The following is a 72,089-nucleotide window of genomic DNA, read 5'->3' as shown; positions in this document are numbered from 1 at the left end:
TTAACCCTGGGACAGTTGAGTCATTTGGTCATGTGACTAGGGTTGCCACCCTAGTCGGGTGGTGGCTGGAGATCTCCCACTAGGGTTGCCAGGTACTTCTTCGCCACTGGTGGGAGATTTTTGGGGCAGAGCTTAAGGAGGGTGGGGTTTGGGGAGAGGAGAGAGTTCAATGCCATAGAGTCCAATTGCCAAAGTGGCCATTATCTCCAAGTGAACTGATAGGGTTGCCAACCTCCAGTTACTAGCTGGAGATCTCCTGCTATTACAACTGATCTCCAGGTGTCAGAGATCAGTGCCCTGGGAGAAAATGGCTGCTTTGGCAATTGGACTCTATGGCATTGAAGTCCCTCCCCTTTCCAAACCCTGCCCTCCTCAGGCTCCACCCCCAAAATCTCCAGGTATTTCTCAACCTGGAGCTGGCAACCCTATATAGGACCCATATGGACTAATAGGCACACAAGTAAGTGGGCTGCAGCCCCGCAACCTGTTAGTCCACTCAAGTCCATGGACCCTGGAAATCAACTTACCTAATGTTAGATGGGACTGGCTGAGGGAAAGGGAATGTGGAAAAGATCAGTGACCATCCACTGATGGTTCTTGTGGGTTATCCGGGCTGTGTAACCGTGGTCTTGGTATTTTCTTTCCTGATGTTTCGCCAGCAGCTGTGGCAGGCATCTTCAGAGGAGTAACACTGAAGGACAGTGTCTCTCTTCAGTGTTACTCCTCTGAAGAAGCCTGCCACAGCTGCTGGCGAAACGTCAGGAAAGAAAATACCAAGACCACGGTTACACAGCCCGGATAACCCACAAGAACCAATAAACTCTGACCGTGAAAGCCTTCGACAATATTTTTACATCCACTGATGGATCGCTGGACTCAACCCACTGTCTTTGAATCCCGTTTCTTTCCAGCATCCTGAAAGAATGCACATATGAATGAAAGAATATTTTTTTCCCGAGGTCTAAAATAGTTTGTGGGGTTGAGGATCTCCTATAACCTGGAAATAACTCATTCATCAGCCCTGTTAATTTTATTTGATGGCACCCGGTTTTATTGTCCATCCATCAAGGTTGGTCTCATTTAAATCCAACCTGGCCAAGGCTCACTGGCCTCTGTTCACGACGCTGCAAACCCAGCTTTAATTAAGAGGTAAAATTATTAAAGCCACAAATTATTATAGCCTGAGGATGCTCCAGGCCCGGTGATACCAGGCAGATGGTCCAGGGCAGGCAGGAGTCCTTTAATAAAGGAGTGTTTGCAATTCATGAGCATTAATTATGTCCACTCCTCTCATTTTCAAGTGTTATGGTTGTCAGGCCTGGCATTGTGTGGCAAAGAAGCATGATGAATGATGCAAACCCCTTCTGGTTCAGGACATAGCCTTTGTATGGCAAAAATTAAAAGTATTATCTCCCAGAAGATATAATAATTGGAATGTTTAGGTCTTTGGCTTTTCTCCCCCTCCCCTTTTTTAAAAAAATCCAATCCTCTACCTGCTCATTTTTTCTTTCCTTTTTGCCCCCTCCACCGTTCTTCTTGATTCGTTATAACTCTACTTCTTTCATTTTACTCTAGAACTTATTTAAATGTGAGAAACAATACCACATTGTATCCTAAGAAAAATACATCACCACTTCACACACTGACCTCACATAGCCCTACTCACTGATTCATGATCCTGATCGTATAGATAATCACCATCAGTCAGGGGTTTGGCCAGAAGGTAACTTTTGTGATGTGAACCTTTAATAAGTTGAGGTGAAAGGAACAAGGTGATTGAAAGTAAGGTAAGGAGATGAGCTGCTAGAAATCTTGGGACCTGAATTGTATGGATCAGGCATACTATTGATGGTTTGGAACAATTTGGTTTTGAACGATTTACGTTTCCTAGATAATTCCACAATAACCTATCAAATGTTATCAATAAACATTTATTTGTGCAGTAGGCAAATGTCAAATCTTGGCATCCAGTTTCAGTTCTGAAATTCAAAATGGGAATTTGGGGACACACTGTAACATCAAAATCTAATTGTTGAAATTTGAGAATTCAGTATGTTTCAAAGTATGGTGGAATTTGTTTTAATCTCTTCTCCTGATGACAACCACATCATACTGGAATCATCATTTTCAAGTTGGTATAGGGCAAAGATGTCATCAGCTACACTGGTGCAAAAGTTCCCCGTGCATGTCTGGTAAGGTTGCCAACTCCAGATTGGGAAATACTTCGAAATTTTGGGGGTGGAGCCTGAGGAGGGCTGGGTTTGGGGAGGAAAGGGACTTCAATGGGTTATAATGCCATAGAGTCCACCTGCCATTTTCTCCAGGGGAACTGATCTCTGTTGACTGGAGATCATTTATAATAGCGGGAGATCTCCAGCCACCACCTGGAGGTCTGTAACCCTAATGTATGGCAAGGTTAACTATACTACAGAAAGGTCTGGAGCTATGAGAGAATTGGGGTAAGTCCCTGCTTTACTCAAGAGAAAAGCTCTCTTGAGTAGAATTTGGTATGATTTCTAACATGCTTGGGTCACCTTACAGTTATCTATTCTGCAGACATCTAGCCATGGTATACTTTGTTCTTTTCCTGTGCCCACTCATTGGTGCTAATCAATGGGTCTGATCTTTGTGGGTTCCAGCCTTGGCGCATGAGGTTTTAAAGAATGTGGCTGCTGCACCATGTTCATTCACTCAACTAATATTGGCTCAAAGGCCTTCTGATCCCTAGCAATTCGATATCCATATGACAGTGTGACTCACTATGAAAATGCTTATTCATTATTATTTATTTAAAACATTTTTATGCCGCCCTTCCTCCCAGCGTAGGGTCCCCAAGGCAGCAAGCAATCAAAAACATTTAAACGAACTTTTAAAATACAGAATATGAAAATAATTTAAGAGGCCATGGACTACAGCAAGGTATGGTGACCTACAGATCAGAAGACTTTGCTTGGGGACAGGAGTGTTTTTTGGTTTTGTTTGTTTGTGCAGCCTGCAATGTTGGGTTTGCAACAAAACTACCAGTCTAAAGAAGAAATTTCTAGCCTTTTTCAGTGTAGAAATGGTAGTAAATATTTTTAAAAAAACTTTTCCCAATACTGAAATATTTCCCACACCTTATAGGGTTGCCAGGTCCCTCTTCGCTACCGGTGGGATGGTTTTTTTGCCCACCATTCCAAGCTACCTGGCAATCCTAGCCATAAGGCTGTCATCCTAAATTCCCTTACACTTTCCTCGAGTTGTTCCACTAAGATCTGTGACTGCCCCGGAGGATGGCTGCCTAAAGCCTTGAGAAAGGGTTAACCTCCCTCCAAAAAACCTGTCCACAACTGTAAATATTAGTTAACTTCCTTGTGAATCCCTCCGATAGAAACGCGTCACCAACCTGTTCCCTTCCAGTCATTTTAAGAAACATGTCCCCCCTCCAAAGCCCCCCTTGCCTTTATTTCCTTTTCAGTCTCCATCTCCTATGTTCCCAGTACTATAGCCTAGCCACACACAAAAGCCCAATGAGGGGCTGGCCCTCTGGGGAAATGTAACCTAGAGAGCATTAATGATCAACCGCTGAGCTGAGCTGTCTGAAATCCCCAGGCCGTTCCACCTGCTTCTGTGCGGCTGAAGGGTCAGGTGCCTCTCCGGGCCTGCCCTGTGCAAGTCAGAGACACCAGCCCTTGAGGCGTGGGTCACGGCAGGACTCAGGGGGTCTCTCATTAAAGGGGAGGGAAGGGCAAAAAAAAAAAAGAGATTAGACACAGAATCACCGAGGCAAAGTAATTCATTATCCTGCTCGTTCTCTGGTCCATTAAATACTCCCCTCTCCTTAGGTGCTTAGGGGACGTTGTTGTGCCAGGGCAGATGGGAGCATGGCCAAATCGACCCCCAGGTGCTTCGCGGTGCATTAGTGGCGACAACAAAAGCAAGGGAGCGAGGCTGAAGATCCCTCAAAGGGCTGGGGCTGGACCACAGCAGGAGGTTCTGAAGTTCATCTGTATCACAGACGCTAATTTAGTTTAATTTACTTCAAAGGCCTCCCTGAATGCTGAAGGGAACGGATCCATTCTTTTCTCTTTGCAAAGGGCTGGAGAGTAGGGAAAGACAGAAGCTAGGTCTCCCAAGCCAGAAAAAGAAGATACCATCCAAAGGGGAGGGAAACAAACTGGAGATCATTGTAAGGTGAGTGGTTTTCATGGCATGTGTTGTAGGCAACACAATATTAAGGCTGAGATACCTAGAGTTTTATTTTAGGACAGTACAAATTTGAATGAATGTTTTAAAAGGAGTTGAAGAAGATGAAGACGAAGATGATGAAGAAGAGTTGGCTTTCGTATGCCAATTTTCTCTACCTTTAAGGAGGCTCAAAGCAGCTTACAATCGCCTTCCCTTCCCCCACCCCGCAACAGGCACCTTGTGAAGTAGGTGAGGCTGAGAGAGTTCATAAAGAACTGTGACTAGCCCAAGGTCACCCGGCAGGCTTCATGTGTAGGAGTGGGGAAACAAACCCAGTTCACCAGATTAGACTCCACCGCTCTGTTGGGAGCTGGATACAGGGATCATATCACCCTTGTGCTGAAAAATCTGTATTGGCTGCTCATCACTTTCCAAGCACAAAGTGCTGGTTCTTATCTATAAAGCTCTAAACTGCTCAAGGCCAGGGTATCTGAAGGACCACCTCCTCCTGTACTCTCCAGCCCACCAGTTAAGATGCCCTGCTCCCCCATGACCAGCCCTCTGTGCCTCTGCCTGCAGAGGTGGCCCCTGCCTGCAGAGGGATCCATGACAAGAGTCAGGGCTTTTTCAATGATGGCACCTCTCCCTTGAGGCTGACTTGGCACCTGTCAAACTGTCTTTTAGGCATCAGCCCAAAACTTTTATTTTTACTTAGGCTTTTAACTAAGGGTTTTTAAATCTTTTTAACTGATTTATGGTCTACTTTTGGCGAGAGGACTGTTTTATCAATATGTTTTAGGCTGCTTAGTGTTTGTATTTATGCCCCTGACTTGTTTTTAAAGGCCATTTTTTTAGTATTGATAATTTATGTTCTTGTTTTTATGGTTTTATTGTACGGTTTTTACTTGTGAGTTTTCTCAAGCAGATCCCTGGACAGGTAGCATATAAATTCTCTAAACAGACAAATGAATGCCACCAATGCTTTTCAAATGAAAGAGTCAGAAAACTCAACTTGTGCTTCTACTGAAGCAGTTTGTTGACTACCCAACTCTGTAAAGTCAGTTGCAAAAGTACCATAGCATTCTATGGTCTGGGTGTTACAGATCAAAAGGTGATCTGCATGTCCAAAATGGACGGCATATCAAGAGTTTGGGTCAAGCAGATTTGTGCAGACTTGCAATTATCTTCTCCCAACACTTCTGCTTTGTAACTCAATACCATTTATGCTCTTCGGTCCCTTTTCCTCCCAGTAGACAGTTGGGTCTTTGAGAAACAGTAGGTTGAAGACATGTTGCCATCCCAAGCTGTCATACCACATGGTTGAGAAATGTGCCATCTCTATCATACGGCTAAAGATCTACGTCTGCTTCTCGGTATCCCTAAACATACCGTTGCCCCAAATGATCTCTTTGGTTTCTTGTGCTTTTGGATCAGCCACAGATACATTTCATTGGAATAAGTAATTTTGTCTAGAATCAACATCCATTGACATCCCCTCAAGATGGATATTTGCAGGTAGCAGATCAATTACTCACCTAGAAGAGCAGCCCTGATTCAGCAAATGTTCTTTGGCAGTTTGGGCACCTCAAAGACTCTGTAAAAATAGATCCTGACAAAAGCTACTGAGCTATATCTATAAACTTCCTTTTTTTAAAAAGGTGTCCAAAATTTAGTGACTTTAATAGAAAGGTTAAGGAAGCAAATAGGTTAAGTCACAATCAGGCCAGCAGTGTGGAGTGGGGGTGGGGGTGATGTGTTTTGGGGTGGTCTGAAATCCCATTAAGCTCCCTGAGATTTTTCTTTTAACCCTGTTTCTAAAGATGAGAAGTGTTCTTTGATGGATGAAGCTGTGAAAATGAGTGAATTTCAAGCAGAGGCTGTAGGAGGGAGGGATAGGGGGCCGGGTTTAGGCAACCCGAGTTTTCTTTAGATATTTACCCACATGGGCTGTAATTAAGTCATCCCGAGGTGCAGAGGTTGTCTTCTTTCTTGCACCTTGCCACCTTTCCCCCCATTCCCCTGAAATACTGAAATTGGGTCTTTGCAGATAAGAGGAGGGGAAAATAACGAAAAGGGCAAATGCAGCTGTAGATAGCAAGTGACATTGATGAATGTAAAGTGGGAAGCAAAGATCAAAGCCGAGAGGGCTGTATGACCTCCTGCTGGTGGGATGCAATGGGTAAAGCAGCATAGGCTAGCTCTCTATAGGAGGGTTGGCCTGCTCTATCACCATCACTGTGAACTACCCTTGATGGACAGCTCCTTGGGGTGAAAGACGAAACACAAGGCCTTCCTTTTTTCCCTCCTACTGTGCCTGTATGATCCATGCCACCCCATGTTTGTTTTGCCATCATTTCAGGAAGAACAGTGAAGAAGAAGAAGAAGAAGAAGAAGAAGAAGAAGAAGAAGAAGAAGAAGAAGAAGAAGAAGAAGAAGAAGAAGTTGGTATTTATATGCTGACTTTCTCTACCTTTTAAGGAGAATCAAACTGGCTAACAATCGCCTTCCCTTTCCCTCCCCACAACAGACACCTTGTGAGGTAGGTGGGGCTGAAATAATTCCGAGAACTGTGACTAGCCCAAGGTCACCCAGCTGGCCTCATGTGGAGGAGTGGGGAATCCAATCCAGTTCTCCAGATTAGAGTCCACCGCTCTTAACCACTACACCATGCTAGATGTGCATGGTTACAACAGTATTAATGCTTTTCGCAGGAACCTGGAAAAACATCCGTCACCCACCTGAATGGGGCCATGCTTTTGGCATCTGGGTTCTATAAGAGGGATCTGTCATCATTTCTAAAGTGAGAGGGACTTGTGGTCATCTCGTTTAAAGACTGACTCCGAGACCAAGGAGACAAGATGCAGAAAAGTTTAAGGAGCAGGCAAGGGGGGTTGGAAGCTGAAGGCTGAGGAAGGAAAGTTAAAAGTGACTGCTGAAAAAGTCCCCCTCGCTTAATGACTGCAAGTACATACGGGCAGGAGTTCAGAGTAGACATATACATGACAAACGTCTAAGGTTTTGTATCAGTTTAGTTGTCATGCTTTCCACTGATGAATCCTTTGGAGAACTGGTCCATCAGTGCCTATTCACCATGGTAACAAAATGCATCCTGCATGTTCAGAGGCAGAATACCTCTAGTGAATAACAGGAGTAGAACTTGGTCTCTCAGGCTTTCCGTGAGCATTTGGTTGGCCATTGTGTGAAACAAGATATTGGACTAAAGGGACCATTTGTCTAATACTGCAAGGCAACTTGGGTATTCTTATGGAGTTGTAGTTTGGCAAGCTGCGCATTCTCTGTTAGTGAGTCCTAGCTCCTCTCTGGACTACAGTTCCCAGGGTTCCCTGGTGAGAAGAAATTGCTGTAAATGCAGTTTAAGTCTGTATACTAGAAACTCCTTTACTCAGAAAGTCCCGAACTTGACCTCAGAATCTGAGAAGATTCCAACCAATCCAGGGCTGAAAAGTCCCTAAAGGAAACTTCTGTCGCTGCCCACAGGATCTGATACATGGGCATCTGACTCTGGTTGCAAGGGAGCCGACTTCAGGGGGGGTGGGGAATTGCATCACAAAAATTCCATGCTGAGTGCTTTTGGTGACAGAACCTGAGCCATACCAGTGGGTTTTTGAATATCCTTGATTGTAAGCAACCACCATGAGCATGGAGCAGGAGTGGGTCAACTCAAAACAAGGTGGTTCTATTATCGTGAGAAAACACACACACACAAAAAAAAAAAACCGGGGGGGGGGGGAGAAATCCTGATGGAATGCAACCAAAATGCTGATTACAAACCAAAGAGGCTGAGCTGAAAAATGCTAAAATTACAAATATATAAATGTTAATAAGGTACACATATAGATTACAAGCATAAAACTCCTAATAAAGACAAAAACTAACACATTCAATATATACAAACATGAACAACTGCGATGTACAATCTTTCATTGACCAATATGAGATCCAAAAAGGACCAGATGTGTTTCGGCCTGGAAAGGCCTTCCTCAGTGGTCAGTATAAAATTATAACTTATCACACATCCTGATAACACAATCATATCATAATGGGCAGTAAGAAATATCTAAAAGTCCTTCTAGTGCAGCGAAGCTCCCTGTAAATTTCTTAACTTCTTATATGTTAAAACCTGGCTTCACTGTCTCATCTTCTATTGTATGCTGGGCTCTTAAGGATGTGGATACATCAAGCAGTGTATAAGTCTATTATCATGAGACCAATTCAACCTTCTTTCTCTAAAGCAGTTTTTCCAGCTTTTAAAAAATTAATGTCCAACTGAATGACTGTTCATGTTGTGCAGTTTTTAAAAAGTGGGTGTGGCAGACAAGTAGGGTTGCCAGTTACCAGGTAATGGCAGGCAATTGCCTGCCAATTACGGGGGCTGCTCCCTGCTCCTCAGCTGGCCGGTGGGCGGAAGCAGTCCAGCTGAATGGGGGAGTGATTAACATCACTTCTTCATTTACCCAGGAAGTGACTTTATTGCACCAATCACCCTCCCCAGCCCCACTACAACAAAGCTCCTGCTGGTGGCGAGGGGGGACCCGGCGACTCTACAGACTAGAGACATGACTAGATCTGTGTTTGATTACCTGGCCTGTGTGTCTCTCAAATGCACTAGGGATTGACTGGATGAGTCATGCTCATTCCGCGGGAGTAAAATACACTGCAATTAATGGTATGACTCTGTATGCCCCGAGAGATATGCATCCATATACCCATGAATTCACTCTAGTAATGGAAGACACCAGTTGTTCATCCACTCTGATGAATACAGTTGTTTCTCTCCTCAGTATTAGGGCAGTGGGCTGGCAGTGTTCTGTGCTAAATCTTCCTCTTTTGCCTCGTCTTGACATCGGGGGGGAAAACCTGTCCAGGGAGCTATGTCTGCTTGAGGCATAAGAACATATAAATTAAGAATAAGGCCATGGGATCTTTTTAGAACCTAACAGCCCTTGTGCATTATCCTTAATGGATGTGAGGAAGGGAGAGGCCATCGAATTTTAAACAGGAGGAATACTGTTGACCTACACACTGGATTGGATCCAGAATATATATTTTTTTCTGCTAACAGAAGGGGAGGGACAATTTCAACTGATTCCTCCTTCCTCCTGCAGATCCCTGTCCCCCAGATCAGTGGGCTACAGCCAGGCAGGGAAGGCAGAAAAAATCCCTTCCATGGATGGTTTTAGTCTGGATACAACCCACTGTGTCTAGATTTCAACATGCCTTGGACTGTTTACCAGAGAACCAGTGGTTATCTGTGATAGACCTGAGATGTGGGTATTATCACATTTCGGCTGGATAAAATGACAGCTTTTATTTGCCTCCTTGGATTTTTAGCAGTTTGAATGGGTGCCTCAGAGCATTTCTGGGGCTCATTTCAGTTACATTTCAGACCTTAATGGAGTGAGTTGTGGGAGATATGAATTACCTGCAAGTGTTGATCCATTTGGATGACATAATTGTTTCTGGAAGGCTTTAAAAAAAAACGTGGAGAAACTTACACGCAAAGACTGGAAAATTTTCTTCAACTGGCTGAGGGAGTAAGGTTACAACTAGGCAGCTACTAGTCAATTTGTTTCTGAAGCATACAGACGGAGTCCCAGTTCTCAAGAAGTGGGCCCTGCTCTTTTGTTCACTAGAAAAATCTCTACCTATATCAAAAAGGAATATCTACAGGCACCAGGTAAGACTGTGCCGCACATAATTTGAACTCACAGCCCTAAGGAAAACCATTTGACTGCCACCCCCTGAAAGCTCTGCCCTCTTGACCCCCTCCTCTTGGGCAGAACCTTGTGCAACATTGTCTACTGGCTGCTTACAATGTTACGTGAGTGTAATGTGTTCAAAACTTTAACTTACCTGGCTCTCGGTGCCCATTGTCTTTCAAATTAAGTCCCCGTATATTTTATTTAGTTATTTATTTTCACATTTGTAGCCCGCCCTCATCCCCAGCGAGCCAGGCTCAGGGAGGGTAACAACCGCTAAAATACATAAAAACCTTAGCATCATTAAAACCTCAACCTCAGACTTCTAAACCTCAAACCGGAAAACGTAATACAATCTTAAATAGATGGCTTTAAATTTACGTGGTGCCACTGTGTAGCAAAATTGGCAGGTCAACCCCCCACAGTTGTCAGGAGTGGGGGGGAAGAGATGGGGAGGCCAGCAATATATACTTATATTGATGATTGGTCTGCTATTTAAAATAAGTTATATTGGGAGCTTATTTGTATCTACTAGTTCCTGGTATTCTCAGTTACCTTGGCACCTCCCAGGTCATTTTGGGATGCCCCCAAAACAACCATTCTCATCAGCCATGACAGGAAATTATAGTAGGGAAGACTGACAGCAAAGGTAGTGTCTTGTCCCCACCTCGGGTTGCCAACCACCAGGTACTAGCTGGAGATCTCCTTCTATTACAACTGATCTCCAGCCAATAGAGATCAGTTCCCCTGGAGAAAATGGCTGCTTTGGCCATTGGACTCCATGGCATTGAAGTCCCTCCCGTCCCCGAACCCCACCCTCCTTAAGCTCCGCCCCAAAAACCTCCCGCCAGTTGCGAAGAGGGACCTGGCAACCCCATCCCCGCCCAGTAAGCCAGATACTGACTCAGACCAAGCCTGCAACCCTATCCAGAACAGTTTGGGGAGAGTGGAAGCCCTTCTGGATCAGAATCCCAGTAGTACAGCCACCAGAAGCACACAGCCAGACCACCTAGGCTATGTGAGAGCCAGGGGGTTATAGTAGTTAAGAGTGTCAGACTAGCATCTGGGAGGCAACCTACTGAGCCTGGACAAAGAGGTCTTGCTTGAGCCTGAGGCCTATCTGTAGCAGATTACTCCATCCCTCTAAAAAGGCAAGTTTCTCTGTTGGTGAGGGGGGAGCTGGTGGGGAGAGGAGTAAGTACTTGTGTGTTTGTGTGCATGGGTGAGCTTTCTCAACACCTGCCTGTTTGGGGCTGTTTGTAAATCACCCCAGGCTATATCCATGGCACCTCGTAATACCAGAAGAAACTGGGCAGCAGAAAACAAATCGACAGGAGAGCTTCTCCAGAGAACCGCTCAAGGAGGCTTGCAAAGTAAAAACAACCACCACCAATGAAACCATTAAAACCACCATAAAAGTCCCAATATTAAAATGAGTCATAAAAAACATTTTTTCTCTAAAGAACTATAGGGCAAGCTGTTAGAACATACATCCACTAGTGCAAAGAGTCTCACGGCATCTTAAACATGAACAAATTCAATGTGGCACAAGCTTTCATGAGGCAGGGTTTGCTTTGTAAGATGCAGTTAAGATGCCACCACTAGGAACACAACACATATTCCAAAGAGATATACCTCAGGGTCCCAGCATGTGCAGAAACGATGAATTTATTCAAAAATAGTGTGCTGGTTTTTTTTAAAGGTTCTTCAAAAATAATGATATATACTTCCAAGAAACTAAGCCACAATTATTGAATTATTTTTTTAAAAAAAAAAACACCTAAAATTTTAGAAGAAACTATGGAAAGCAGACACTCCACAGAATTAAGCCATGCTTCAACATTCTAGTCTTTGTACCTTCATTATTACAAGTGGGAACCAACAATATTTGCCGGGGTGGGGGGTTGAGATCCCTTCTCCCTCTTAGCTATGGCTCCCCCCTCCCCTTACCTCCACTGCTGGCGAGCCCTGTGCATCTTCAGCTCCCCACCACCACTTCCACCCCTAGTAAGCCTGACGCAGCTTCCTGTGTCCGCTGCCTGTTCCAGCGTATCTCCCACCCTAGGGTTTCCAGCTCTGGGTTGGGAAATAAAGTCCAAACCTTCCAGTAGAAATAAAATGCAAACATGAAAATGGCATGGGTTACATTAGGCCCAGTTACTGTGTTGTCCGAGTGGATATGGAGACAGAGCTGGCATCTTGGATTGTTGCATGCCCTGATCCCAGAGTCTGTGTTAAGGATGCCAGCTCCGGATTGGGAAATACCTGGAGATTTTGGGGGCGGAGCCTGAGGAAGGCGTGGCTTGGGGATGGGAGGGATTTCAATGGGGTATAATGCCATACAGTCCACCTTCCAAAGTGGCCGTGTTCTCCAGGGCAACTGGCCTCTGTTGCCTGGAGATCAGTTGTAATAGCAGATCTCCAGCCACCACCTGGAGGTTGGCAACCTTATCCCACCCCCGCCCCAATGGCTTCCAGTGCCAGCAAGCCCAGAGCAGTTCCAGTCTCCCCCCAGTGAGCCCTGCATGGCATCCGGCCTTTGCTGCTGGGCTCATTGTGTCTCCCCTCCCGCCCCGTGGCCTACACTGCCAGCAAGCCCAGCTCAGTTCCGGCTCCCTCCCACTTCTGCCCCCAGTGAGCCCAGAGCACCTCCTGGCCTCCGTTGCCAGGCCCACTACATCTCTACCCCCCATCAATTCCAGTGCACAGCTCCAGCAAGCCCAACATGGCATTCGGCCTCTGCTGCTAGGCCTGCCACTTGCTCCTGTCCACCCAACCATCACAGCAGCCACCAGAAGAGGTAGGTTCGTTGTCTGAGCATGCCCAGGCAACAAATGTCCTGGAGATGGATTTAAACTCCTCCTCAATGTATTTTTTTAAAAGTTTTCAGATTTTTCTGCAAACCTCCCAAGTTTGAAGAACTATCTGTTTTGGGTAAGTGTGGCCCTCATATGCAGATTTATATATCCACTGATGGGGCCATACTTCACTATTAGATATACAGATTATGCTAGTTTAACGTCCTTGGGTTTATATTTCAGGGTAGCTGGTTTAAATCAACCAAGGACCTTTAAATACAAGGAAGGAATCCTGAAGCCCTGTATGTAAGTTAGTGTGCATGCTTATACCAGCCAGTGAACACAGATACAGCATGCATATGATGTTTCTTTATGAATATGTTGAGGAATTGTACTTTATCCAACCCACACATGGCTGAACATGCAATTTAAATGCAAATATATCCACTTAATGGTCCTCAATTTTGTTTTTAAAGTGAATGTGGGCTGGCTTGTTCTTACAAACAGGCATACTTGTGTTCCATGTTACATGTGGACAGGGCTTGGTTTATACCACCATGGGACTGGTGCCTTGTGAGCGTAGGCCAGTAAGAATATTGAATTAGAACTAGATTTGCTAAGGCTCAAATTGCCTCCATGAAACTCACCGGTAGCACCTGCTAAATCAAGTTACTTCCGTCTTGATTCAATTTGTAAAATGAAAATATGAATGAATTATCTCCTGGGCATGTGTGTTTGTGACAAGGATAAATGAAAAAAGGACGGTAAGGTACCCTGTATGTGACAATGCCTAAAAATAATGCTAAACAATTAATAAATAATGCATTATCAAACTGGCTCAAGCAGGTCTCTCAAGAGGAGGCATATACATTCTCTAAATTAATTAAATAAATAATCAATGACTCTTACAATTGTGCTTCCATAAGCAGTGACTTCTTACTCATGGGGCTGAGGAAACCCTATCAACGCAGTGTTGGAAAGCACCACGATTGATCTGTGTGTAGACTCAATCAGCTGATCATGTGTGATGTGAATTTATGATCAAAGTGATAAATCTAAGACTCCCCCTTGTTCCCCGGTCATCTAGGTTATATGAGGGCTTCCCAGCCCTACTTTCTGCAAGGTGGTTCATCTTAGTGGAGCAGAAGCACGTACAAAAGCCAATCAGGTGGAGCAAAATGAATTACTTCTTGCACAAATATGAATGGTCTCGTTGAAAGTATGCTGTGTGTGTGTTAAGTACCGTCAAGTCGCTTCCGACTCATGGCGACCCTATGAATCAATGTCCTCCAAAACGTCCTATCTTTAACAGCCTTGATCAGGTCTTGCAAATTGAGGGCCGTGGCTTCCTTTATAGGAATCCATCTCTTGTTGGGTCTTCCTCATTTCCTGCTGCCTTCAACGTTTTCTAGCATGATTATCTTTTCCAGTGACTCTTGTCTTCTCATAATGTGAGAAAGTATGCTACCGGCATGGAAATCTTGTACAAACTGTGAATGGGCTCCACTTCACAGTGGTAATGCAGGCAATCATATGGTATTTTTGTCAGTACTGTATCTCCCCACATGACATATGAATCTGGTTACACTCTTAGCTTTGACGAGCTTGAATATATCTGAAAAATATATGTCCTTGACCTCTTATCGTTACTGGAGATTTGTTGCCATGTCACAACTGAGATGGATATTTTTTGTCTTACAGAAAACCAGGTATTTTTGCCTTGAGCTGATCCTTATATACATACAGAGGTTATGGAAATCTGCAACAGAGTGAAGACTCTCTCCCTGAGGAACCCTTTATAACCTCAGAGATCTAAGTAAGCTCTTTTGAAATACATACGTCTTTTGTTGCCTCATTCAGAGTTGGGACTCCCCCCACCCTTCTATTGTTTAAGTGTGGGTTTTTTCTTGATAGCAATGAAGGTACAGAGTCAAAAGCACTCACTATTGGATACAGAATGGTCACCTTGCTTACTTTATTCATAGCCAGCGGAAAGTGTTAGCACACTTCTGTGACAATCTGCAAGTGTTTCCAGGCAGCTAAACCATGCCCCCGTGTGGCCAAGTTAGGAATAAATTACTTGAACAATAACTGAAAGGGAAAATTAATTCTTTTAAAAAAATTACAATTGCAAGTAGGCATTTACAAGGCAATACGTGAAAGGGGGAAATGTTTGCTCAAAGCTTCTTTTTGCAAAAGGGTTTATTGCTGAGCACAGGATGGAGTCGTTAAACTAATTAAGTTTATTGCACAATATGCATTGGAGAATCTTTCCCATTAGGTATTCGCTCTTTCTCTGTTTGTAGCTCTTCCAACATATTGCTACTGTTCTCCTATCCAGCTGTTTTATTGGGCAATTTTGTTATAATTTAGCAGTCCCTGAAGCATGCTGACTTTCTAGCAACTCTTTGGGTTCCAAATGTATCCAAATGCATTAGGCCAGTTCGAATCTTTGATCTCATGGGTGGTCTTGCCAAGAATGAGAAAGACATTCAAAGGCAGCAAATGTCATCGTCTTTTTCCTTGTTGGCTAGTGAGAAGGTGATTGGAACGCTTCTGGAAATATGACCATAAGGATCAGCTACAGCTAAGTGGGTAGTTACATACTAATTTCTGCTCCTCCTGTACTCCTCCATGGGGTTTGGATCACCTTTGTTTTTGTTTTGTTTTTGTCCCTCTTTGCAGCTGCTTCTTCCAGAGTTATCCCCTTTTTATGACAGGACTCTTTTTATGACAGGATTTTTATGCAACTTTAAAAATGTATGTAACTTACAACTTTATTATTTGGGAAGTTGTAGTTGTTACAGGCCCTGACCTGGATAGCCCAGGCTAGCCTGATCTCGTCAGATCTCAGAAGCTAAGCAGGGTTGGCTCTTGTTAGTATTTGGATGGGAGACCACAAAGGAATACCTCGATTGCTGTGCAGAGGCAAGCAATGGCAAACCACCTCTGTTCGGCTCTTACCTTGAAACCCATAGGGTTGCCATAAGTTAGCTGCAACTGGACACATAGTAAAAATGTGGAACTCCCTCTCCCTGCCCCAGGATTTGGTGATGGCTGCCAACTTTGAAGGCTTTAAGAGGGGAGTGGACATATTCATGCAGGAGAGGGGTGTTCATGGCTACTAGTTAAAATGGACACTAGTCATGATGCATACCTATTCTCTCCAAGATCAAAGGAGCATACCTATTATATTAGGTGCTTTGGAACACAAGCAGGACAGTGCTGCCATAGTTGTCTTGTTTGTGGGCTTCCTAGAAGCACCTGGTTGGCCACTGTGTGAACAGACTGTTGGCTTGATGGACTGTGGTCTGATCCAGCATGGCCTTTCTTATGTTCTTATGATGGGAAAAGGAAGGAAGGAAGGAAGGAAGGAAGGAAGGAAGGAAGGAAGGAAGGAAGGAAGGAAGGAAGGAAGGAAGGAAGTTACAAAGCACAAGAAGAGAATGGATTTCTTGTCTCCTGATAGCAGAATGGCCCAAATATGCAAACAGGAAAGAAGGCAGAGGGCAAACTGGTCTGGCTACTGATGTTCAAATCAACACAAAGTGAGTTGCTTCCTTACTGGTGTTCCTTGGGCTATGGGACATCTGGGGGAACTCAGTCATAGAGGACAGAATTCAGGTTTCCCAACCATAGCCTGTCAACTTCTCCTTTTCATCTTTCTGGCAGTATCTGGGCTGGTGCAGCAGTTCAGGAGGAGGATATGAATGAACACATGAACACATGAAGCTGCCTAATACTGAATCAGACCCTTGGTCCATCAAAGTCAGTATTGTCTACTCAGACCGGCAGCGGCTCTCCAGAGTCTCAGGCAGAGGTCTTTCACATCACCTACCTGCCTAGTCCCTTTAATTGGAGATGCCGGAGATTGAACCTGACCTTCTGCATGCCAAGCAGATGCTCTACCACTGAGCCACAGCCCCTCCCACTTGCAGATGAGGGTACGCACAGACATCTCAAGGACAATATTACAGAGAAGTCTTAATTTTGTTCTGAATATCACAAAAGTTGAACTTAGCTGTCCTTCACTTTAAAGACCTGTGTTATATATTACACTAAGTACAAAGTGGTACATGTCTGTTTCTCTGCTACAGGAACTGAATCGCCACCTGGCAAACGTATGAACTGAGCCTGAGAATTTGCCCTAACTGACTTTTAGACAAGAAAAAAAGTAAACATGCCATTACTTTTGATTGTGAAAGACAGAGCCAACTTCCATTGTGGGACAAGGGAATGAGAAAGCCAGGGTATCCCACCCAAATGTAATTTCAGCCAACCCCAGGGATTCCTGAATGAAGCGGATTGTTTGGGTTATACCTGGTTATGGGACTGAAAGGGCCTTGATCACCCTGATGGATGACATACGCCGACAGATGGACAGTGGGAGTACAACCCAGTCAATTCTCCTGGACTTCTCAGTGGCTTTTATTACCATTGATCATGGTATCCTTCTGGATCACCTTTTAGGACTGGGAAGTAATGTTTTGAGGTGGTCCCAGTCTTGCCACAAGGGTAGGGTCCAGAGTGTGTTGCTAGGCGAGTGCTGCTCTATCACTCGGCCTGCGGCCTACAGGGTTCCCCAAGGTTCCATTTTGTCATCCATGCTTTTCAACATCTATGTAAAGCTGCTGGGAGAGGTCATCCAGAGATTTGGGCTGAGTTGCCACCAATATGTGGATGACACTCGGCTCCATCTTGCACTTCCAGCAGATCCCAGGGAAGCTGTGGAAACTGTGAGCAGGTGCTTGGAGGCAGTTTTGAATGGATGAGGGCTAACCAGCTAAAAGTTAATCCCAACAAAATGGGTAGGGTTGCCAGGTCCCTCTTTGCCATCCGCAGGACGTTTTGGGGGCGGAGCCTGTGGAGGGCGGGGTATGGGGAGGGACTTCAATGCCATAGTCCAATGGCCAAAGCGGCCATTTTCTCCAGGGGAACTGATCTCTATTGGCTGGAGATCAGTTGTAATAGCAGGAGATCTCCAGCAAGTACCTGGAGGCTGGCAACCCTAAAAATGGAGGTGCTACTGGTGGGGGGAAGGTCTGACCCCAGGAAATTTGTTATCCCATGTTCTGCATGGGGTTGCACTCCCTTTAAATGACAGGGCTGCCAGCTCTGGGTTGGGAAATACCTGGTGATTTTTGGGGCGGAGCCTGAGGAGGGCAGGGCTTGGAGAGGGGAGGGACTTCAGTGCCATAGAGTCCAGTTGCCAAAGTGGCCATTTTCCCCATCTGAACTAATCTCTATCGGTTGGAGATCAGTTGTACTAGCAGGAGATCTCCAGTTAGTACCTGGAGGTTGGCAACCCTATTAAAGGAGCAGGTTTGTGGCTTGGGGATGCTCCTGGTCCTCCTGTTGGATAAATAGGTGGGATCAGTGGCTGGGGTGCCTTTCTCCAGCTTTGGCTAGTACAGCTTTTCCTGGGCAAATAAGATCTTGCTGCTGTGGTACATGCCCTGGTAACATCTAGATTGGATCAAGGCAGAAAAGAAAACTTACAATATTTGTATATAATTATTTGATGTCATTTAATAAATATGATAGGCAGAGTCTCAGGAATGAATGGAACAGGAGCTAGATCACCGTAGTTTGCCAAAGCAATGGAGTATGGACTTAAAAGTTTATACCAGCTTTCTCAATAGATCTTAAATTGCGACATTCAGCAAAAAATTATGTTTAGTTTATATTGGAAACCACTTTGACTCTTTAGTAACAGTGCAAAGTGTCTAATAATAATTGTTGGTGTTGTAACTCACTGGATGTGTTCCTTAAACATAATCCAGTCATTCAGGTTTTCTGGGAGGACGTTATTACCAACCCTACCAATGAGGGAGAAATTACATATTAGAATTTCCCCTTTAGGTAGGGTTGCCAACCTCCAGGTGGTGGCTAGAGATCTCTTGCTATTAAAACTGATCTCCAGCCAATAGAAATCAGTCCACCTGGAGAAAATGGCTGCTTTGGCCACTGGACTGTATGGCATTGAAGTCCCTCCCCTCCCCAAACCCTGCCCGGGGGTGAAGAGGGACCAGGCAACCCTAACCTAAGAGTTGTTATAACAAAAGGGTTTGTTAAGCTGTTGGTTGAATTGAGGTTAAATATATGGTTTAAAACTCTTACCCCCCGCCCTTAGTCAGTCTGGCCTACAGCTGGAGAGGGGAGGCCCAGAGCTTGACTGAGGGAACTGCTAATTTCCTTGTGGCCCAAGACACATCTAGAGCAGCAGAGCAGCCACCAAAGCAGAAAGAGCCACAGAAGAGCAGATGGGGAAGAAACAGCCCTGCACTTCAGGTTAATATTTCGAACTTTCTCTTTTCTCTGTACTACTCGGCACTGTTTGCTATATGCCATTGTTCTGAGTATCCTTCCTGAAAGGCACTGAAGATCCTGTCACCTTCAATTGTGCTGTGTTCATCGCCCTTATGATTTAGTTTTACTTGTAGTTGTAAGTTGTTGGGTTTATGATAAAAAGATTTTCCTGTTTGAAGTAATTTCCCATTTGTTTACCAAGCCGCAACGGTGCTGTCATTTATTGATTTGAATCCACCCCCCAACTCTCCAATAGGGATCGGTGTAGGCAAGGTTCTGCTGGGTTACACTAACAACACCAGCCATACCATCTCAGGTTCATTCACTTGTTCATCTTCCAACATTATATATGCCAGCAAATGTCAGCAGTGCCCTTCCACTCCCTACATTGGACAAACAGGTCAGTCCCTACGCAAAAGAATAAATGGACATAAATCTGACTGTAAAAATCACAACACTCAAAAACCAGGGGGAGAACATTTTTCTCTTCCAGGTCTTTCCGTTGCTGACCTAAGAGTGGCAGTCTTCAAAGAAATTTCAAAGGGAAATGACAATGTCAGATTGCTAAGCTTGAGTTGATTCACAAGGTCCGAACAATGGACCACCCAGGGTTGAATAGGGTCATAGGATTCTTATCTCACTACAGATGCTAATTTTCTGCCCTAAGCATTTCCCCTCTGATGTAGTCAAGCTGATTACAATATGCATTGTCACTTTGCATCCTTTACAAGCATTCTTTACAAGACCTCTCCCACTTTCTGACTAGGATAAAAGGACTGAGATCTGCATTTCTACTCTACTGTGTCTCATGAAGGGAGCTTTGACTCTTGATGGCTTATACCTTACACTCTTGTTCGTCTCTAAGGTGCTACTGGATTCAAAACTAACAGAAGAAACATTGTTTTCTGTTAGTTTGACCATAAGGGGGCAGACTTCCACCATGTTTCTCTTGATAATAAAAGTAGGCCTTTCATGGAATTCCAGCAGGACCATTGACTTCTTTTGCTCAGAGAGACATTATAGAGCAATTTTTTTCAGGTCACGCTGTTACAGGCTTTGACATATTAGGGCATATAAACTACTGTATTAATGTTGTACAGAATTGTTCAATGTAAAACCCTAACAGCTCATTAAAGCCCATTTAAAAAGATACAAGCCTGAGCATTCTTGGCCAAGGACAAATGTGACAAGCCAGAACAATGCTTGCACCTTATCCTTGAAAGACTTAAATGTCACCGAGTTCAATGCTTGTGCTTTATCCTTGAAGGACCTAGAATACTGTTAGCATTCTATCCTTGAAGTGTCATGCAGGAATTCCACTTGTATTCCTGTACTAAAAGGACATCACCTTCACAAACGTCTGTCCTACAACCATGTATTTTGCTAATGTACTGTAACATTATATTGGGTTTTAATATGATAAAATGATAGTAGAAACTTATAAATAGGTTCATTTTATTCGTATTATCCAGGAAATGAGAATGATGGTAAAATTAAAAATAGGGAGAGAGTAAACATGACTCAAAACCGAGTGCTTAAAGTTTAGCAAAATAGCCTGGTGGAAGGGGAAGTCCTTATATGGTTGTCTAAAGGGAAGCCACAGAGCATGTGCAGTACAACTGTATCCTGCTCAAGGTTCAAGCCCATTGAAGGTGACTTAAACAGTATAAATAAAGGCACAGAAGGGCTAGAATCTCAGACCTCTCTCAGAGGGTCTCAGAACATTGGCTATTAGGTATGTATGGATTTAAAAATATTATTCTAGATATTGTGAATAAGAATTTTTGACCTAAATCAGACTTTTAACTGTTATAAGTATTGGATTTTAAAACTGAATAGTATGTAGAACTTGCTTGCTTTATAGTATACATTGTTACTGAGTTTTAAGACTTTGTAATACTTGCATATACACATATATACATTAAATTACATTGAAGCAATTCAATTAAAAGACTCATTTTTATGTGAGTAAAGTAGTTGAGTCCTGCTTAGTGGGTGACTACCTGAATAAGATAACATACCACTTCTCCGGAAGTGGTCAATTCTAAGAGTATAGTCATCTGAAACGCACTGACCTGCTTCAACGCAGCAGTATGTTGTGAAGCAGTCCAAGACTTTGGAACTCCAGGAATATGTGTGTCAAATCTTTGCAGTGGAACTTCCTAGATCAGAACAGGGGTTCTCCCAGAAGTATGATACCTTTGACATCTGCCATGCTTTCCAGAGCTGATAGAAGTTTGGAGGGAGAAAGATGAAGTTACAGAAGGGCTTTCAACCATCAGTTGATATTTGCACCTCTTTCGTTCTGGTTTGCTATTGGTCCATATTATATGTCTGGTTATTAATGGCTGTAAGTATAGTTGAAGGATGATTGTACTCTTCTTCCTCCATCCCTAGCGAGACTCTGAAACCCAAAGTATTCTCACAAAATTGCTATGCTCTCCCAAGTTTGAAACCAGGAGTAAGAGGGAAAGCTGGGTGGATTCTCTTATTGCTCACATCTAGGTGGGGAGGAAGCTGGGGAACAGAGAAGCTGAAGGGCTGGCTCAGTCAGGGCCATTTTACCCACCCATAGGGTCCAATTGCCCAAGCAGGCATTTTCTCCAGGGGAACTGATCTCTGTCACCTGGAGATCAGCTGTAATAGCAGGGGATCTCCAGCTGCCACCTGGAGGTTGGCAACCCTACCTACCCAAGCAGCTGCATGAGGCAGATGTGTGTTTGCATGTGAGAGAGAGGGGGGTGCTATTTCCATGGTGCCATCACCCAGTGGCTTAGCAGGGGGCTTCCCGAGAGCAAGCCAGGTCCTGTAATACTGTGCAGTCACCAGGAGAAGTACCAGGAAAAAGCAGGGTTTTTTTCTGTTCAGTCCCACTCCCCACCCCAGGAATGGCTGGTCTGGCCAGCTGGAAGACTTCTCTATGGCCACAGGAAATGTCTATCCAAGTCAGTGCAGTGCTTAAGTGGTCCTGGATTCTCATTTTTAATTTCCTGAAATGGAAGGGATGCCACATGGCTTCTCACCATGAGGAGAGGTCAGTGGGGTGTAGAAGTTAAGAATGGTGGTTAGAGAGCGGTGGACTCTAATCTGGAGAACTGGGTTTGATTCCCCACTCCTCCACATGAAGCCAGCTGGGTGACCATGGGCTAGTCACAGCTCTCTTAGAGTTCTCTCAGCCCCACCTACCTCATAGGGTGTCTGCTGAGGAGAGGGGAAGGTGATTCTAAGCCAGTTTAATTCTTCCTTGAGTGGTAGAGAAAGTCAGCATATAAAAACCAATTCTTCTTCTTCTTCAAGCTGAAGAACCAGTTGAGGGAAATTGTTGCCTAAACTGAAAGTTGCTGACTGCTGGGCAGTGGCTACAAAAGTGGATTGCTGTCCAGAGCCGCTAAAGGAGGTGCCCTGCTGTGAGCATTCGGGGAAGCCCTATCTCTGGTTTGAGAGGGGGGAGGAAAGATAAAATCGCCCTTTACGCAGAGACACTGGCAAACGGAGGAAAAGGGCAGCATAACACTTCCTCCTCCAGCAGCTTTCATGCTCAAAACCACCACCAATGCTAATGTTGCCAGTTCCAGGCTGGGAAATTTCTGGAGATTTAGTTGTTGGGCCTGGGGAGGGCAGGGTTTGGGATGGGAGAGACCTCAGCAGGTTATAGTGCCATAGAGTCCACCTTCCAAAGCAGCCATGTCCTTCAGGGGAACTGATCTATGACATCTGGAGATAGTTGTAATTCTAGATCTCTGGGCCCCACCTGGAGGTTGGAAAACATGACCACTGCCAAACTGCTGTTTTCCCATCTGTTTGGAGTGAGTCAGAATGGGAATAAAGTAGAAGACAGAAGTGTTACTGAAGAATCCCAGTACTGCTTCTGAGGAGGGAGCATGGCTCAGTGGGATAGAGCACCTACTTTGCATCACCAGTTAAGACAGGGAAGAACATAAGAAAAGCCATGCTGAATAGACTTATGCATACAGACCCACCTCAAGGTAATTTGGTCACGTGTACCATCTTGCAAGTGTCAGCAATGGCTTACTCATATATTAGGTCCAGGAGGGTGGTAGAATGTGTGATTAGAAGGGTTGTCTGAAGTCCCCTTCTAGATCATTCTGCCAAATGATTTTGTCTGCCGTCAAGACACATCTGACTTATGGCGATCCCTGGTGCGGTTTTCAAGGCAAGAGATGTTCAGAGGTGAACATAAGAACATATAAGAACATAAGAAAAGCCCTGCTGTATCAGACCAAGGCCCATCAAGTCCAGCAGTGTGTTCACACAGTGGCCAACCAGGTGCCTCTAGGAAGCCCCCAAACAAGACGACTGCAGCAGCAGCATCTTGCCTGTGTTCCACCGCACCTAAGATAATAGGCATGCTCCTCTGATCCAGAAGAGAATAGGTATGCATCCTGATTAATATCCATTTTGACTAGTAGCCATGAATACCCCTTTCCTCCATGAACATGTCCACTCCCCTCTTAAAGCCTTCCAAGTTGGCAGCCATCACCACATCCTGGGGCAGGGAGTTCCACAATTTAACTATGCATTGAAGAAGAAGAGGTGGAGGAGGAGTTGATTTTTATACTCCACTTTTCTCAACCTTAAGGAGTCTCAAACTGGCTTACAATCACCTTCCCTTCCTCTCCCCACAACATGCACCTTGTGAGGTAGGTGGGACTGAGAGAGTTCTCAGATAACTGTGACTCGCCAAAGGTCACCCAGCAGGCTTCATGTGGAGGAGTGGGGAATTGAACCCAGATTAGAGTCTGCCGCTCTTAACCACCACACCATGCTGGCTCTCAGTAGGTAATAGGTGATGTGAAAGACTCAGGCTCTGAATGGTGCCAGGTATAGTAGACAATTCTGACCTGGATAGACCAAGGGTCTGACAGAGTAGAGGCATCATCATACATTTAAAAATCCAGGGGAAAAACACATATGATTGCATAAGGTCTCATGTCAGCCTGAGAGGGTGACCAGAGTCTGAATGGGCCTGGTTCAAATCTCACGGCAACTACAAACTGATAAAGCAGCTTTCAGAGCCTACCCAGAAAGGCCTTTGCATAGTTAAGGCATTACTGAGTTAACTGGTTCATTGTAAACACTCTTGATTAAGAACTTAAGAAGTGCCTGGCAGGATCACACCAAACCCAACATCCCTTTCAAGGATCTCAGCAACTATCAGTAGGGTTGCCAGGTCCCTCTTCGCCACCGGCGGGAGGTTTTTGGGGTGGAGCCCAAGGAGGGCAGGGTTTGGGGAGGGGCTTCAATGCCATAGAGTCCAATGGCCAAAGTGGCCATTTTCTCCAAGGGAACTGATCGCTATCAGCTGGAGATCAGTTGGAATAGCAGATGTCCAGCTAGTACCTGGAGGCTGGCAACCCTATCAGGCGCTAGGAAGGACCCTGGAAACTGGCCTGTGGTCCATTCTGCCTAGAAAGTGTTCTACTGTCAGCGCTTCTTATCTTATCTTAGGTAAGCTGCTTTTCTTTTTCTGCCTCTGCCCCATCTCTGTACACAAGGCTATTGTAAGCATGACTGAGGCAGTGGCCTCACTTGAACACTTGGAATACATCAAATGCCTCTTGTAATGACTACTGTTCTTCTTCAAGGGGGGAAAATGTTTGGAAATTTAGAGTGGAACTTTTCACTTGGTTGCGCCCATTGTTGGATGTGCAGCCCAATACTTTCGGGGACCAAATGGTACTGGGGCACACTTTGCTGGGATCTGGGGGGTCCTGCTCAGGCAGCAAGGCCACTACCATGACTGGGTGTATTTATGGCATTTCAGAAATATGTTGTCTAATTCTTTATGTTTGTTCCACAGCCCCTAATTCTCTGTTTGTGTTGTCTGAACAAGTAACGCTGCTGGGCCTTGAAAGTAAAGGAACGCCTGGGTCTCTTACTCAGGGCTGAAAGGAACATTGCAACCAGTGCTCAAACATTGCGCAGTAACACTGATAAATATTGCAATATTAAAACAAATGTAAAATAAAATTATATCCAAAGAAACCATGAGTTGTTTTCCGTGAAAGATGTTCTGCTGCTCAGGTATGAATGGAAGGAGCAGCCAAACTGTACCTTATTTGGGATGACTAAATACCTTAAAACAATCTGAGGCTCACTGGGAACATGAGACAACCGTTCTGACCAGCCCTTCTTTCCGCCTCCTGTTCTGTCCACCTAAAACCGAGTGTGGAACATGGCACCTCATCCCATCTTTGAAGACTCCCATGTCCTCAGTTCCTGGCCCCCTCCTTTACTGGAAGTAAAGACAGAGGAGTCAGATAGAGGCTTATAACCAGGACGGAGGGATCAGGTCAGGTAAACTGGGAGGGTAATTTGTTACTATTGCAGATGCTCCCAGTCCAGGAACAGTTCACATCAATTATCGGACCTCTTCTGTCGTGGTTTCTGAGGGATAAATTGCACAATATATTTGTTTACAAGTTGTCTCTGGGCTCAACTCCAACAATGGCTGTACATCTAACAATAGGTGCAACCAAATGAAAGGTTGTTCTATATATTTCCAAGTACTTGCATAACTTTGGAGCTGCATGTAGAGTAGTCCAAACACTTGCAGCCCCAAATTAGGCAAATTACTTGTGTGTGCGTGTGTGTGTTAAGTGCCGTCAAGTCGTTTCCGGCTCATGGCGACCCTATGAATCAATGTCCTCCAAAGTGTTCTATCCATAACAGCCTTGCTCAGATCTTGCAAATTGAGGGCCGTGGCTTCCTTTATAGAGTCAATCCATCTCTTGTTGGGTCTTTCTCTTTTCCTGCTGCCTTCAACTTTTCCTAGCATGATAGTCTTTTCCAGTGACTCTTGTCTTCTCATAATATGTCCAAGTAAATTACTTGTTTAGGTTCATGTAAAAGGCGGGTGGGAGCAGGATCCCCCTCCTCCACCCATACTACCTCACCAGCAAAATCAGACTCCATGGCTTTTAAAGCGATGTTCTTGGAGTGGACATGTGACTCTGATCAAAGCAGTGAACCTGGACACAACTCGTAAAAAAAAAAAGTACTCTAGACCTGAGTCTAGAACCTTCTCTGCTTTCTCCCTTCTCCACACCCGATCATGTCCCATTTTGCCTATTGAAAGAAGCACAGAAACCATGAACCTGAGTAACTAATACTTCATGTTCCCTCCTCAACAAGACTAACAGAGCAATCATCCCCCCCCCTTATTCTCTTACTTGGTTTAAGAAATATGATGGCAAACTGGTCCTAAGTGATTGCAAACAGACTGATGGTTGCTAGCAGTTACCGGGCATGCCATGCCCAAGCAGTTACCGGGCATGCCACACCCGTGCATGCCACCTTTTTACCCGTATGCATGCATTCAGTTAGCACCCAAAAAAAGAGATCCAAGAGAGGGCAGAGAGGTTTGAGTTATTCTGACTTTTATTTTGTTGCTTCTTAGTCCACACAGTTGGTATAAAATCAGAAAAGCAAAGCAAAATAATCGCATAATAATGTCTGGAGTCTTAGCATCAAAAGGCGCAGCCTACACATCCTAGCATGCGGCTACCAACAGAGTTCATTGCCAGACACACTTTTGGAAGCACAGAAAAGGATTACAGAGGAGCTGGGAGGGATCCTACGGGGTCTAAAAGATTGGCTTTTCCCTCCCGACTGTGAAGGAGGGAGGGGGGAGGAGAAACACTTTGGTTATAAATGCTTTATTAAAAAAATAATAGTAATAGCCACTTTCCTAAGTACAAAAGCAGTTATAGGCTGTATATATTACACAGAATTATTTATCGTTCCTACTCCTTGGTTTATTCATAAAATCGTTATCTGACTTTCCAGTGAGTAAAGGTTAAATGGCTTAGCAATACAAGGAATGGTAAATAGATAGCACCATTTCACAGATTTGGTATTCAATTTCATAGAGAGGTGTGTGGGGGGGGGAGGGTACAGAGCTTACCACGTTTCACTTGTCTTCTCTACTTTAGCTTATTCTCAAGGGAAGGAAAATGCTGTGTTTTTTTTCAAGGTCATTGTCTACCAACCCCAACAGGCATGGCTGAGGACAGCCGCTTGGGCTAGTTATGAACTGACTTGATCCATTTTTTTTTCTTCTCGTCCCACTCACTTTCTTCTAACGGTGCTAGTCTTGGGTATTCCACATCATGCTCACTTCAATGGGACTTAACACATGCAACAAGCAATGGCAGATAGTGTTCCCCTCTGGGATTATTTACTGAGGGCGGTCGCTATATCCTGCTCTTCTTCCGAGGATTTCAGGGGGTCAAATACGGAGACAGTACATGGGAGGAAGTAACAAGCTTACTGCAGGATGCCACAATGAGACAATGGTCCACATATTGGCTACCATTCCAAGAGTCATCGGGAGCCTGGCTCCCTCACCCTTGTCTGAGGCAGCGTCTACATTCTGGTAGAGATCCTTCCCCTTCCCACTTAACATTTGTCTCTATCGGTTGGTTAATACGGGCTAATGAAGGCATCAGTTGCCGTCAGTGCAGTAACAGATTCTCCTGCCCATCTGGAGGACCAGCCTGGTTCTTGATTTGTGCTGGGCTTGGGAGTGGAAAGCTTTGGAGGAGGGATCCATTTGCTTCCACAGCAGAAGGAGGGGGCAAAAAATACGGCACTCTACATATATTGTTAGGAGCAAGAGTTCTTAGGCACTTTCTTTAGGCTTAAACATGGCGGCAGGTCAAATAAACAAAGGCAAACAATACTATGTACATATATGTAAAAAGTGTTATAAATAGGTTTTTAAAAAAAAACCATAGATACTATATACATCTTCAATGAACATAGTAACCCTCCTTTCGGTTTGGTTTTCCTTTTCCTTGTTGGGTTTACTTTTTTTTTTTTTTTTTGGTTAAATTCCATTTTTGATTTTCTAATTCTTGGACACCCCTTTGTCCCAAGCGCTCCGTCCTCAGCTGCCTCGCTTGACCTTTCATTCGCGCTTCCTCAAGATGGCATAAATCACCCCGCTGATGAGGGCCAGCGGGAAGGCCACCCAGGCCAGGATGTACGTGAAGCCAAAGGAGAGGTTCTCTGTAGAGTGATACCACTCTGTGTGTCTCACTGTGAAGATGGAAGCGCCGCTCATCACACACAGGCCTGGGAGGTAGAGGAGACAGAATGTAAGCAAGAAATGCCATGACCGACATGGAAGACCTATCCATGGGACCAAACTTACAACCTCTTCTTTCCCACCCCAGTGTCAATATTCCTAGCAGAAAATCTAGGAGCTCAGCAGCCACATTCAAGGGACCAGATCAACATATCTTGCATTTTTGCAACTTCAGGATCTTAGTGCAAACATCAGCTGTGAAAAGACAACTAACTTTCCTTCAGGATCTACCCGTCCACTTGTCCCTGCAGCCCCACTCAGATTTCCTACAGTGTAGAAAACATGTGCTTCCCACAACATGCACTGGACTGTGGTACTAATTTTTAAATGACACAATTGTAATAAAAATAGCCAAAGTACTTGGCTGTAGGGCAAAAACCAATCACATCATCTGAGTAATTTATTAGACAATTTGACACCAAGACACAAGTTGGCACCTAACCAAAGATATCCTTGGCTGGGGATTGAGGGCGGGTTACAAATCGCAATACAATAAATAAATAAATATATTACTGGTTCTACAAAAGTCAAACATCCTCCTCCATTTTGTAATCCTTATTTGAGATGAAATCCTTTCACAGGTAAACTTTTAGCAAAACCAGTAAAAAAAAATTAAAAAAAATCTCTCTCTCTCACGTTATGTACCAACTTGTTTATTGGTATCAAATTGTTTAATAAATTACTTAGATGATATAACTGTTTTTTGCCCTACAGCCACATACTTTGTACTGTGTTTATAATTATGTATTTTTTGTCAAGAAAAATGGCCTCCTTATAGCGTATCGGAGTGGCCTAGTCGTGGGCTCCACGCTCAATTTTTTGCTTAGTCCTCGTCTTTGATTTTCTGTCACCGGCAAGCATCCGGCCTGCTTTCACTCCTTCCGCTGCCATGAAGCTTGTGAGGTTTCTCATGAAACTTAGCCATGAGACTTTGACCATCGAACTAAAGACTGGGACCCAAGTACATGGAACAATCACAGGTGTGGATGTCAGTATGAACAACCAATCTTAAAGCTGTGAAGATGACTCTGAAGAACAGAGAACCTGTCCAGCTGGAGACATTGAGTATTCGAGGGAATAATATTAGATACTTCATTTTGCCCCTGGATACTTTGCTGGTGGATGCTGAACCAAAAGTTAAATCCAAGAAAAGGGAAGCAGTTGCAGGAAAAGGCCGAACTTCTCAAAAAAAAAAAAAAAAAAGGCCTCCAAGCCTCTTGTTTGAACTGGGAAGAGGCTAAAGATGGCCAACAGAGGCAGCTGGACAGGCACTCTTTCCATACTGAAAAATAACATTTCAGCAGGGATTGCAATTTGGCTGGACCCCTGCTCCTTCACTTGCTTAGCATAATGATTAATCCTGCCTTGCTGCTAGGCATTAAACCAGACTGCTGCCTCATTATTCCATCCTGCTGTCTCCACTGCCCTAAGCCCCAGTGATCAAAGCATGAACAGGTAGGTTGAGCCAGGCCCCCTGTGCAGTAATGCCACTAAGCTCGGCTTCTTTGTATTGCCAGATCAGCAATACCAGGTCTAGAACTATGTTGTTGTTTTTTAAAAAAAAGCCTAGCATCAGGGACTGCCAAGGATTACACAATGACTCTTCTATTCAGTGCCCAGAACAAGGCCTTTTTTCGTTGATCCCAGCAATTCCACAACCTGCTCAATGTGCCACCAGAGCCGACTCTGTTCCAAAGCCCCGCAATGTGCCTCAGGACCACCTACACCTCACCACAGTGATATTTGAGCTGTTCTTCCCCTCCACACTGCCCGCTTTGTTCGCAGAAAGTGCAGGAGTGGGAATGTGTTGAATTCACAAGCTGCTGATGCAGCTCCCCATTCTCTCCAGGCCATGGAGAGGACACCCACAGCATCAGCAGAAGCCCACGTGCCGGGAGCAAAAAACGATTGTCTTCCAACTCGGGTGGGATGGCAAAGAGTGCGGTGGTCATACCACAAATCCCTTGCACTCACTAGTCAAGAGAGCATGGACTGTGTGTTTAAAAAGATGGGCAGAAGGTGCTGATTCTGTCCCTACTGGGAGATACCGGGAGGCTTTGCTGGGCTTCAGCACAGGTGGGGGAGGAGAACTGAGATAAAATCGCCACCCTGTGAAGGAATTAACATTGATGGTTTGTGTTCCTTTATCCTGGAAAGCAAACGTAAAGTCAGTTTTCAGAGATGATATCTGCTGTTATTCCCATGGCAGTGCACCCACTGCAGAAGCAAAGGCCGAAGGATTCCCCTCTTAACTTCAGAGAGCTTTTGTGTACAGATCAAGAAGGAGGGCAGTGCAAAACTGGGAAGACCAGCCTACAAGAGACAGTCCCTGTCCTTCCGACTGGAATAGAAAACAACTAGCTTTGAATCCTCTGTCTTAGTTACTGTTCTCTAAAAGATCATGTTTGTAAGCTTGCATTCTGCCTGTCTGGAAGCAAACTGGAAAGGACCTCAGAACTGCAAATCCTTCATTCAGATTTGAATGGGGAGACATGAAGTTGAGGCAGATAACTGACATCAGTCTAGGCGGCTTCAAGACTTATTTGCACACCTGAAGCTTCTGTTTAACTAAGTGCAAGTGACAAGCATCATCTTCAGCCATATCTGTGTCATGCAGATATGCATGCAAAGAAATTGATGCCAAAATTATCCCATTTTAAAAAATATGATACAGACTCTTAATAGGTTGACCCCTTGAGGGGGTGGCATCAACCAGCCATTCAAAAATTATTGCTTTGTCTGAATGCCACTTACTTTTGAATACTAACTGTATAATACAAGCAAATATTATAGGTTTAAATTTTATTACTGTATATACTTTATCATATTCCCTCAGAGCACCTTACACTGAATTCCCAGGGAAACCTTCCCCCAGGCACAGGCCAGATGGAGGACTACTTAGGTTGAATATAAAAGCATCATATACCATCAGACTATTACTAGATGGCCTTCAGTTTTTACTGCAGTTTACTTCTTCTGGAAGATCCCACACACTGAGCAGAAACTGCTCGTGCACTCAATATTCATCCCCTCCAGGGTTGCTAGTGTTACAGTACTCAGGGTTACAGTACTCAGCAAAAATCAGCAGAATTGATCCGTGGGTTCTTAGCATCTAGCTGAGTCACAGGGCAGGGTCTTCTTCAAAGAAAATGTCAGGTTGATTGACAGGTGTGGAAAGGGCTCTCATGTCAAATCCTCCACAAGGACTAATGTCAAATCCGCCTCCACCCAGCAGAAACAGAGATTCCATTTGCTCACAATTCTTAGGCTGCCTACAGAGGCTACTGGATCTCCACAAACCTTAGCAATGAGATGCAAGGTAACAAAAATGAAAATTCACGAAGTTTGAGAAGTGTTATGAGGATATATGCAACTCTGATTTAAAGAACAATTTTTTTAAAGAATTAAAATTAATTTGGCCCTAGGCCAACATGCCTCCCCGCCCCCCAGAGACTGCTAAACAGACTCTTCCCTCTCTAAGAGCTGGGGTGTGGAATGCTCGCCAATGGCTTGGCTGGAATGTGGGGAGAGGCGCGAGAGGCCACAGAGAAGGAGCTCCTGACGCAAGGTTTCCTCAGACGCGGTTCTGCGGTTCCACTTATAGAGCTTGGCGTTAACGACAGACGGAGCCACGGAATAAGTCAATGAATGGTGGTCAGGGATGCTCCAGCCCAGATCAATTATTGTTGGAACGGTTGGCAAGGGAGCGACAAGTCGAGCCCAACGTATGGTATGCGCTATAGTAATTCTGTTATTCATATGCTTGGGTTGTATTCTTTTTTTGAACTTATTTGTTCAAACACATTTCTTTGCTGCCTTGAAGATTTAAATGATAGAAAGATGGAACGTGAATTTTGAAAATAGGCAAGTCTCTCATATGCTGAACATCTTTAATGGGAGCTAACAGCCGTTCACAGTATCTTCAAGAGTTAGAACCACCCCCAGTGTAGAGACATCTTCCAGTAATGGTTAGGAGCGGTGGTTTGGAACGGTGGACTCTAATCTGGAGAGCCGGGTTTTATTCCCCACTCCTCCACATGAAGCCAGATGGGTGACCTTGGGCTAGTAGCAGCTTTTTCTCAGCCCCACCTACCTCACAGGGTGTCTGTTGTGGGAGGGGAAAGGAAGGTGATTGTAAGGCGGTATGATTGTTCCTTAAGTGGAAGAGAAAATAGGCATATAAAAACCATCTCTTCTTCTTCTCTTAGAGGGTGGCTTGTAGAACAAGGTAAATTCAGGAAGAGATGCCTTTTGGCCACACAACTCAGCGTGCGCCAGGATGAGTTCAGAGAAGACAGGAGATTGACAACTGGTACACTACGTACGCTCTTACCCCATCCTCATGCATACCTCCCAGTACTTAAAGCAAGTGGACTCGCTTGAGTCCAGTTCTCATCTCCTACAGAGCTCTCACAGACCAGAATTTGGCATTCTCTAAAACCACCTAAGGTAGTCCATGGCTGCTACACAGAGGCAGGCAATGACAAACCACCTCTATCCATCTCTTACCCTGACAACCCCTATGGGGTTGCCAGAAGTAAGCTATGACTAGATGGCACTCTTCCCCATCAATGGTAAGTCAGCTCCATTCATTAGGATCCCTATCCAAATGGTCTAAAAATGTTCATTTGAGGAAATACAAGGTATTCCCTATGAGGGGCACAGTGGGCTGTGAGAATGTAGTAGCAGTTGGTCCTAGGCCTGGGGGTGAGGATGGGGACATTTGGACTTTTGGTCAGTGATGAGGCCCTAGACCCCCCTTGGGTCACCTTTCATTCACAAGTTCACAGTGCAGTATGTGGTGAGGGAAAAGAAATTGGGGAGGGGAGGCAGGAACTGGAAAATACATTTGATTCCGCAGTGCGGGGAAAGGGCTGCCAAATTAGATAAGAACAGTAGTTTCTCACCCAGGATAAGGTTTGTCAAATAACATTTTCAAGAGAGAAAGTAATTTAAATAATCACAGTATTCAGCAGTCCTGAACATACTGAAGCTGCCCAGAGTTAAGTGTTCCTGTTCTTTTAAAAGGCCCATGTTAAGAGTGAGGACTCCCATTTCAAACATATTCCCATCTAAGCTGACTGTGCTATTTTAGAATTGTCCTGTTTTCCATCATTAGTCACTGCTCCATCTCAAATGCTCCCTTTGCAATACTGCAGACCACATTCTTCGATTACTTACCAGCAAGGATCTGGAAAATGCCAGTAAGGTAGAACCGTCCACCTTTAGTGAGAGTGAAGAGCTGGCAGAAGAACAGGAACAAAGACAAAACGCTGAAGATGATGGAGAGGATCATCAGAGCTTGGACAGACTGCAGCCATTCTAGAAAAAAAGAAACAGGACATTAGGGCAATATTGACTAGAGGTAGCCTTACAACAAGTGTCTCTGCATGAGGCAAGGGCTGTAGCTCAGTGGTAGAGCATCTGGTTGGCATACAGACGGTCCCAGGTTCAATCCCCGGCATCTCCAGTTAAAGTGACTAGGTAAGTAGGTGATGTGAAAAACCTCTGCCTGAGACCCTGGAGAGCCGCGGCGGGTCTGAGTAGACAATACTGACTTTGATGGACCGAGGGTCTGATTCAGTATAAGGCAGCCTCATGTGTTCATGTGAGGCTATAATAGTTATTTCCTGTTCATCCTGCAGTTGAACCTGGTACACCAAAGCTCTCCTCAGTCAAAACAACACATCTTCTCCAGATAGTACAGTTTTAAATTATTTTAGGTAGCTGTTCACAGAAAGAAAATTAGTTGGAGGAGCTTCCAGACATGGTGACATATATCTCTTCCCTCTAAGGTAACCAAGAATCTCTGGAGATGTAGCTACCTAAAGAGTTCCTTGCAAATTCAGCCCAAGCCATACAAGGAGGAACTTGGATATGAAGCCACACAACAGCTGTGTTCCTTTGTGTGGTTCTGTATAGCACCTTCATTGTCAAGGTGCTTGACTGCCACTACCCAGGAGTGACTTCATGAAACAGGCCTCCAGAGGCTGCCATCTCTGTAAGTTTTGACTAAAGCCTCTAAGGCAGCTCTAAGGCCTTTCATTAAAGGTGTAAAACTTTCAATTGCTGCTTTTTCCCAAGCTTGTGTTTTGTTCTATCGATACTGAGTCTGTTAGTGTGTTTTTGGTTTTATTGCTTATTCCTGTGAATCTGATGTGATGCAAAGCTGACCTTACGCCAAATGGAAAGGTGAAGTAGGCATTTGTAAAAAAGTTAAACCAACTAAGTCCCTCAGTTTCTTCTAAAGTCTCATTTGCGAAACACCAGACCAGGCTTTGTAACAGTTGTATAACCTCTAGCCAAACCTTACTGGTAGTTCTAGAAACCCCATTGTCCTTTTAACCCACCACTACCAGAGGATAAATGACCAGAAGCTTACTTACTAGTTCATGATCTTCCTTGGAACTAGAAGTGAAGCTGCTATGAATAGCACTGTTCCTGAGAAATTCAGAGCTTGCCTCACACTCTTCATATTTTCCATGTGGATGTTGTGATGACTCTTGCTCAAGACAATAAAATTTACGAACAGACCGACACTACGCATTTTCCTTCTCCACAATGAGCCCTGGCTTAACGTGTCAGATGTGAGACAGAATGAATAGACAGCCGGCCCTTTCAACAAAGCATCAGTCTGAAAAAAATTCTGCTTTGTGCACTATCAACATTGTGGATTCTAGCCGTTAATGTTTAGCATCTGCTGCTCTGGAGAGAAAGTCCAGGTTCTCCATCTGAAGAAGTCACATAATATCAGTTACTTTCAAATATAAGGGCTTTGTGCATGTGACTACCAGCATGAATCCACATGTAATTTAACAGTGGGCTATAAAAACCTGGATGGCCCAGGCTAGCCCAATCTCGTCAGATCTCAGAAGTTAAGCAGGGTTGGCCCTGGTTAGCATTTGGATGGGAGAACACCAAGGAAATTCAGGGTTGCTGAGTAGAGGCAGGCAAAGGCAAGCCACTTCTGAATGTCTCTTGCCTTGAAAACCCGAATGGGTCGCCATTACGTCACCTGTGACTTGACAGGACTTTCTATCAACACCATAAAAACATGAACCCAAGTGGCTTCACCAGGTCCACTGTGGGCCTTCAGTGTGACATTACTCCCATACTCCACACACAGTCCACAGACTTCATGACTAGGAGACAATGCCTTGTGCAGGGGCAAAGCCACTGGCTGTTCCAATGGCTGCTGCCATACCATAAGCCTCTCCCCTAAACTGAAATTAGCCATACAGGTTTCAAGAAGCATACAGAAAGTATACTTTGCCGTTTGCCAGCTTTTGTTAACCAAGTGAACAGAGCTGGCCTTTTGGTCAATGGAAAAGGGAGTGGGGCGGGGAACCAGGAAGGCCAAAGTTCGCAGGATGAGGGAGGGAACATACAAGATAGACTTTGGAAGTCAGGCAGAAGCCCATGGGAAAGGGAACTGGATGATGGGGAGTTGAAAGATGCAGGCTGGTGCTCAGGCCTGCCAGAAGGGGCAGCACTGGCTCCTGTGAAATCACTGAGGCAGATGACATGACGAAGGATGATGCCTTAGCATTAGATGACAACTGGCACATTTTTAGAAGCTACATTAACCACTGGTCTTAATGCAGACACTCCCTCCATCAAAACTGATATGGGTTTAGTGCAAAATTATGCATATGAGCCCTTGGCACCTGCTGATGGAAGAGTTTATTCCTTTAATTAATTTCAGCACGACGGACCTGATTTGGGCAGGGTTTTAATTGTAAGGAACTCTACCTCCCACACAAAGTCAAGCTCACAGAACTGTATCTACTTCTAAATGGATTTCATTTATGCGAAAGGAAATCTTTCTTGAAGCTTATAAACAAGATCAGATTCATTTATTAACACAGCAAATGCCATTAAAATTCATATCAGTTACAGAATTAAAACTGGAGAACATACAGTAACTAAAACTATAGGATATACAATTCATAGACTAGATTATATAATCTAAACAAACCTCGAATAAAACATTCTCCATTTCAAGTTAAATTACCAAGCCCCAGCTTTGTCTGGCGGATCTTATATATTGTGGCACAGAATTTCGATACTTGCTTCACCGTCTGGTTTGACCCATCCCATAGGAGACTCCTCAGCCTCCCTCCATCGGAGCTACCCTTTATTAGATCAAGGAGAGGGGAAATTAGCCTGCATCAGACTTCCTGGTAGAAAGAGCACCTGAAAAAGACATGCGCAGTAGATTCTGCTTCACCTGACTTACAGGGGCATCTCCATTCTGACCGTGGTAATCTCCTAAATCTGCCTTCTCGGATCGCCGAGGGCAGGGCTTCTAGCAAGTGATAAAGCCCTTCTTTGTTTGTTCATTTCCAGAAATGAAAGATATTCTGCTGGCGCTAACACATACCTATTATCGTCTGGGGCCAAAAACGCCAGAGAGCTCACAGGCCCATTTTGACGTTCAATGTCAAAAAGCCTCTGCCTGATTAACAAGACCACTTCCATAGCCCTTATTATTCCCAGCATTAATACCACAACCGCACCACACCTTTGGGAGGAGAGCACTGACGCCACTTGATTGATGGGGGACAGAAACTGAGAGATGGCAAGGGCGACGAAGCAGCCATTTAAACTCAGTTGCACTATGAGCCCACTAATACCCAGTCAGAAGTACAAAGTCTATTAAGAGCCTTCCTTCACTAATTACTTTCCCATGAGGTTATCACCATCTTTATTTATCAATACTGTGCTCGCATTAATTTCATGAAATAGTATATATCCTGTTCTGATGGGGGTGGGGTCAATAGGGTTGCCAACCTCCAGGTACTAGCTGCGATCTCCTGCTATTACACCTGATCTCCAGCCGTTAGAGATCAGCTCACCTGGAGAAAATGGCCGCTTTGGCAATTGGACTCTATGGCACTCAAGTCCCTCCCCTCCCCAGGCTCGGCCCCCAAAACCTCCCGCCAGTGGTGAAGAGGGACCTGGCAGCCCTAGGGGTCAAGTATACTGCGAGGATTTCCCCACATTGCCAGAGATGTGCACCCAGGTACTGAAGGGGAGAAGAGCTCAACAGCCAAACAGGGCAAAAAGAGGGGAGGCAAAAATGACAGGGGAAACATTATTTGAAACTGGAGGGCATGGGAAATGGCAGTGCGGTGGTCAGGAAAGGGGCCCACGACATACCTACAGCATGTCACCCGCAAAAGTGACGTATGCTGGGACAAGAACAACAGTTCCTAAGAGACTGATGCCAATTAGTGCTGATAAACGGCAATACTACCCACTCACCCCCACCGCCAATAGTAATGCTTGCTGTGTGACATGGATTAGTGACATCCATGCAATTCCTACTGGGAAAACAACTGTACCTGGGAATGCCCTCATCTGCTTCTTCAGCAACTGAGATACCAGCAGGTAACCAAACAAACAAATAAAGACACCTTAAAATAACCAGACGCCCTATGTGACAATCCGGTCCTGTTCCCTTATGGAACCTTAGGAGAGGCACTTTACCACAGCTGTCAAAGTCAGGAGACTTATGAGATCAGCCAAAGCCATCCTTGAAGCCTGAGTCACAGTCCAGCTATTTACATGCCCAGTGGGTGGGTATGAGCCCTTGCAAAACAAGCACTACAATGAACACTAAAATCCCATACCAGCACTACTTGGATGCAGGAATATTTCACAAGTAAGCTTCTATATGGCGCAGTTTACTGCCACTGGTACAAGGAGACCTAATGTGTCTAGCTAACCCAAAGGGTTACCGCATTATGTATTCCCACCGATGTATTAAGAGTTTGAAAATGTTATAAAAAATACTGTTCGCACTTTGTTTGGCCCCTTTAGCTGTGAAGACGTCTTCCAACCATTTTTTAGCCGTGGCATCCAAAAACCCTTTTAAAGCGATGTTTTTTTATAACATTTTCAAACTCTTAATACATCGCTGGGAATACATAATGCGGTAAACCCCCCCCCCCCCAAAGGATCTATCTATTTACAGCTACTTGAAAGTGAGAAGGCTTTCTGGGATAATGACTTGACTTTTGCATACAACAGATCATCTTTCACAATCATTCCAACTCTTACTGGAAAAGAGCCAGCATGGTGTAGTGGTTAAGAGCAGTGGACTCTGACCTGGGGAACCGAGTTTGTTTCCCCACTCATACACATGAAGCCAGCTGGGTGACCTTGGGCTAGTCACACTTCTATTAAGAGCTCTCTCACCCCACCTACCTCACAGGGTGTCTGTTGCGGGGAAGGGAAGGTGATTGTAAGCCGGTTTGAGTCTCCCTTAAGTGGTAGAGAAAGTCAGCATATAAAAACCAACTCTTCTTCTTCTACTACCATATCGCCAATCTGACCTTCCTTCTAACGAAGGCCTGGATGACTCCTTTGGAAGGAATGGCAATCCCTAGTTTTATTTACGTGCAGGAAAACCTGAAAGTGTGTTCAATGTAGTGGAGGAGCCATAGTCACAAGAGGGGACTGCGCAAAGTCTCCTTTGGTGTTGGAGCTGTACATTCTATACCTCTTACTCTTTCTGCCCCACAGGCACCCAGTCTTGCTCTGATCGTTTGCCCTCAACTTCTCTTTCCACTCTCAACATACTGACTTCATATTTTCTATTTTCCCACTTCCAAGCAAAAAAATATTAACAATTTTTAAAAGCAGACAATTTTTAGAAACTGAATAAATACATTATTTGTTTAATATCTGTGTGGGGTTCTTTTTTAGAACCAGTTTTGAAAGTTATTTTGGTGACAGTGTTTTATTTATTAAGCAGAAAGTTAAGCCCTCCTTTTTATAACCTAAGTAAAAGCATTAGAAGAAGAAGGGGTTGGTTTTTATATGTTGACTTTCTCGGCCTTTTAAGGAGAATCAAACCGGCTTACAATCTCCTTCCCTTCCTCTCCTCACAACAGACACCTTGTGAGGTAGGTGGGGCTGAGAGAGCTCTAAGAGAACTGTGACTAGCCCAAGGTCACCCAGCAGGTGTGTGCAGTTGCTACACCTGCAGTGGGGAAACCAACCTGGTTTACCAGATTAGAGTCCGCACTCATGTGGAGGAGTGGGGAAAACAAACCCGGTTCTCCAGATTAGAGTCCACCGCTCTTAACCGCTACATTGCTATCAATTAATTTAATGGAGCACTTGGATCTAGATACTGAAAGAGTACTGAGTTACACATGCCATGGGTCCAGTTCACTATGGCCCCTCCTTCCAAGTTTCCAGAAAAATGTATTCCCCTCCCCACCACACACACTATCCCATACACACCTCTTTGTTGTGATATTAGAACTCATTCATTGTTTAACTGGAGTAGCTGTGTCTCAGTTCAGATGTACATAATACATTCTGAAGGGCAGCAGACACCAAGGATGCTGCAGATGTCATCACAAATGCAGTCAAACGTAACCATGTTTGAAAGTGTCGGACGTCAACCGATCACACACCCTGTCCAGTTCACGCTGAGCAGTGACAAATCCCTTTCGAACAGCTTTGCACTGGGCTTTTGTAGAACTGCACACATGCAAAGATGCCGCAGGTTCAAACTGATCAGCAGCCATTACATCCCTAGGGACTACTTTGTCCAACACTGAAGTGTCGGATTTAATTAAAACACAGCATTTATTGATGATTAATTTATATGATTTGTGACTGATTTAATTGTTTACTTAAACAACTACCTGCTGAGAAGAACAATTATGCTGTAAGGATGGGGGGGTGTAGAACACAGTCAGATTGTGAGAGAACATGTGCACACATACACACAAATCCAACTGCACTGTACTATATGGTTAGAAAGAAATACAGACAGGTATAGCAACCTGCCATCACAGCCGTGTATGGGTCGATAAATAATCAAGCCCATCATTTAAAAAGAAAGCAAGAAAACAGCTCCCTGTTCAACAACCGGTGAACAGGACAGGAGGGGGACCAATGAGTATCAATTGTGAGCAGCAACCTGTTTGTATGAAGCAATTTCCCAGGAAATCTGGGCAATTTATTCTAGATATTTATATGCCATACAATATGAACAGGAAAAAGAGAGGGTTTGCGCTGGTGTGATGGGAATCCCCAGAAGTGCATTACTGAACTGGTCTGCACAAATTGCATGTCATATAGAACAATCCATATGTGGTTATGTCCTTAAACATTTACAATAGCCCTTACGTTTTAGTTTAGTCAGTACATTTTTGGAGCTCTTACCTCACGCACCAGCAAAACATGCTGCACATGGTCCTCTCGATACACACAGTCACCATGCTCTGTGAACAGGGCAATCAGAAACCCAGGTTTGTTGTGGGTACATACTTGCACACATGGAAGCTTGAACAGGTGCATATTGTCGCATTCAAACAAAATGCCGATCGTATCAGGACTGCACAAAGCGCACTCTTCCAGAGCACAAGGCAGGAGAGCCAAAAAGTTATCTTTTTAATAGAGCCAAAATGCCACTGACAGAATTTGCGCTCTTAATTGATGCTTGTTACTTCCTATCTACCTTCCTTGGACATTTCCTGGTATCACCTGCAGGACTTTCCCCCAGATCAGCTACAGGAAAAGCTTAAATAGGTTACAAACACAAGAGCCAGAACTCATTTTGGTGTCCGGCTGTAATCTACATTCTCCTTTTGTAGACCTTCAGCTGAATGTCATTCATCAGGTAAAGCTGCCTGTCACGCTGACTGCTGTTTACATCGTATACCATGGAAGCTGATCCAACAGGGTAATTCACTCTTCTGCCATTCTCTTCATTACTGAAAAGTAGTTCGGCTCAGGGAAATAATATGCCATATTGCCTCCTGTAGGAGTTCACCATACTTCTTATATGACTGTACTCCTTGCAATGCGGGTGCTATTTCGGCAGGCTTTGATGATATAGCTTTTTATGGCCACTACTGCTACTTCTTTCCATGTGTTCAGAATGTCTTATTTCCCTCGATGCATAAGATGTCCAGCCTTCCTGCAGCAGCCTTTTTCAGTGAACAGGAACTGGTGTATTTCTTTTGTTACTGGATGGTTTGTTGAGATAGCTGAAGGAGAGTTACTGGTAGCATCTCTGAAGCTCTGCCTTAAAAGAGCACCCCGGGCAGCTTTCCGCCCATAAAATTAATGTTCAGAGAGGATAGGTTTTTCGAATGCAGACACATATTCCACTCCACCCAATGGGTGCGTTGTTCACATTCAGTCCCCCTATGGAACCGTCACAAACAAAAGCAGTTGCAAGATAGCTGCTCATTAGGGCTGCGGGGTCCCCCCCTCTCCTCCGGCGGGAGGCTATGGGGCTGAGGTCAGGATTGCACGCGCCAACCCGCGTGCGCATCACTTTCGGTTTACAACCAGAAGTGCTACCTTGCAAGGGGCCTTATACGTCTTAGTTTGAGTAGTAAAGTGGTCCTTTACCACTCAAACTAAGAGTTTGAGTGATATAAGGCCCCTCGTGAGGCAGCACTTCTGTGCACGTTGCTTTCAACTCTTTCATCGCATTAAAGAATGCAGCCCAGGCAGGTATGCGCTGTTGAGGACTCACTAGAGTAAGCAATAAGAAATAGCATCATGCACAATGCAGGATGATCATCAGAGAAATGGAACCTCTTCGCCTCCAGCCACAATTGGTTTCTCAAAAGTGAATGCTAATTTCCCCCCATGAAATAGTGAGGAGAGAACACACATGCTTTGAACATACAGTTACCGCACTTGTATTCCCAGAGACGTATTAAGAGTTTGAAAACATTATTAAAAATACTGTTTGCACTTTGTTTGGCCCCTTTAGCTGTGAAGACGTCTTCCAACCATTTATTAGCCGTGGTATCCAAAAACCCTTTTAAAGCGATGTTTTTTATAACATTTTCAAACTCTTAATACATCACTGGGAATACAAAGTGCGGTAACCCCTCTAGTTTTTACTTCAGTCTTTGGTATCTCAAATTAACAATGAAGCTCAGGAAGCGGGGCTTGGATAAAACTCCACCCAGGACCTCTGAGCCTCTGCTAGAGTCAGTACTAGGCTAGATGGACCAATGCTCTGACTCAGAGTAAGGCAGCTTTATATGTAGAAGTGTTAGCAGGGAGAGTGCAAAATAAAGGAGAGTTGCCTGATAACAGAACCTCCATCCAAACAAATGAGTTACCGTATTATAACTGGAACTAAAAAAAAAAGACCCCCAATAATCCAATATCATTCCATGCTGTCACGTGACACTGAATCGATCAATTTATGTTCTGAATTTTGCATGCACTAAGGTTTGGCTTCAGAATCCAGCATTTAAAAAAAAAATCAAAATCTCATCAAAAAATTTAAGCCTTATCTAGAATTTGAGATAAGAACCATGGAATCATAGAGTTGGAAGGCACCACCAGGGTCATCTAGTCCAACCTCAGGCACAATGCAGGAAATTCACAACCACCTCCCCCCCAGCACCCCCAGTGACCCCCCTACTCCATGCCCAGAAATGGCCAAGATACCCTCCCTCTCATCACCTGCTTGAGGTCATAGAATCAGCATTGCTGACAGATGGCCATCTAACCTCTTCTTAAAAACCTCCAGGGAAGGAGAGCTTACCACCTCCCGAGGAAGCCTGTTCCACTGAGGAACCGCTCTGTTAGAAAATTCTTCCTGATGTCTAGACAGAATGCTTATACTATGCTTTTCTCCCTAATGGGGACACAAAGTGGCCTAACATCATTCTCTCCTCCGTTTATCCTCCCAACAACCACCCTCTGTGTGAGGTAGGTTAGGCTGAGAGAGAATGACCGGCCCACTGTCACTGAGTGAGCTTCCATGGCAGAGAAGGGATTTGAATCTTCTAGATACTTCCAGTACTCTTAACTACTATATCATGCTAGATAGCACATCTAAATGACTGTGGATGTCTAAGAAATGTGCCAGCAGTAAATGGAAGGAGGGTACCACATATGAAGTGGGGGGGGGGAGAGCTACATCTGGGAAGCTAAGCAGATGTGGGGTAAAACCCCTTAACAAAAATTCAGATAGTATCTACAGCAGTGGCGAACCTAACTCTTCCATGCTGTTGGGAATAAGAAAAAAAAACCATCGATATACCTAAAGAAACTGACTAGGGCACATCCCAATCAATAATTTAGCCAAACATGGCAAGTCTACTTGTCTACCTGTATACCCTTCACGTTCATGGAAAATTCTCAACTTAAAATTGCAGCTCCCACTTTGTGTCTCAGACTAACAACTACCAAGGCACAGTGTACAGTTATGCCAGTCTAAACCTGTTGAAATCAACAGACTGACGTTGGAATAACTCGACACAGAATTGCACAGTAAATCACCCAAGGAGAACACATGCTCGACACTGCTGATCAGGAAAAAAAAATACACAAATGAATCTTTTACAGGATGCATCTCCAGCCAAAAGAGTCATACACTGTGTAACTAACAATGAGTTGTGTGTGTGTAAAGTGCCGTCAAGTCGCAGCCGACTTATGGCGACCCCTTTTTGGGATTTTCATGGCAAGAGACTAAGAGAGGTGGTTTGCCAGTGCCTTCCTCTGCACAGCAACCCTGGTCATCCTTGGTGGTCTCCCATCCAAATACTAACCAGGGCTGACCCTGCTTAGCTTCTGAGATCTGACGAGATCAGGCTTGCCTGGGCCATCCAGGTCAGGGCAACAATGAGTTAAGCAGCCTGAAATATTTTTACAAGGATGCCTCAGAGGGAATCCTCCATATCACAGAATCTAGTTGTAGTTGATGAATGGGCTATGGAGGAGCCAGCGCAAGATAAATCAAGACACTTTTGCAGCTGCCGAGTTTGGGGACTGCACAGACTACAGCGGCAAACTGCATCTTTCAGTGTTCTTCCATAAATCCCACACAAAGTTAGCATGGCACAGAGAGCTGCTTTCTGCAAGCACTCGAGGTGCTGATTTCGGTTTAAGGCACTTAGCCAGTTCCTGAGACCCTACGCGCCCTAAGGAATAATCCCTTCCCTTTGCACCACTGCACGCCCTACAGTGTCAGAAGCTGCCTATGTATCCCAATGCAAGCAGCAACTGTCCATTCTCTTGCTTGAACTCCCTTCTTTGGAGGTCTGAGCCCAAGTACATTCCAGCAGTGATGTAAGACTTGGGTTATCTAAGCAGGCTGAGAATAGGTACCGGAGGTATTTCAGTGACCCATTCGGATCTTTATTTTTAGCACACTTGATTTTGCTAGATATTTTTATATTGGTTGTCATGCGTTCTAAGCCAGAGGTATGGCATTATTTAAAATCATGAAATAAGTGTGCTATCTTTTGTTCCACTTGATATCTCATAGGACCAGACTCTTTAACAGATGGCACACCCATTCTCTAATGGAACTTGCTCACAGGAAATTAACAGACTTAACTGACAAACATTCTTCACTAACAGGGGAGAAGGAAGCTCTAAATCAAGATTCTTCTATTAAAAGAATGTGTGGTGGTTCCCTACGTATGTTCATGCAAAGCTCGGTCAATGCAAACAGTCCCTGAACACAGAGACACCACCTTATGCAGAATCAAGTCGTTGTTCCGTCTAGCTCAGAACTGTTTAATCTTGACTGGCAACAGCTCTCCAGGATCTCATACAGGGGGGATCTTTCCAAGAAACCTTTTTATTAGAGATACCAAGGATGGAACTTGGCAGTTCTCACATGGAACACATGAACTCAATTGATGATCTACTGCCCCTTTCCCTCCCCTAAAGCTCTCTCACTTTTTTAAAATATGCTTTCTCTACCACTTGAGGAAGAATCAAATGGCTTACAATCTTCCCTTCCCCTCCCCACAACAAACACCCAGTGAGGTAGGTGGGACTGAGAGAGCTCTAAGAGTGCTGTGACTAGCCCAAGGTCACCCAGCTGGCTTCAGGTGGAGGAGTGGGGAAACCAACCCAGTTTACCAGATTAGCCTCCACAGCTCATGTGAGGAAAGAGGAATCAAACCCGGTTCTCCAGATCAGAGTAAAGTGCAGTCAAGTCGCATCTGACTTATGGCGACTCAAGGCAAGACACTAACCTAAATGGTTTGCCATTGCCTTCCTCTGTGTAGCGCCCCTGTTATTCCTTGGTGGTCCCCCATCCAAGTACTAACCAGAGCCAACCCCTGAGATCTGACGAAATCAGGCTAACCTGGGCCATCTACAAGATTGCAATGTTTTGTTAAACTGCGAGGCCTTTCAGCTGGGTATGCATAAGCTTCATTTGTTCCCACATGTTCTCTGCCTGATTCCCTCCCCTGTAAGTAAGATAAGCACTCTCTGGAAAACATCCCAAGGAGATGCTTGACATTCCTAACTTTATCTGTGCAATCCGCTGCCTCCTGGGCTTTACTACAATCCTAAAGGGTATACCTATGGCCATTCAGGAATGAATAATTTATGGCACAATCCCTTCTAAATAACACGCCCTGCTTCATTTATAGACCGAACCATTCTTTTAGTGGCTCTGCTCCCAACTATTTATCAGGAACCTAAGATGCAGACTCTGAACAGTTGGAGCTTTTCCTGGCGTGGAGAAAAGCTGCAGTTGCTCAGTTAGTGAGCGTCAAGCTGTTACAGGAAGAGGAGCAGGGCCAATACAAAGGGGGCGATCCAACTTTAAGCAAGTTAAAATTATGCTACACCATCAAATTACCATGCTGCTAATTTGTAGAAATTGCACTCTGCAATAAGGAACCTTTCACTAACGTATGTTGTCACTCATGAAATGTAAAAATTGTGCACAAGGAACATAACTGCTAACTCACATAACAAGAAGCAGCTGTTAAAAACTTTCCCTTTAAGACAGTGATCCCCCACTATCATGGTGCCACCTAACTTTTAGAATTCTCCCTTCAACTAATCCTTCATTATCAGTCTGGCCTGCAAGCAATCACTACTGCCTATTTCCATTAATTAAAACTCTTATTAAAGGGGCAGCACTTTTTTCCTGTCAGGCTGGCAACCTTACTGCCATGGTACCAACTGATGTGTTTCATGGTGCCCACTTCCTTCTTCCCCAAAGAGCCAGTCCTGGAATTCCTCCGCCTCATAGGAGCAAAGGATACTTCAAAGAGACCAGAAGGCATTACCTTTGTGTCTGCAGGGAGCACCCATTTAGAAACTTGCCTCTCCACTGCAGGACACTTTAGCTTTACCTAAAGGGAAAAAATGTCTTGTCCCTTTAAAAGAGGCTTCATCAGGTGTTATTTATCTCCAGGTCATGAAAAGCATCAGCTGAACATTTCCAAACGTTTAGCCTCTGTTAAAGAAACAGGACACGTTTGAAATTTCTATGTATTAGACTGTAGTTAAAGATACAGGATTAGGGCTATTTTAAAAAACTGGCAACCTTAGCCCCAGTGTCTTATACAGACAGGATTCTCAACAATCTCCAGGGACTGGTTATATTGAGCGAAAAGCATGCTGAATCGGAAAGGAAGGAAGGAAGTTTGGTAACGTTATAATTCTCCTCCCCCTCCCCCCGCCACCGAATTGTCATTTGAAAAATGTTAACTAGTCATGATCAAGGGCCTGTAATTCCTCAGGTTTTTTGACCCTTATTTCCCCCGCCCTCCCTGCAGTGCTGCTTCAATGGAAAATCTGACAACAATCTTTTGATGTACAAATGGGATTCAGTTCCGGATTCCAGAGATGAGGCTATATGAGCAACGCCTGGCAGCAGCAATTAAACTATGAGCTCAACATTTGAACTTGTAGTCAATGCACACTGATCGCCTAACTGAGGAGTGGACCCTAACTACAGAAGGAAGTGCCCAATTCAACGTACACGATCCAGGCATGCAGGCTAGGGGAGGCGGTATCCCATGATTATCGCGGGGTGTGCTGTTTTCTGAGACCACTAAGAAAACATTTCCAAAGGATGCAATTTACCCTCCGCTATTAGTAAGCTCCACTGTAGGTTGAGGAAGAACAAGGACAGCTGCGGCCTAACAGGGGATTAAAGCTAGGACAGCTACATCCCACCGCCATAAATGCTTGAGTCTACCATTGGTTAGTTAACCGTTTCCCTCAGTGTGGCTGATTTTTTCAGGCAAAATCCTACAGAAAACAAGGATGTAAACTTCACAGAATCAGGTCAACCAACGTCTTTGGACCCACTTGAATTACAACAGTGTTTCGGTTTACAGCTGTCTTCTAGGCCTATGGCTTTGAAATATGAAGCTCTAAAAAGTGTGTGCTTTGTATAGTGGGGCTGCCAACCTCCTGGTGGGGGCTGGAGATCTCCTGGAATTACAACCAATCTCCAGACAACAGAAATTAGTTCCCCTGGAGAAAATGGCAGCTTTGGAGGTTGGGCTCTATGGCATCACACCCCTGCTGACCTCCTTCTCCCCAAATTCTACCCCCAAGTCTCCAGGAATGACTGAACCTGGAGTTGGCAACCCTATTCCATAGCCATGGACCTTCTTCCCATGTGTTCTGACCCTTTGCGTATTTATTTACTTGGAAGCAGAACTCACTAAGTTCTTACACCTAAGACAGCATGCACAGGACTGCAGCCCTAGACTAACTTACATCTCCATGAGCTATCCAGAATGCTTTCTTGACATCTTCCTCTTAAACTCCCCAAACATGAGCATGCAAGCCTTTTCAATGAGTGTTCCAGAGCTCTGGAACCTCTTTTCAGAGGCTCACCAAAGTCAAAGGACCACATTATGAAAGATGCTACATTTTCTTAAAGATAGATGGATAGTTGTGGCAGGGAGCCTCAACTGGTTACAGGCTTGTAGGTGCATGCTCATGCCTTTTTAGGCGGTATATGTCTTTTAGTCCCCCGTGCACATTAAGACTCCAGTATGTGCATCAATTTAGGGACACCCAATTCAAAATGAAACATTTCACCTGTCTCTAAACATTTGATGTACAGAATTCACCTAGATGGTGACTTTGCCTCCCTTGTTTATGTATACTACATTTAATTTGCCTACTCACAAACTTTAGGACACATGGTTGCCAACTGCCTGGAGAAAAAGCTGTCCTGTCTCTTTAACAGAGGCTTCATGGGATATTTACCAGGTGATATTATTTACCTCCATGCCATAAATAGCTTCAGCTGCCCGTTTCCACACATTAAGCCTCTTTTAGAGGGATAAGATATTTTCCTTCAGGCCTGTTGGGAGAGGCACCTAAATGCATTACAAGAGGACAACCCTTTGGGGTCCGAGGCCCATTTTCTCAATTTTAAATTAACCGGCGGAATACATATGACAATTCTCTCCCTCTCCATGGACACTGCGTGGCTGGAGACGTTAAGGGAAACCCCAGAGAAGCAGCTGCTGCAAATGGGGAGGGGAGGGACAGGCTGTCACCTTCACAAGGTCATGAAGAAGAGCTTCATATTTCTATGCCCGTGGCCCTTGCCTCCTGAGGAGAGCAAAGCGAGGGCTGCCTGGAATTATTGGTTGCACAGAAAGCCTTCCAGGAATCAGTCTGGTAACTACTACGACGTCTTCCACTACCACAAACTCAGGAAATGCCTCTGAATTGGGCCCTGCCTGTGTTCCTGTAGAAAACCAACCCTAGTTGAGTGGGGTCCAGAAATGAGGTTGGAATAAGGCCAAAATCAAGTTAGGCGAGGGTTGTCAACCCCCAGGTACTAACTGGAGATCTCCTGCTATTACAACTGTTCTCCAGCTGATTAAAGATCAGTTACCCTGGAGAAAATGGCCGCTTTGGCCATTGGACTCTAGGGCATTGAAGTCCCTCCCCTCCCCAAACCCCACCCTCCTCAGCCTCCACCCCCAAAACCTCCCGCTGGTGGTGAAGAGGGACCCGGCAGCCCTAAGTTGGGCCCAACATTAATTGGAGACATGGGGAAGTTAACAAAGCCCATCGCCATGCAACCTGACCTTCTGCTTATTTAAGTACTGCTGAGCTCAAGGGACTTTATTACCAGGCAAGTATGCACAGGGTTGCTGTCCTGAAGCAATCAGTGCTAGGTACTTTTTATGGACTGTTGCTGGGAGGGGGCCATAAGACTTGCACTGCTGCAACCCGCTGCTGCTAAAGAGGCAAATACCAATTCCTAGAGCTGACCTGTGGCTCAGGGATCTCTCCTGTCAAACAGAGCTCATACTTGCACTTCTGAAAACCATAGTAAAGTCTGTTCTATTGAGCCTATTTCCACTAAGCTCTCAGGGCCATGGTTTCCCCTCAATGGTGGTCATTACTTTTCCCAAAGCTCTTGTCTATGAATACAATGAAGAACGTTATTCATGGAAATCACCAGCAAAACTCCTATAGCCTACAGCAACATGGAACAGAAAGAGGCTTTTAATGCATTCTCATAAATTCATGCCAATTTTGTGGTTGACCAGTCAAATCTAGACTGCTTCTCAGGAGTCATTTAGATAAATCAGCTGAAACAATTCCCAAGATTACAGCAGTTTATGGAAATCCAGCTGTCTACTGTAATGTAGTCAGATACAAACTAGAGCAATCAATTGTCCCTAGAAACCTTGCCAGTTTTACATTAGGGGACCTTGCCCTGGTATTGATAACAGACACATTTGCTTTACGTTGGGCATAACCCAGCAAAATGTAGAGGCATTCTCACAGAAGCCATAGAAATCCTACCCCTTCCTGAAGGGCAAGCCTCACACTTGGAACAGAGCAACGCACCCAGCCATGCTTACAACGTCAAGACCCTTTTCTACCTCCTCAAAATACACCTAGCAGCCTGCCTCTGCTCAGACCACCACTGAGAGGTTGCCACACTCAAAGCCTGAGGATTCAAAGGTTCACTGAGGTATGCATGTGAAACATCGGTAGTCAAGTCAAGTTTATGGTATAAGGCCATAGGCCATTACAATCTAAAACAGTATAACGATATAACAGGTTAAAATGTACAGAACCAAACTCATTAAAAAAAATACGAAAGAAATTAAAATATGCCCATTCAGCTCTATTCAGCTTTACCACCTTTTGGGATTTGCTTCGCTCTGATTTGCTTGGCCGCCAGGCCATACAGTGCCATTTTTGGGGAAATATAAGGGTCCATATCTGATAACAAATAGATTAATCTGTCAGCATCAGATGATAATTGTGACGCTGAAAGAATGTTTGCCAAAAACCTGTTCCGGGGCTCAGTGTACAAAGGACATCAGTAGAGAGTCACAGTATGTTCCACAAGGCACTTCTTTTGGGGTGCAGAAGGATCTGGACCAGAGAAGAACGGGGTCTCAAAGTGTGTCTCAAGATGGGGCTGCCTTACGCTGCACTCGAGCTCAGGTTGTAAAGAGTTTACTTTTCCAAAATAAAAAGGAAGTGTTTGATGGGAGTTGGGCCTGGGGATTCCAAAGGCATTTCTCTTCCATAGTTCTGGGCAATTTGGAACTTCTTCTAATGTGACTATCCACTGCTTAGAGAAGTAATTGCTAAGCCTTCCCCAGCTGTGTAAACAGGGTCCCTGATTTTTGGAACCTAATAAAGAGCATCTTTTATTCGAAAGGCAAGCCCCAGTCAAAATTTGCCATGCATGAGCGACACTGAACCGGCTTGCCTACCAGGCATTTATAGCCGGGGTGCAGTTAATGCCGCCAAATGCTGATTAAGGACATAACTACCGCATGTAAATCTGCTACATTGTCACACAGGCACTTGCACCAGCTGTTTTGAAGCGGTACCACCAGGGGCCAGCAGTGCAGCGCAAGACGGAAGCATCGCCGGCATATGCGCGCACACACCCCATTTTGCAGAGAGTTCTCCGTCCTGGGTTTCTCCCCAGTGGGGGCCCCCCAAAGCAGAATACATGCTTCTCCTCTCCTCCATTTTATCTCCGTAACAACCCTGTTGAGTGTGTGTGACTGGCCCAGTGTGTGTGACTGGCCCAAGGCCACCTAGCAAGCTTCCATGGCACAAGCGGGGGTTCAAATCTGGTTCTCCCAGATTCTAATCCAACACTTTAACCACTGCACTGGCAGTACAAGCCATGGAGTTCTGCTTTCAGCACTGTTAAAATAAGCATTAACATTACAATCGTGAGCTGTTACCAAAATCCCTCGCAGTACAAAGCATCCTTCATTGCATTACCAAACAACTGACTGACAGAAGCCCTCAAAACCCAACATGTCACAAAGCTCCACCACCAAGGAATGCTTGGCAGCTATCTGGACTTGACAGAGCACCACTAGTTCTTCCATACACCCCCACAGGACCCTTTCTACCACATGGTCACCCCTAATTCTTCCATAAAGCTCCCTCAGGACTCTTTCTAGCACACACCAAAAGTAACTAATCGATTCAGTCTTCAGACACTGCATCCATGCTGGAAATTCATGACCCGTCCCAACCAAGTGACATTTATGTCATATCTGTCCCTCATAACAAATGAGTTTGACACCCCTGCCTTATACCAAGTCAGACCCTTGTCCTACTAAGGTCAGTACTATTTAGTCTGAGTAGCAGTGCCTCTCCAGGGTCTCAAGCAGAAGTCTTTCACATCACTTACTGCCTCATTAGGGGAGAGGCCATGGCTCAGTGGTAGAGCCTCTGCTTGGCATACAGAAGGTCCCAGGTTCAATCCCCAGCATCTCCAGTTAAAGGGACCAGTCAAGTAGGTGAGGTGAAAGACCTCTGCCTGAGACCCTGGAGAGCCGCTGCCGGTCTTAGTAGATAATACTGACTTTGATGGACCTTGATGGTCTGATTCAGTATAAGGCATTCAGTATACTGATTCAGTATAAAGCTTCATGTGTATTGTTTTCACTAGAAATGCTAGAGATTGGACCTAGAACCTTCTGCATGCAAAGCAGATACTCTGCCACTGAACCGTGCTCCCTCCCTTATTTACACCAGAGAAAACAGAACTAAATAAATAAGTACATTCAATAAGGGAAGACAGAAGATGTGGCCTCTTCCTCCCAGACTATCAGTACCTTGCAGGAAGAGGGGAAAAGAGCAGATCCTTTACACTGGCTTGCTTGGCCCAACCACCACCTGACCAGGGGTCACTTAGCTCCAGGGTTCTCATTCTCTAGGTGGGTCCCCTACACTGGACAGACAGTGGGGTATAGTGGTTAGAGCGTTGGACCAGGATCTTGGAGACTCGGGCTCAAATCCCCACTCTGCCATGGAAGCTCACTGAGTGACCTAGGGCCAGTCACATACTCCTAGCCTAACCTACCCCACAGGGTTGCTGTGAGGTTAAAGAGGCCAGCAGAAGGATGTAAGCTACTTTGGGTGCCCATGAGGAAGGAAAAAAGGTAAAGGTCCCCTGTGCAAGCACCGGATCATTCCTGACCCATGGGGTGACGTCACATCTCGACGTTTACTAGGCAGACTGTGTTTACGGGGTGGTTTGCCAGTGCCTTCCCCAGTCATCTTCCCTTTACCCCCAGCAAGCTGGGTACTCATTTTACCGACCTCAGAAGGATGGAAGGCTGAGTCGACCTCGAGCCGGCTACCTGAAACCGACTTCCATCGGGATCGAACTCAGGTCGTGAGCAGAGCTTAGACTGCAGTACTGCAGCTTAACACTCTGCGCCACGGGGCCCCTAATGAGGAAGCAAGGCAGGGTATAAATGAAGTAAATGAATAAATGCTGTGAAGATCAAACTCCAGCTGTGACCATGAAATTATTCTTGGATTTACCTCGCAATTAGCACTGAATGAGAAATCCCACATTTTACCCACAAGCAATCCTTAAAGACTGAGGATATGAATCTCACATACTAATATAAACTCTGACTATCTCCACTTCCAAAGACACTGAAACAACGCCATCAGTCCACTCATATAACGGGCCAAAAGACAGTCCTCTGCATGGTCACCATCTTTGAAGAGTGACACCCTTCCCAGCCCACTGACTGCAATGGAATTTGAAAGGTGTAACTCTGCTCAAGATGGTACTGTTTGGGCTTGCGGACAAAGGGAAATCTTAAAGTGCCAAAATCCACCGAATTCTCACATTTCTGTTCTATGTGGGTTTCGTTGCTAATCTGCTGCAACTTGAACCTCATTTAGCGCAGACGCAATAATCCTTGCTGATGCTTTCAGACTGTTCCAAAGAGCAGAGAGAAGCAAGTTCAGCATTTGAAGACATATTCAATCCCAAAAAATGCCACAAGTTTTTAAAAAAGAGTGTACTGAGTGAGCTTATTATTTGCTAAAGACTGTTTGTGTGGTTGTCTCAGTACGCTTTGCTACGACTGGAGGTTTGTTTTTGACTGGGCTCAAATTAAGGTCATACTATACCTCTGTCGTGTGAATGGTTTTCCTGATTTTTTTAAAAAAAGAAACTCTAAAACAGCTACAGAGAGCTCCAATTTGGAATGTAATCTCACATGGAGGAGGGGACTCTTATCTCTTTCCCTAGGGCGGTTTTTCTTATCAAATTGCACCTCCCAGCTGCTTTTTCGCCTTGCAAAGAAAAAGACACAGGTATTTGCAGCTTCCCCCCTAAGGGGCAAAATCAGACAGGAGAGGGCAACTGTGATAAGAGAAACAGCCTGCAGGGAATAGACAAATTCTGCCCCCTCCAATATGAATTTTCAGCTTCCCACAACTGCTTTGAGTTTAAGCAGTTGAGGGGGACATATCTTAGGGAATACATTTGTGTGACTGCTCAAGATGAACTAATAATTTGACACTCAGCCAACACACAAAAAGGCATCCTGACCTCTCTGCTTTTTAATCAGCCCAATCTACCTCCATGGGTAGGGTTGCCAACCTCCAGGTAATAGCAGAAGATCTTCTGCTATTACAACTGATCTCCAGCCGATAGAGATCAATTCACCTAGAGAAAAATGGCCGCTTTGGCAATTGGACTCTATGGCAATGAAGTCCCTCCCCTCTCCAAACCCCGCCCTCCTCAGGCTCCACCCTCAAAATCTCCTGCCAGTGGGGAAGAGGGACCTGGCAACCCTATCCCTGGGTTGCTGGGAGGATAAAATGGTAGAGGGGGAAAGCCATTCCAAGCAGCTTGAAGAAACAGCAGGAAAGAATTGTGACACTCTGTGAAGCTTAAAAACTACTACTCTTTGCGTTAATAGGGGTATGATGCACTGCTGCTGTCTGGGTCTTTCAATGGACTACTATTACGTGGCCACATCCGTTTCCCCCATCATTTGCCATTCATCATGCATGCAGTCGGTTTCCATTAGGTACCTAGGGCTTCTAATGACACTGAAGTGGATTTCTGTTTTCTTAAATATTGAACTAACATATTGTAAGATCATCAATTTCAAATTACAGATTGATTTAAAACTCCCCCCTCCCCCCAGTTAAAAGCCCTGAACTCCCAAAGGCATAAGCTTTCACTCTGTTATGGACAGAAATGTAAATGTATTTCAAGCCTCTGGTTTGAAAAGGCCAAAATTCCAACTCTGACTCAAAATAAACAGACCTGAGGGTATTTAAAAGGAGCCCCATTCAAACCGGGTAACGCAGCGCAGCCGAAGCACTGAATGAAATGCCTTGGGACTCTGATCTCACAGTGACTCAACATGAAGTTACTCAGTCTGGGTACCAGCCCAGATGCCACATGGGAGAACTCTGGTCTTTGTGTAGCTGTGAGGGATTAAAGAATGCCTGCCTGGACGCAGAGCGACTGCTTAAGTTGGTGGCGCACTGGAAATCTCTCTGCTGCGTTATAGCTCAGAAACAACCACCCCAAAATGATGTGCAGTTCCTCAGAGAGACAGTTCTGGGTAGGGTTTCGATGCAGAATGTGTGAACAAGCATACAAACATTAGAGCGACAAACACCCCTCCCTTTCCTACTTTATTTGGGAAATCCATCAATCTTTGCCTGACCTGCCTCCTGGGTGGAGCCAACTGTGATTGGTTTTAGATGCAGTCAACTTGGCAGTGCCAAGCGCTCTGGGTTGGATCCAGCCATTAGTCAGCAGAAGGCCCTGAAAGCCGCTGATCTTTGCTGATTTCTCCTCCCCCCCGGCAGTCCTTTCTAACCCCAAGTCAGAACTTAACTTGGTTGTGGCACCCGCGTAGAGTAACAGCCACGTGAGGTGTCAGACTGCAATGAGGATGAAACTGTCCTAGATCCAACCCTATCAATACTACATGTATGAATGCTTGCAATGATTAAAATGTCCGCAAGGGCTTATGATCCTGGGGACATGAACGACAGCTGGGAGAGGCAGCCATACCCACCATCTAGATGTAGTAGACGGCTTGGCTTTCTTAAGGACATCCTTAGAGCAACAAACCCGCAAGCAGAAGGGTGGCTTGTTCTTAGGTTGAATGCATAGAATAGGGTGCTCAAAGGGGGGTGGTTCCTGACTCTCTGAATGGGAGACCACCATTGTGGCCGTTTGAAAGCAAGTCATGATGGAGGCAATTATCCCCCATTACTTGTCCCTAGTGCCTGAAAATCGGGGTCACTAAGAGGTTCCTTGTTTAGCTATCAAGGATAATAGTGTGACGCCATAATACTTATGAATTAAACAGTTATCGATCTTGTTTCCAGATCAACATGAACACATGAAGCTGCCTTATACTGAATCAGACCCTTGGTCCAGCAAAGTCAGTATTGTCTACTCAGACCGACGGCGGCTCTCTAGGGTCTTCAGGCAGAGGTCTTTCACATCACCTACTTGCCTAGCCCCTTTAACTGGAGATGCTGGGGATTGAACCTGGGGCCTTCTGCATGCCAAGCAGATGCTCTGCCACTGAGCCACGACCCCTCCCCTTAGACAGCTATGCATCTCTCCATTAAGAAAACTGGCAATTTAGTCATACTTGCAGCTTCCCATCTTCACACTAGTTTTGGTGTAATACTCTGTCAAAAGCTTTATATAAAAAAGTAACCATAAGGTATATATGTGATAAATTATTCTATAGTTAAAGCATCCTTGAGTGTCAAAGGATTATTTATGATTACCAAAAGTCAAAATAACTGACACCTGAGTTATCTTATTCCTGAATTGCTGAAATGAGACACCTCTAGATACTAAACCAATAGAGTATTGAGCTACAAGCAAATGCGAAATGTGTACACAAGACAAAGGCAATGAGATTGAGATTAACAAAGATTTGTCCACTACTAGTAATTGTGTAATAATTGCTAGACATACAAAGATGGAATTTATGAACTCTTATGGCAAATTAAGACCCTTTGGCCAGATTTCCAAGACGATTTTCCTTAACAGACCCCATTTTTCACCATTATTCATAATTTTTATGGAGATAAAAGGTGAAAAACAGTAATTTGTTCAAAGTCAATTAAATATATGGATGAGCAGCAATGTGAACCTACATCTCCTGATCATGTTTGTTCTCAATGCCTCACTTAACAGTCACATATTTTAACTTTTAAAAATATGAGCAAAAGCCTATGATATCCCGAGATTTAAACCATGCCAAGCATATGTCAAAATGTAAGGTAGTTCCAAGCAGAACAAAACATGGCAGCTTCTCCATCTCTCAGAAAACTAAGGTGCAATTTGATACCAGCTCCACCCAGCACCTAATCTACAGCAATCAAATCTAAATCTACAGCACATTCTACAAAAAAATGCAGACAAATTATTATGGACTGAAACATCTAGTTTTCTTTCTCTCCTTTATTTTAACATCCAGCCAAATGAAGAAAGCTGGAGAACTCAAAAATTTGCACACTTTTTTTTGTGTTTGATATTTTAGTTGTTCCTAATAAAACAGATTTTTTTTTTGGGTGGGGGGTCTTTGAACCAATCCAGCTACTGACCATTGCATGCATAAAACTGGTGCCATTTAGTTCACGTGTAAAACTTTCTTCTGTCACTAAATCAAACCCTAGGAGTTCCTACAATCTTATGGAGAGGCCAGCCAGCTGATTACTTTAAAAGAAAAAAAAATGTGAAGATTGCAAACGAAGGCCTTCATTCAGAAACCAAACCAGGCCTGCTTAGCGCACATCAGGTGGCTGAGGCTGTCAAAAGGTCTGGCAAGGAGTGAGAAAATGTGGATCTGGGGATAAGCAAGTTTAAAAATGAGAGGGATATTTAGGGTTGCCAACTCCGAGTTAGGAAATTCCTGGAGATTTGGGGGTGGAGCCTGAGGGGTTTGGGGAAGGAACTCAGCAGGGTGTCATGCCATAGAGCAGTGGTTCCCAAACTGTGCTCCACGGAGCACTTGGTGCTCCGCAAAACATCTCCACGAAAAGAAAACTACTACTGTCATATGGTTTAGTATATAGGTGCTAGATGAAAATTAGTGCTCCCTGATAAATTTCTCTCCTGAAAAGTGCTTCATTGCTCAAAAAATTTGGGAACTGCTGCCACAGAGAATCCACCCTCCAAAACTACCATTTTCTCCAGGGGAAATGAACGGTGTAGTCTGGAGGTCCACTGTAATTTCAGGAGATCTCCAGGCCTCACTTGTAGGTTGGCAACACCAGGGGCACTGCAAGGCACACACTGGCAGGGCAAAAAGATGTGATTTTGCCCCAACTGTACTCAGAAGCTATGGACTAGCAGCTTACATCAAGCCTATAAATATTTCACAGGGGTAAGGGTGGGACAAGGAAGAATTGGTACCAAACACCGTTCTGGAAAACGACAATACTTTCAGCCAAATTCCTCACCATTTGTGGATGACTGTACGCAATGGACCACTTCTGCAGACGGTCCCATTGTGCAGTTCTGCCAAAGGTCTGTTGCGCGCACAGCACCAGAGAGCCATTGCTGAAGGAGAAGGACAAAACCGTAAGACAAGGGAAAGCCAGAGGAAAACTCAACACCAGCAAAAGCCTCACGCTAAACAGATACATTTCCTAGACATGTTCATCCTTGCTTCGTTCTGAACTCTAAAGTAATTAGTTAATTAAGAGCCATTATTAGCAGTTGACTCAAACTTTCTAAATAGATCTGCGCATAAAGGCAGGCCTTTTTTGCCAAAAAAAACCCCCAACAACCCACAAATACACATGTATCACTATTTGAAGAGAAAAAAAATCTCTGCTTTGTTCTTTCATTCCTTTGACTTCACGGAAAAAAAGAGAGCAGAGTTCAAAAGTGTGTGTGTGTGGGGGGGGGAGAAATCTCTTTAAGCCTTTGCCAATTCTCACAGGGGAAGGGAAACCCAGTTCCCTTCAATCCTCATGTCCCAGTGGCAAGGCTATGAGAACTCTTCTGCATATACTCCTAACACATCTGTTAGGAGTTTGGAAGTATTTTTATAAGGCTTCCTTGAAGAGCATGCAAATGAGGCTGTCTACAGTCGTGTGATCTGGGCAGCTCTATTTCTCTGCCTAGGGCAGCCAAGTAGTTTTGTTGAGGTTTATTTTAAAAATTGGAAATGGACTCAAGCATGCTAAAAGACTATGGCCATTTATGCTTGGTAATTAGCAGCGCATTCCAGGCTGAATTGCCCTGCATGTTTGTTTTTTTAATTTTTCACGCTGAATCATCATCCCGGAAGGAAGCCGGCGCATACCTGCTTCGCATTACTTAAGAGCACCTATAATGCAACCTTTTGTGTTTGCTCCGCCCCCGCCAGGGAAGAATCTCCTGAAGGAACCATGCAAAACAATAGCAGCACATTAGTTATGCACATGCTAATGACTATGCAAACAGGAACAAAGGAGCAGGCGAGTGGGGGGGTGGAATTTCTCCTTTTAATTCGGGACCATGAATAGGCATTTTTAAAGCCATGTTTTAAAAAAAGAGCTGTGAGCTAGCATCAAAATTGATCATGCCTAAATGGCCTATGTGTTACTGCAGGAAACCATTCCTTCCTGCACTCTGTAGGTGGCGGCAGCTTGGGGTTACTCTGTGTGTGGGGGGAGGGGGAGGAGAAAATACTCTGCACATGTTCAAATGCACATTCTTTCCTGATATTCGAAACATAGCTCTGAGGCTGAATCTGGGCTCACACTGCCTCCAAAACGTTTCCGTTCCACTCATTTTAACTACACAGATACGTCAATGTATCATATACACAACGATACACTCTCTTGAAACATAGAGCTCTTTTGGCCAGGATCCAGCAAATAACCACGAAGCTATTTTGGAGTACACAACTGTTTGGGCTGCAACTTCCCCTCCCCTCCGGAGAAATTTATACATTGACCAGTGACACAAGAGGACACTGCAATAGTCAATCCAGCACTAAGTATACTTATTCAGACGTTCTGCGATTTCAGTGGGGTTTATTCCCAAGTAAGCACCCATAGGGCTGCAGAATAAAGATCCCATGCTTGGAAGTTAATGCCACTGACCTACACAGAAGCGATGTCCAAACAAAACGTAACTAGGATCAGGTTCTAACTCGTTTTATTATGATGCGAGGTGTTAAAAATGAAGTTTATACTTACGCTGACGATTGTAGACACAAAGAGAAGGACAAGAACCGACACATGCAGTACAATGATCCCCAGCAACAAAAGGAGCATTTTGGCAGAAGGTCTCGGATTGATCTGGAGGGAAAGGGGAAAAAACACCTTTAAGGTAAAAGGAGCCGACTTTCAAAATTAGAAAGTGGAGGGAAGCCGATCCCCGAAGAATGAACAGCAGAGGGTGCAGCTGAGATGGAAAATAAACACTGTTAAGGGTTGGTGTAGGGAGGCTAAATACCTTCACAAATTACGTCTCTGCTTCATAAACAGAAAAGAGCTAACTGCGTGTGTGCTAAGAGAAGAGAAAGACTGCAGCTTCTTTTCTGGGAGAGCTGAAGGCATTAGAGCGCCTCAAAATCAATTAGCCTTGACTGCCTGAAAGGCTGAAAAGGGCAATATCGGAAGTAAACCAGACCCTGGAAGATTGGTGGCGCTTGGGAAAGGGCCGTGATTCCCGCTAAGGGAGTCATATGCAGTTGGGAGGATTTGGAATAAAATGTTGCAGAACTCCCCACCTACCTCCCCCTGAAATTTTACACCTTGGATTATTTCCTTTCTTGGGGTTCAGCTCCAACTTCCCCAGATTTGGAAAGCTTCTGGCGTACGGCGGACACGTCCAACGCCGTTACATTGCTCAAAGTTTCCGTTTAGTCAAGGGGCTCTCTTCAGAAACGGCCCGCAGACACAAACCAACTATCTGTTTTCCGAAGAGGTGTTTAAGAAAGGGCTTCGAGGCAAAAAAAATAAAGCCAGGTCTAAAATAAAGTCGGAAAACACCGTCTCCCGCTTGGACCAACCCCCCACTGGCTCGGATGGTTTGGAGGCGGGGAATGGAAAACCGTTATGCCACAAAGCCCCCATTCTCCGCCGAATAATCCACATCTGCAGCCCCATTAAACCAGCAGCCCCCCCCCAGCTAACCCAGCCCAGCGCTCCCCACCCCAGCAAAAGAAGACGACAAACCTGTTTGGACAAACACAGAGATTCCCAAATGGCAGGACAGAACCCCACAGAGGTCTGTCCAAGCAGCTTTCCTTGCTAGAGGCAGTGGGGCGGATGGCGGGCAAATCCTTTAGGGTGGGCAGCCAGCAAGGGCCCAGGCAAAGGGACTTGGGAGGACCAGGGACTAAAAGGCAATGCAATAGGAAAGCAAGGAAAGGGGTCTTTGCAATGGGGTGAGAGTGATCCAACAGGAAAGGTTATTTAAAAAAAAAAACCCCATCCATCGCTCCGCACAAGCCTGCCCAAGCGACTGTTATAAAAGTGGAATTCCGGGGGGGGGGTGGAGAGGAGGGAGAAAGATCTACGTGTTGAACTGTTTCAACCCGTTTCTAATTATATCAGACCCAGCCCAGCTTGGAGTAACTGACTTTTCCTCCATGGAGTAAAAGCTGGGGAGCTGCGAAACGCTCCAGGCGGAGCGGGGGCCGAACGGCTCCTACAGATCGAGCCCCCCGAGGGGCGGGGACCCCTCGTTGAAACGGCTGGGGGGGGGGGGTTGCATAGAAACTGCCGTCGCTTTGTTACATCCCGAAAGGCACTGGCCCAGAAGCGTACGGGCAAAAAAGCCCGCGATGCTTTCGGGGTGGCCTCCCCCCCACCCCCCAGAGAAGAACCCGCTACTCACTGCCCGGCCACAGGTCGCTCTTCTGTCCACCGCCCGTTCCCCCAAATAGTCCTGGGCGATTTGGGTGCGATCCCAAGGCGGGCACGAAAACCGACTGAGCCCGGCAGGGGGCGGGAGCCGGGAAGTTTCGCCTTTGGGCAGAAACAACGCCCCGATAGTGGCGGCGCGCCAGGCGGGGTGTGCCTAGCACGCCGGCCCAGGCAGGCAGGCAGGCAGCGGACGCTGCCCTCCAGAAAGACTTTTTCCCCGAGGAAGAACGGGGGACCCCTACTCCCCTTTCTCAGCTTTCTCTGCGGCGTTTTTCTGCCTCCAGCCCCCTCCCTGGAACCCACGTGGGAGCCGGATGGCTAGAGCTCGCCCAGGCGGGCTTCCCGCTAGAATCACAGGACAGAACCATCATCCTTTGGCCGTTTAGACACGGGAGGTTTTGCCTTGGGTTCGTTGCGATCGAGATGCACATTTCCCCCCATCCGAATCCTCAAAACTCAAAACTACCAAGGCCACGGTGACACAGCCCGGATAACCCACAAGAACCGATCAAACAGGAGCCCCCATGCAATTTTGAAAATGCAGATGGGGAAAAGGTGCACCTACACAGCAGCAAATGCAGAGCAAAACCTCCCGTGCATAAACGGCGCTTTCACCCCGCTCAGATAACGCACTTTCAATCCCCTTTCAATGCCCTCTGGAGGTGGATTTTACTGCGCGAACCGGCAAAACCCGCTTGCAAGCGACCGTGAGGGTACAGGGGAAGTGCATTATTGGGGCTGCGTGAAAGTGCCCGTAGAGTTGGGAGGGGCCACCAGGGTCATCTAGGGCAACCCCTTGCACGAGGCAGGAAACTCACAACGACCTCCCCCCCCACACACACACACACCCCCAGCGACCCCTACTCCCCTTTCTCGCCGCGTCCCGGCAAAGCGTTGCCCGAGGACGACGATGAGAAAGAGGCGGCTGCCCGGACGGTACCCTCCGCTCGTGATCGTCCGGGCTGCGGACGCGAGCGCGGGGGTCCCGGGGCGAGGCTTCAGCGACGCCCGGGCGGGCAGAGCTCCCCGTTAGGGGACCCAAGGCGAGACGCCTAGCCCCGTCGGTGGGGAGTAGGGGGTCTCTCGCCATGGCCTTTGCCGCCGCTCTTTACGGGGGGGGGGGAGGGAGGGATCACACGTGTTGAAGAATCCGCTGGCGATGCACTTTGCAGCGGGATCTTACTGGGCGAAATGGCCAAACCCACTCGGCAAAAAATGATCGTGAAAGCGCGCCGAAAGCGGATTATCCGGCCCGTGCGAAGGCGCGCTCCGCCTCCCGCCCCGCCTCGCCCATCCCGAACGGGGAGACCCCGGGCTCTTGATTGACAGCCCGTCCCGAAGGGCGCACGTGCGTTCGTACGGAGCAGCAACTTTAGGGCGAAAACGCACGGTCGCTTGAGCCTCCTTTCTTCCCTGTTCCAGCCAGGATCCAGCCAGGATCGAACGCACGGACGGTCTTCGAACGTTCCAGCCAGGATCGAACGCACGAACGTTCTTCGAACGTTCTTCGAACGTTCGAAGACCGTCCGTGCGTTCGATCCTGGCTGGATCCTGGCTGGAACAGGGAAGAAAGGAGGCTCAAGCGACCGCGCGTTTTCGCCCTTTCAAAACACTTCTTTTTTTTTTCCCCTCCCCTGCTTAGCGCGCGTCGACCCCGCACCCAAATCGATCGGACCCCAAACCGATCCCCCATCGCTTCCTCTTCCGATGCCGTCGGCTTTCTCGAGAGAAAGGGGCTCCTCCGCCCCGAGTCCTTTCAGCAGCCCTGCGCTGTCTCCCCGGCCGCAACAGCAACCCCGTCCCCGCAGCTTGGGCGCCAGTTCGCGGCCGGGGGCCGCCGGGGAGGTTCTCCGGAGAGGCGAGGGCGACGAGGTCGGGCGGTTTCCAAGCCAGGCGGACTTACCAAGGCCGAAGAGGGTCCGCTGGCTTGGTGGTAGTCCCTTAAACTCCAGTTGGCTGGATCCCCAACAGGAACAGATCCGCCCCCCCTAAAAAAAAAACCACTCCTGGAGCTCTGCGCCGAGCCCTCTCCGGCCGCGAACCCTCGACTGCCGCCGCGGGTCCGCGGCTCGCCCCGTTTATTCGGCCCCCGTTCCAACGCCCAGCGATGTCATGCGATGGGAAGAGAACACCCTCGACGATTTAAAGAGACAGCAGCGTCTCGGGATCTTTCTCTCCCCCCCACCCCCGGCAGGGAACATCCCGTTGAGGACGTGGAGAGGCTCGCTCCGAGAGGGAGAGGGTCGAAGGCCTGGCATCTTCGGGGGTCCGAAGCGCTGGGCGAGAAGCCCCCAAGGCCGGCGGGGCGATCAAGCTGTCAGTCGCTCCCTGACAGCTGCCACCGAAGGGGAGGAAAAAAGGCACCCCTGTACCAATATCAACAGATAAGGAACTTAGTACAGGAGCGAAACATACAACGTGGTGCAAAAGTGCAAACTTTATATGCTACAAACATGCCCAAGATTGACAAAGTGTCCGCACAATTAATACCCCACTTGGATCTGTTTCTGCTTGGGGTGTATTAATACACTTGGTGTATTAATTGGGTGGACACTTCGTCAATCTTGGGCGTTTTTGTAGCATATAAAGTTTGTACTTTTGCACCACGTTGTATGTTTCGCTCCTGTACTAAGCTGTCACCGAAGGGCAGAAGCAAAAACGGAGCTGAGAAATAACGGGGGTCGATAGGAGGAGGCTGTGCTATGAAGCTTGTGTATGGCTTCTCAGTCTCCCTAAATTTCAGGAGTTATATGGTATTTAGGCTCTTGTAGGATCAGTTTTGTTCCCACCTTTGAAACAAAAGACACCCCTTTCCCATGTTCTATTTTTTACCGCACCAGTGTGACCATCCAAAGTCCCTACTTTTGGTTTTTCTCTGTGGTTGTTGGGTGTGTTTATTGCTTCTTTCTTGGAGGTCATAGAGTTGGAAGGGACCACCAGGGTCATCTAGTCCAACCCCCTGCACAATGCAGGAAATTCCAAACTACCTCTTTGTCTTTATTTCATGCATAATTTCAATGTGATGTTTTAGGCCAAGGAGACCCCTGTGAGAACACGATAGTGACAGAATCAGCCCAGACATGCTCCCCCCCCCCCCAAAAGACATTTAGCTTCATGGAATGAGGTGTAAACATATAAACGTGGCACTGATGGGGGGGGGGTCAGAAAAGGCAGAAAATTCCAAAACTGAAGGATCTCTAATTCCCATGCATTTCATTTACGTAGGTACTTAAAAATGAACACAGAGGGGTTTTTAGAACATGCCAGGGTTTTCTTTTGCTGTATTTATTCCCTACTTTGCAGTGACCTTTTGACACAGGGCACTTTATTTGCGGCCTCTGTGACACAGTGGATGACACAAGGAAATCTTTGGGTGGGGGAGTGAGATGGCTTCTACAGAGGGTTTTGTCAAATTGTGTGTACTCCAGGCTATTTCAGGCACTGCACTACTCCAGTGCTTACCTCCAATACTCAAATGGTTACTAGTCACGATGCATACCTATTCTCTCCAGGATCAGAGGAGCATGCCTATTATCTTAGGTGCTGTAGCACACAGGCAGGATGGTGCTGCTGCAGTCGTCTTGTATGGGGGCTTCCTAGAGGCACCTGGTTGGCCACTGTGTGAGCAGACTGCGGGACTTGATGGGCCTTGGTCTGATCCAGTGTGGCCTTTCTTATGTTCCTAGTTACAGATTTGATTTGTAGTCATAGATCATCAAATATCCCCAAAAATTGTAATTAAATATATACATAAGTAGTTATGAACGGATAATACAAAAGATAAAGATGTAGTGGAGATTAAAAACTGGAACAAAGGGATAAAATCCTCCTAAATATACAGTAGAGATTCTAATCATAGATTGGTTATTCTAGAGCCTTAAGTGCATTTTGTCTTATTTTAGCTGCCAGTATGTTCCTAGTTAAGATGTAACCCAATGCCTTGAGAGGCAACAAAACAGTAGGTACAGAAAGCCAATATCATGTAGTAGTTAGAGTGCTGGACTAAGGCAAAGGCCTGAGGTCAAAACCCCAAAGCTTATTGTTTGACCTTGGATCAGTCACTCGCTCTCTCAACATAACATACCTCACAAGGCTGTTATGGGAATAACATGGAGGAGGAAAGACCCATGTAGGTCATCCTAGTCTCCTCCGAAGAAAGGTGGGATCAAAATATGACAGATTAGTACTCCTAATCAAAAAAACCCCATTAGTCGTCCATTAGGTTTTCACATGTCCCACCTGAATATATGAATTCACAGTCTGTGAGACTGTTTGGTTTAACCGGAGAGGAAGAGACAAGTGGAAAGAACCCCTAACGTTGCTTAAATAAATCATTGTAAGTCAGTATTCTCTTAGGGCATGCATGTAAATGCAAGCGTAAATCAAAGGGAAAGCATGTTCAGACCTGATTCATAAATCTGAAAAGCACCAAATGAGTTATCTGTATGATATGTGTTATACATTTTCATGAGAAGCTGTCTTTCTGCAAGGAGACACAGACATGTACACACCCGCTTCCTTCAAGTATTCCGTAAGGCATTCCAGTCATGGGCATTTGCTCTCTAGGGGGAAGAACTCCAGCCCTCTTGGTTTCTATTGATGTGCAGAGAAAGTGCAGCTTGTTTCCAGGATTGAGTAGGCACTTTGTTCCTTGCATACAATACCCACTTTCTTGGAGTCAATGCCATACAGAGTAATTGCTCTCTAGCAGCTGTAGAAGGAAGGAATCACGAGCGGGGAAGTCAATTCTGTCTGCATTATTGAGATACACAAGGCCAATTCACGTGACCGCGGAACATGCAGCTAGCTGGGGTTGGAAAGCCCTGCTAAATTCAACTCCTGGTTTGGTGATTAGTGTTTTGCCTTCAGTCAGATTTAGAAAGCTTTGTATTTTGGGCTGGACTCCGTCTACTGAACCAGTTAGAAGACCCTTTTTGTTATAATGCCTGGTAAGATCATACATTACTAGGGTTGCCAGGTCCCTCCTCGTTACTGGCGGGAGGTTTTGGGGGTGGAACCTGAGGAGGATGGGGTTTGGGGAGGGGAGGGACGTCAATGCCATAGAGTCCAATTGCCAAAGCAGCTATTTTCTCCAGGTGAACTGATCTCTATCATCTGGAGATCAATTGTAATAGCAGGAGATCTCCAGCTAGTACCTGGAGGTTGGCAACCCTACAAATAACAAGGCTGCTAGATTTGAGTCCAGTAGCACCTTAGAGACCAATAAGATTTTTGGGGTATAAGCTTTTGAGAGTCATAGTTCCCTTCATCCGATATAACAGGGCTGAATTCATCTAGACCAGTCATGTCCAAAGTCCGGTCCGGGGGCCAATTGCAGCCCCTGGGCCGGTTTAATACGGCCCCCAGCCTGTTTTGCAGAGAGAGAAAAGGGGGCGTGTGGGGGCTGCGCTTGCGCTTTGCATCCCCGAACTAGGGGGCGACGCTTGGGCGGAGGGTCGCCTCGATTGGCTGTCTCAGCCCCACCTCCCGGAATGAAGGCCAGCGAGTCTGAAACCCTAGAGAGGCCACTTCCTTCTTACCCAGAGCAGTGTGTGGGGACGCGGCCTTTGTTGTTCTGACGCATGGAAAAGCAGCAGCAGCTTCTCCCAAGTGGGTCAAGGGGGATCCTGAGGATGGGTTGGGGGGACTCAAGGGTGGGAAAGGTGGCGGGGGGGAGGGAAATGCAAGGGAGGTCAGAGGCTGGCCCCAATCCGGGAGAGGAAAGACACCCCCCCACACACACACACACAAACACCGAAAAGCCTGGGAGGGGGGAGCTGCTCCGTCTGGCTCTCCTTTTTCCTCCTTCCTCTCTGCAGAAGGGTGGGGTGGGGGGGAGATGCAGCCCCTTCCCTGCATTGCGGAGGCCTCGCGAGGGATCCAGATTTGCAGGGTGGGTGGGAGGGAGGAGGGGAGAGACTGGATGGGTCTTGAGTGGGGGGATTGTGAGTCAAGGAAAGGCAGGGGGACAGGGGGCTGGATTTGGGGGCGGGGAGTGTTTGGAGTCAGACCCCCCAGCAGGTTCTCTCCAAGGCAAGTGGCTCCTTCAAAAGAAGGGATGGGGTGGTGGAAATAAATGACTCCTGGCATATATCGTGTTTGGAAATGAGGCGCGTTCAGACGGGGCCGAGTCTGCAGAGGACACCCGTGTTCATTCCGGAGGTCAAAGCCCCGAGCAGAGAGCAAAGAGGTCAGAAGGAAAGAAGAAGAGAAGGGTTGGTTTTTATATGCCCACTTTCTCTACCACTTAAGAGTGGCTTACAATCCCCTTCCCCTCCCCACAACAGATACCCTGTGAGGTAGGTAAGGCTAAGAGAGCTGTGACTAGCCCAAGGTCACCCAGCTGGCTTCGTGTGTAGGAGCGGGAGAAACAAATCCAGCTCACCAGATTAGCCTCCACCGCTCATGTGGAGGAGTGGGGGAATCAGACCCGGTTCTCCAGATCAGACTCCACCGCTCCAAACCACCGCTCTTAACCACTACACCACGCTGGCTCTCATGGGGAGAAAAACTCCACATTCCTCCCTGCACAGGAGATGTCAGAGTGTTTGAATCTTGGACTCCATGAGAATGAAAACCAGTTTATTTCCTGGCTCAGATGAGGGGAGGACAGAATACCCCCGGCATGGTTGAAGGGAGAGAGTCGACAGTCCCAGAGAGGCACATGAGTGTGGGGGGGAGGGGGGAGGAAGAGTTCCTGCTCCCTCCCTACAGAAGGAAGGTTGGAGATTTAGAAGCTGGAAGGGGTTTTGAGGAAAGGAAGGAATGTAGCCATGGTTTTTGTGGTGCAGTCTGTGGTTATGGGCATAATAAGTATGCCGTTTGCAATAAACTTTGCATAAAACAGTTAATTTGCATTTAATTAATTTAATTAAGAATGTCAGGCAAAATGGTCGGCCCTCACGCATGTTCACTTCATCAAATCTGGCTCTCTTTGAAAAACGTTTGGACACCCCTGATCTAGACAGTAGAGGAGAAGCAAGCCAGATTCACTAACAGTACATCATAATCCAAGTTACACCCTTCATAACCCATCTACTTCAACCACCTCTTTTCTCTTCTACCATCAGATCTTTCCACTGTAGTCCTGTGGTACTATTCTGGGTACCTGCTGGGCAATCCTAAGCAAAGTTGTTTGTTTACACTGCTGTCTATACTGTTGTTTATAGTGCAGTGTAATCTTTAAAAATGGCCCGGCTGCAAGTAGTTGGTACACAATGAGAACAGACAGCAAGTTGGTCTCTTTCCCCTCCCACTTCCTTCATCCCAGATCCTTCAGGAACCTGGATAGCCTAGTCATCACATGACAGTAGCCCTAAATCCAATTCACATGTTATGTTGTGTCACAATAGTTCCCCCCATCTCACAAGGTGTCTCATCATGTGACCTCTCCAACATACGAACTGGCAACTCACAAGATTCATCTGCAGCAACCTCTATGAGCAAGACAAGGCCGGGTCCCTCACGAGGCAGGCTGAAGCCTTTGTCTCAAGTGTCAATTTAGAATTCAGTTTAAAGATAGCATATTTGGAACATTTTGGCTGCAGTCCTGAAGACACTTTCTTGGAAGTACTTTCTTGAATAACATGAGACTTACTTCTGAGTAGAACCGAGACTTGGTTCTGAGCAGGGTCCCTTTGTGTTTAAAATCCACCAACTCTTAAAGGTTGTGGCTAAATCCTGGTTCAAGGATGCTCCAAAACATGCCTCGAATTATGTGCCGGCGAATTAGCTGAAATCCTAGTTAATAATTCAGTTGCTTTTGAACTGTAAGTCATAATGAAGGTTTAGTGGTCAAATAAATAAACAAACAACAACACAATCGCGTACTGAATGTGAAACATTTGGATTCTGATGTTAGGAATTCTAGCTAAGACACACAGAGAGACTGTTTGCATCTTGTCCTTTATCCAGCCTAAGCCAACAGAAGTAAGCCCCCTCTGTTCTAAACTGTGCAAAACCCAAGCACAAGATAAGAATAGCCTGTGGAAGACACTTTTGAGCACAGTGGTGTAGATGAGGAAATGAGGAGGAAGGCCATACCTAAGATCCTGTCTTGCCACTAAAAAGGGGTTTGTCTCTTTTTGGAAAGGGAAATTAGTCTAAACAGACAGGGGCCCTTGGACGTATTTATTGAGCATGTGGTTCCCGTTATAGCTTCAGGGATTTTAAATCTGCTCTTTCCAAATATTTTTAATCATGTGAATAAGCTGCAAGGAAATCTATTCTGCCTGCCTTTGACAAAGAGAATGCATTAGGGGGTATGTGCATTTGTTTTTTGCATAGGCAATAAATGGAACGAGAGAAACTTTCAGAGGAATGATGGATGGGCAGCAACCTTTAAACGACAAGCTTGCAATGTGCATACCATTCTACACATTGATACAGTCTGTTGGCACTGAGCAATAGCATATGGGCAGCCCATTCCTGAATGGGGGGTAGTTAGTTGATAGCCATGGACGGCGCAGCCACACCACCTCCTGAGAGGCTCCCCGGCCAGAAAATGGAAAATTAAAAGGCATTTACAAGAAAAACCTGTGAAACTCACCCATTGCACTTCACAGGGCTATGCCAGCTATTTTGCTGCAGTGTAAGGGGGCGTTCCCAGACTGAAAGTGGTTTGGAAGCTGCCTATAGGCAGCTCCGCCCCAGGGAATGCCCCCTACCCGATGCCAGTGCCGGCACTCACTTCTGGGAATGCGACAGTGCCGGCATCCAAGGCCCGCGCTGCTGCGCTGTTTCCGGGGGCTAGCATAAGTGCCCCTGTGCCAGCGTAAGTGCCACTTATCACGGCGCAAAGTGGCACGGATGCTGGCACAGAGTCATACCTGCTCCTATGTGGCTCCACCCCCCAATTCAGGATTGCACGGCATAAAGAGACTGATTTCCTTAAAAAGTGCTGCACTGTTATGTTCTCGCCTTCTACATGGCGCATGACAAATTAAGGCTTTTTATCGTTTCCTAAAAACCCACTCAATTAGCATTTTCCTCCTCCTTCTATGCTATTCTACCCTCAACCTGAAGTCATAACCCACAGTGTTTTAATATCGTCAATCTAATTGACCAGCATGCATACTTAAAAATAATTTAAGAGCACTGCTACAAAGGATATGAGAGGAGGGAGAGAGAATCTGGACATCTGGTTTGTTTATTTATTTCCTTTATTTATAGTCTGCCTTTCTCACTGAGTCTCAAGGCAGATTATGCCGTGAAAGTCAAATACAATCAACAGGAACAGAGCAATGGTTTTTTTTTGGCGGGGGGGGGGGATATTTGATGGTCTATGACTACAAATAAAGTCTGATTCTGGATTCTGATTCTGGATTCTGGACTACAGAAATCTGAAAATGAGCAGAAACCTAAAACAGAGCTTTCTGAACCATTACATTACAGTGCAGTCCTATTACCTATGCCAGAAAGTCCTTTTGAATAATTCCATTGTGCATAGTTTGTGGAAAGCCAGAAGAGTGGGAGCCTTCGCAGCCTTGTCAGGCAGGCCATTCCATAAGGTGGGAGGCACAACAGAGAATGCACGCAGTTGTTGATCTTGCCCATTTGCAGAGTGGCACCTGCAGAAGACCCTCCTGAGATGAACAAAAATGTCATGGTGGAACATAGGAGGAGAGGTGGTCCTGCAGATATGAAGGAGCAAGGCCATTAAGGGCTTTGTATGTGATAGGACTTGGGAAATCCAGATTCAAATCCCCACTCCCATGGAAACTTGCTGGGTGACCTTGGGCCAGTCACACACTCTCAGCCCTGGCCCTGGCTAGCATTTGGAGGAGAGATCTTCAAGGAATACCAGGGTCATGACACGGAGGCAGGCAATGGCAAACCACCTCCGAGCCTCTCCTGCCTTGAAAACCTTACGGGGTTGCCATAAGTCAGCTGTGAATTGATGGCAAAAAAAAAAGTGTTAGTCAATACCTTGAACTGAGCTCAGTAACTGATGGGCAGCCAATGGAGTGACTGAGGAATGGGAGTAATATGCATGCTCTGCCAAGATCCCAATAATCATCTACCTGTGGCTCAAGAAAGACACATGACCTGAACTTAAGAATACTAGAGGAGCCCTGATGAATCAGACCAGTGGTCCATCCACTCCAGCCTCCTGTCTCACACAGTGGCCAACCAGTTACTATGGTATATCTTTTCTGTGGAAAATTTCCCACCCCATATACGTAAATGTAGTCTGTTTATCTAACATTGGTAGGACTGTTGTGCTGCAGATCAATCATATTAGATGAGCTAAATGTGGGACATGAAGCATGGGAAAACCCCAGTGCTTTACATGTTCCAAGCTTACTGTAGTAGCTTTCTTTTCCAAACATTATTTAAATATGTAAATTATTTAATTAAATTTGAATCAGGTTTTTTCCCCCATGGAAAACCCATGTCACTTCCTAGGAGTAAGCCCTATTGAACATAGTAGGATTTACTTCTGAGTAGACCAGCGTAGGACTGCGTTTTAAGTTATGCTTTTTCTCTCTCTCTGTATGACAGCTTGGAAGAATGAGTCCAGGTGTGAATGGGACTTCAGCTTGGTTGCAGTTGAAATCCTGAGTAAAGCCCAAGAAATGACCCTTCCCAGAAACACTCATGTGTGTCTTAAAGTATGCCAAATGAATAGGGTTGCCAGGTCCCTCTTCGCCATTGGCGGGAGGTTTTGGGGGCAGAGCCTGAGGGGGATGGGGTTTGGGTAGGGGAGGGACTTCAATGCCATAGAGTCCAATTGCCAAAGCAGCCATTTTCTCCAGGCGAACTGATCTCTGTTGCTTGGAGATCAGTTGTAATAGCAGGAGATCTTCTGCTATTACCTGGAGATTCAATAAATGAAAGTGGCTCAATGATAAACAAACTCTATTAAAGTGCATAAGGTGACTAATAATCAAGAACAACAAATATATATGTACAACTATATCTAAATAGTCCCGGAGGTACACATATCCAGAAGTTCAAAGTAAGTAGAACTTGAAAGAAGTCTTCATAGAAGAGTAATGAGGGAGACGATCGTTTCCTTTCTTCTTCAGCCCCGTTTTAATTGAAGTCATTTCATATGCATATTTCAATGTC

General features: G+C 45.5%; 1 protein-coding gene across 1 annotated transcript; it reads right to left on the bottom strand.

Annotated features, from left to right (window-relative positions):
- Window positions 1-27,742: 27,742 nt before the first annotated feature.
- Window positions 27,743-60,338, bottom strand: PMP22 (peripheral myelin protein 22). The gene is made up of 5 exons (XM_056865123.1): window positions 60,324-60,338; window positions 59,340-59,441; window positions 57,609-57,708; window positions 33,288-33,428; window positions 27,743-28,093 (listed from the first exon to the last, which is right to left on the bottom strand). The coding sequence occupies exons 2-5, from the start codon at window positions 59,415-59,417 to the stop codon at window positions 27,927-27,929; spliced, it is 486 nt and encodes a 161-aa protein (XP_056721101.1). The 5' UTR covers window positions 59,418-59,441; window positions 60,324-60,338; the 3' UTR covers window positions 27,743-27,926.
- Window positions 60,339-72,089: the final 11,751 nt, after the last annotated feature.

The sequence above is a fragment of the Euleptes europaea genome, chromosome 1 (genome assembly GCF_029931775.1).
Source record: "Euleptes europaea isolate rEulEur1 chromosome 1, rEulEur1.hap1, whole genome shotgun sequence".
Lineage (NCBI taxonomy): Eukaryota > Metazoa > Chordata > Lepidosauria > Squamata > Sphaerodactylidae > Euleptes > Euleptes europaea.
This window is presented reverse-complemented; position numbering and strand designations above follow the sequence as displayed.

Coding starts and splice junctions, on each gene's coding strand:
- PMP22 (XM_056865123.1), bottom strand. CDS start 59,417: ATGCTCCTTTTGTTGCTGGGGATCATTGTACTGCATGTGTCGGTTCTT. Junction 57,709..59,339: donor TTGTGTCTACAATCGTCAGC/GTAAGTATAAAC, acceptor CTTCTCCTTCAG/CAATGGCTCTCTGGTGCTGT. Junction 33,429..57,608: donor CGTACAGTCATCCACAAATG/GTGAGGAATTTG, acceptor CTTTTTTTCTAG/AATGGCTGCAGTCTGTCCAA.